The sequence below is a fragment of the Petaurus breviceps genome, unplaced genomic scaffold (assembly GCF_028583685.1).
Source record: "Petaurus breviceps papuanus isolate PSGF00001 unplaced genomic scaffold, PetGlider_PUasm1.0 90897, whole genome shotgun sequence".
NCBI lineage: Eukaryota > Metazoa > Chordata > Mammalia > Diprotodontia > Petauridae > Petaurus > Petaurus breviceps.
Window position 1 is genome coordinate 4,761,705 of NW_027187374.1, and position 72,089 is coordinate 4,833,793.

At 36.1% G+C, this 72,089-nt stretch overlaps 1 protein-coding gene across 8 annotated transcripts; it reads right to left on the reverse strand.

The window, feature by feature from the left end:
* Positions 1-2,473: 2,473 nt before the first annotated feature.
* Positions 2,474-48,487, reverse strand: ZBTB21 (zinc finger and BTB domain containing 21). Of its 8 annotated transcripts, none has more exons than XM_069074880.1 (4): positions 47,880-48,484; positions 31,583-31,633; positions 27,383-27,442; positions 2,474-9,536 (listed from the first exon to the last, which is right to left on the reverse strand). In XM_069074880.1, exon 4 carries the CDS (start codon positions 9,521-9,523, stop codon positions 6,359-6,361), a length of 3,165 nt encoding a protein of 1,054 aa, XP_068930981.1. In that variant the 5' UTR covers positions 9,524-9,536; positions 27,383-27,442; positions 31,583-31,633; positions 47,880-48,484; the 3' UTR covers positions 2,474-6,358. The 8 variants fall into 8 exon arrangements, 6 of the variants coding, with proteins under 6 accessions (XP_068930981.1, XP_068930980.1, XP_068930985.1 ...); XM_069074879.1 differs by having other exon boundaries at positions 47,876-48,484; XR_011165813.1 differs by lacking the exon at positions 2,474-9,536 and adding an exon at positions 13,612-16,570 and having other exon boundaries at positions 47,876-48,476.
* Between the last annotated feature and the right edge of the window lie 23,602 nt (positions 48,488-72,089).

Here is a 72,089-nt window from a genome sequence, read left to right on the forward strand (position 1 = left end):
TATCGGATAAACTAATTAATAAATTGATTATTAATTACCATAAACTGTCAGCATAATATGCAGTGGTCACACCCCAGTAAACTGTCTTGGGAGATGGGCTAAACCAAGCAGCAGGCCTCAAATGTGTAGGTGGAGCATTTACCCCAAAGCATGTGACAATTTCCCCTAGTGGAATGGGTGGATGAGAACAATTTGTTCCAAAGGCCATGAAACTGGATTACTTAAGAGTTTGGACAAACACTGAAAATGTTGAGGTCATGACACTGCATCCCAGGCCACAGTCAGTCATTTTGACTTTTGTTTTACCACCGGATGACTTTGGAAGAAACAGTGAAGCTGACAACTTTATGAAACTCTTGCTCTCTTTTTTGCTTTTTAGAGGGAAATGGGGTTTTAAGTAACTTGCCCAAGGTCACAGGCTAGGTTTTTTGTTAGTGTGTGTTAAGTGTCTAAGGCTGGATCCGAACTCAGGTCCTCCAGACTCCAGGGCCAGCACTCTACCCACTTTGCCACCTAGCCACCCCAACTCTGTCTTTCTAAAGTCCAGTTCACTTATGAGTCAAGCCATCATCCTGTGATGTGATTGGTCCTACAATTTTTACACCCTGAACCATCTATTCTCTCTCAAAGCATCCTTTGGAGAGATTATCAATCATGTCTTCCAAGTTCTATGCCCTAATGTTTCTGCTTTTTCTCTCTGCATGAAAAGCTTATGACTTGTGACCTAAATGCATTTCATGTTTAGGAATTTTATTTTTTACCCTCTCTTAATGTTGACAATAAATACGGTCACCAACATGGTAAATCAAAATTGACAGAGTGTATTGCAAGAAGTTAGTCAGCTTGACAAAGTGACACAGTACAAGAAGGAGGATTCCCTTTATGTTCAGGGGGAAAGGCCCTATAACTGGAAGCAGAGTGGCTATGGTGGTCAAACAAATACGATTTTTTTTAAGGCCAAGACCACAAAGATTATGTTGTAGCTGAATGTGTCAACTCCAAATGCAGATGTAAGAGAATGTTGGCCATTACAAGAGGAAGCATTTTTAAATGAGGAGACAAAAGTTTGAGCGGTCCAGTTCTAAGCTTCATCCTTTTGTTTTCATAACAGACATTTAAAATGTTGGACTTAGACTATTTACATTCCTTGGCTTTGTATTAAATGTTTTCGGAAGAAAAAGGTTTAAGTAAACCAAGCCATACTGTGTGAAATTTTCCCCATGTAGAAAAAGTTAATTAGTGCTTGGAGATGTGGCTGAGTACACAACTTTGAACATTAGATTTTAATTTGGCTCATACAAATGACTATTAATAAATCTTAATTCAAAATCTTTTGTCATTAAGAAGACAAACTAAGGAATTCTGTCCAGCCCTGGCTCCCAGCAGTTTTGTTAAAACTCAGCGCCTATATGCCCAGTCAATGCAAGGATGATGGCAAAACAGGGATGATACAAGATAGTCAAGATACATAGTTTATAGATTAGTTCTATTGGAGTCTAGCATATCTGTAGTGAATTCATCAATTTCAGGGTTGCCCAATTTCATGGTATTATAGTAATGAAGTGGCTACTTCTTACAGGTACTTAGGTCAAGAGAGAACTAGTTAATAGTTACCTAAATACTTTGTAGCAGATCACTAAAAGGATGGTCTGCTAATTAAGAATTGCTGATGGTATTAATTATGTGATAAGGTAGAAGTGACAACTCTTTAAAAAGATGACTTGTAATAGAGAAGTCTTGTAAAGAAGTTGCTGATCTTAAAACCAAACTGCATTTGAAACAGTAGTTACTTTATTGTCATTAATACTAGACTATGAGCTATAGGAAGGCACAATGTTGTCTTTCTTAAACTTGGTATCTTTCCCCAGTGACTGTTACATTGCTCTTTAGATAGGGGGTACTTAATAAGTGTTTGAATTAGCTAAAATTTTTGGTCATTTAGGATTTGCATATGGAATTCTCTTTTTGAACAGTTTTAAATTTTTTTTTTCAAAATATATTTGTTCATAGTCTTCTGGCTTTTCTTTTAGGTTTCCTCTCACTTTTATGAGCCTCTTTACCTGCTTATGAGCTAGGTTATTATGACTGCAAAGGTCTCCAAAACTGAGTTATCTTCAGTCTACTTGTTTGCAAGATGGGTTGTTTGGGACCTTAATCAGGGTCCATGCCTAGAGAAAAATACAGGGAAAGAAACTAACCCCAGCTGTATTAGGACCAATATCTCTCAGGATTCCTCTTCCCTCACAAAATGGGTTAGACTAATTTGTTTTTTTTCCTGACAGGCAACAAAGCTGTCCCCAGGCTTGACCGGCCTGTGGGGTCAAGGCTCAAGCTGAACCTCCCTTCAATTTCCTGGTGGTCTCTAGCCATACTGACAAGTTGTCTGGTCACCTGACACAAAATGGATCACCTACAGGGAGCTGTTTAGATTTGGTTGATGAAGCAATGGATTATCATTAGATTAAAAGACAAATTTTTTGTTAGAAATGAAAAAAATTTATTCATAAATAAAATTCAACAATGATTTACTGTATGAAGATATAGCTATAAAATATGCAGGACTATAAAAGAGCTTTTTTTCTTCCCTTCACAGTCATTTTAATCAGAATTTAGAAGCAACTTCAAGTGGTTAATGTCAAAAGGAAAAAAAAATACACCACTTAAAACTAGGGCATTAGTATCAGAATAGCTTGCAGGAAATTCTGGTATATATATCAATGAATAGGACTAAATGTTACTGAACTCTGTTATTTGCAAGGTATATCATCAATTCAATCTGTGTTTTTAAAAGTTTTACAAAATCTGATATATTTTTCTTATTTCAAAATCCATTATTTGTCTCTCTCCCTCCTTGTGGTAGAATACCACAATAACACAGGACACAAACATAAAGATAAGCATTAAACTGCTATATTAAATTTAGGCAAAAACAAATGCTCCAAATAACAAATCTAAAAAGAGTACCAGAAAAATCTATTTTTAAAAACTTTTAGGTTTAACAATATTTAGTGCTTGTATAGATAAGGCCATTATCTCAGACTGATTCAATTCCATGGCATCCTTCGCTTTTACAAATATGTTTCGGCAAGATGTCAAATGCTAATAATCAATTAAGAACATGAAAAATATAGGAACTTGTTTTTGCATTATTTCTAAGTCCCTTTGGTAGGAAAAATCCAAGTAATCTAAATAATTATACTTACACAAACACCAGTGCAGATGATACACACAGACTGCATTGAAAAAATAAAATGGCTGAATTTAGTGGAAAACAAAATGGCCGATTATTCTGAGAACAATTTAATTCTTTACTATATTCCTCTTACCTCCCAAGTCAATTCTCCACTAATGGTTACATTTAACTTTTGTTCCACATAAATTACTCTTATAAGTACCAGTTAACATTACATTGCAGAATTATAGTATTTATAATGTCATGGTACATTTGGGAACAAAGTCTATATGTTTCTGGAATATGAAAGAGTGCTATGCATTGCTTTCCCTACATGTAATGTCTAAAGATAAAATTATCTTTTTTTAGACAAAAATACAGCTAAAACTACTGCTGGTCCTTTGTATTCAACTAAAAATATATAAAAACTCATTTTAAAGAAAAAAATTTAATTAACATTAAACTTTGTTTCCAGCTTTGAAAAATATAATATGTAACTTTTCCATTGCTTATTTTGATAAGAAACAGTCTTTATGCTAATCTTTTAATGTAAGAAAATGGCTACTCAATACCTAAATTCTCACATTAGCGAAATATACATTAAAACATTGTGATCTTCCCATAAATCCATTTCTGAGAAAGGTAGACAACTTGAATAGTTATAAAGAGCTGCAAAAATAAAGATAATTTATTTTTAATTATCAATTTGTCTCGATGTGGAAAGGCTTACATTAACAAAAATTTCTTAAAAGCTCATTAAAAAATAACAAAAGCAACTAACTTTATGTAAGAAAATTTACTAAGGTCACATGAATGGAAGCATATTTCACTTCTTACTCAACAAAACAAACATTTTCATGTCCAAATGGCATTTAGGATTCTATATTTAAAAAAAAAAAGAACAGAAAAAACATTAACTGCCATGTAAATATTTTAGATTCAGAAGTTTATTTGGAGATCTTGTGTTCCTTGAATGGATAAGAACATTAATTTAAAAACACAAGACAAAACACCCTCAAAATTAGAAATTTTACTTTAATGTTAACACATACTCAAGACTGTATTTAGATTTTTAAAAAACTGTAACTGATTTTCAAAAATGCTTAAAAATGTTCAAAAACCGAGCATAATAATTAAACCTGTGATATATAATCCTACAATCCAAAAAGATACTTCATTAATGCATTATTCCAGATGAAGTTAATCTGATTAATAATTATGCAAGCAATAATAACTTCTGGAAGGTATCTTCTTTTTGACAATAAAAGTATGTAATCTTTCCCAAGTATTAAAGATTTGAGTTACAACACAGTATAGAAGAAACACTAATAAACACCAAAGCCTCTAGAATTGTCTTTAAAAAAAGGTACTGTATTTCCCAATTTTATCTTTCTTATGCATAGCTTTCCTCTCAAGTAAAAGTAAAGGTGGCAATAGTTAGCTTTCCTAAGTTTAAAACAATCAGTAAGGATAAAAGAGGATACAATTATGAATATCATTTCAGATTTTTAAAATGACTTGGAATAGCTCTTCATATGGGAATAAAAGACAAAAATTCATATAAGATTAAGAAGTGTACAAATTCACTTACATTTTTCACAAAAAGGTGTTTCCATGTATTATATAATAAAAAAAATTGCAATACTAATATTTTCTCTCCATTGGTCTAGAACATGAGTAAATATAGTTAAGAAAGATGTAGTATGATCTTGCTCTACTAGAGCAACAGCAGATCCTTTTCCTAGTCAAAGGAGTTTCTTCCCCCTACCTGCCAAAAAGAATATACTTTCTAAAACTCCGAAATTTAATTCATATTATCTTTACAAGGATTAATTCAATACTTTCATATTATTCCACTCTACCCTGACAAAAATTAATTTTGGAACTTTGCCCTCATTTTTAACAACTTTTTTTTTTTACATCTTTCCACTATTATTACTACCATGTGAAAAGGATAACCCCCTAACGCATAGAATTTTAACACAAGCCACAAAAAATAAGTGGACAGAAAATACATATGTATATATATTATATATGCCATTCTGGAAAAAATGTAGAGTTTGGCGCTTTTCCCCCAACTTTGAATTATAACATATATGTTATTTTAAAATATAGTCTACCTACTTCATGGTATTTGATATCTATGTGCATATTCCAACTTTTTGTTCAAAAGTACAATTAGTATTATAATGAAAAGTTAGTGCCATCTGTATGATGTTCCTTTTTACCCTAAACTATCTGTTTCAGTATTCAAGTTCTAATACATTCCATCTTAAAAAACATAAATAGTGTAAACTATGAGAAACACAAAACTTAGAAAATCCATTCAAATGTTATTTGTATTTAAGTGCTACAGTTTACATTACAACATAGTGGAGTACTGTTTTATTACAATTACTGAAGCTATTGCAAACTGTTAAATCCTCCCGTTAAGCAGTACATTTTAATTTCTGAAGCCTTCTTTAGCATTTAACCACTGTAAATAACGGTACTAAATGACTAGTAGTTTCTCAGCTTCATATCAACTCAAGTATCACTATTACTATGTTGAACTTTGCTTCATTAAAATTTTGCACAAGAATAATATACTAATAAAAAACCAATTCCACATGACCATAAGATATAAAAACCTTTCTGTTAAATGTTGGAATAACTCATGAAAATCGAGATTTATACTTATTATTGCTAAAGGATACTAAAACCTAAATCAATGCAACAAAATACTAAATCCACTTCTTCCCTATAAACTTAACTTCAAGAACATGACAAATATTTAAGAATGTGACAAGTATTTAATAGAGCTTCAACAGAATATATGAGTGTTCAATATAATCAAAACAAGAAGTCGGTTATAGTATTCTGCTAATTTCAACTCACTGTTAGCAGCCAAGATTTGAAAATTATAGTGACATCATGGAATGAAGAACTATAGATGCAATAAAGATAAAATTCCAAAGTTAATAAATTTAAATTATTCTATTAGATCCCAGACCACAATACTTTATTTTTCAGAAGTCTATTTAGAATTCTATCTTCTAACATCAGTTAGTTTAAATCATCTTTAAATCCAAAAAGTTCCAACCTTTATTTTTTGCCGTTTTAGCCTCTTAATACTTGTTTGAATCTTTAGGTTGAACTTCTTAAATATTCTGGAAATAATTTCCAATTTCTTAACAGATGAGTCACTTAATTGTTGTGTGTTTGTTCATGACTCCAAAGACTAAATGCAGTTTTAAATGTCCTGTGACAAAGCTTACACATATATTGCCTTTTAAATGTGATTGCTGAAAGGGGTGGGGCATGATAAAAGAGTGTGTCTGATTCTCGGGGAATAAACAGTTTCTCAGTAGTAGATGGACTCTCAGACAAACCAGTAGGGCTATCAGGCTCTAAAGGCTGAATTTTGGGCAATGGTGGAGGCAGAGGTGGTGGTGATGGGGAGTGAGCTGGTGGGCATGACTCAGGCTCTTTCCGTACAGATTCTTCTGCAGTTTGGGACATATGGGACTGGAAATGGCTCCAGAGACGAAAGTTAGTACGAAAAGCTTTGTTGCATACATGACAAATAAATGGTTTCACAGAGCACAAAAGCTCCTGATGACGTTCTAACTGTTTATGCACAGTAAACATTTTCCCACACTTCTCACAGGGCCATACACCAGAGTCTTTATTACATACTGCCTCTTTTGAAGCTAAATTAGTTCCAGATGCATCATCTTGAGTATCTTCTATGGGCTCTTCCTTGATCTGAATTTTAAGTTGTTTAGAAACACTTAGGTCTTCAGGAAGACATGAAGAGTCTTCTGAGTCAAAATTAATTTGTTCTGAAGAATCACTGAATACTCCATCTTCTTTTGTGGTAACAAAATGGTTTACTTTATTAACCTCAGACTGGGACTGCAGTTTTGAAGTACTAGTTACTTCACCATTGTGGTCAACAACAGGAAGAGAAAAGTTTTCTGGTGGAGCCATGGTATTCTGATTATGAACTTCAACTTGATGGCGCCAAATACTAAAAGAAGATTTAAAAGTACGCATACATTCAAGACAAGTCAACTTTTTATACTCACATTTACTTTCATGCTCATGCTTCAGTTCTGGGGAAAAGAATCTAAGGCTGCAATAAGGGCAAACTGTAGCATTTCTGCATAATCGTTCATGGTTTCCTTGTTCTAAAAGAGAAGAGAGCTTAGCATTGCAGAGGTGGCACTGGTAAACCTCCTTTTCTATTGAGCTTTCATGAGGAACATGTTCTTTTTGTTTGGTAATTTTATTTACTCCTAGCGGTTTTTCTCCTGGGTGCATTTTTATGTGTTGTTTAAACTGAGAAAGAAAACGGTATGCTTTCCCACAATAAGTACAAATGTATGCTCCTTTGGCTCTAGATCTTAAGTTCCTTTTGATGACTTGTTGTGCTTGTGAACTGGTTTGTCCCTGAAAACCTGATTTGCCACGCCTTAATTTAATAATCAGAGCTTTTTTAATTTCTCTCTCTCTGACTATGTCAATCAACTTTCTTTGGAATTTTTCATCCAAGACAGCATGTGAACTAGAAGCTGGTGATGGGTTCTTCACAATTCCATGTTGTGTCTGACAATGTGTCCAGACTTTGAAGTTCGTATGAAATCGTTTGTGACAAATATCACAAGCATAAGGTTTTTCTGGGTTATGGTACATATTAACATGACGATGAAGACCTGCTGTGGATCTAAAAATTTTAAGGCAATGCTTGCATTTAAATTTTCTATTTGGTCTAGTTTCTTCCAACTCACTAAATTCATCTTTACTTAAATCTGAATCTGGGAACTCAGCATCTAGGTGAGCAGGGCTTGAGTTTTCTTCAAAATTATCCTCTGATGCAAGAGAACCACGCTCATTTACCTTCAGTTTTTTAAAGGGTACCCTTCGGTCAGCTTGAAATTTCCTTTTTGTTACAACTCTACTTTGATGACTTTGATCTTCTTCTATCTTAAAAGAAAAATTTTTATTGACTGATGCTGCTGCATCTCCTATGGTGACCCTGATTATTTCAGAAGGATCTGAAAGTGGACTGCTAGGTTCAGTTTTTATTCGTACCTCTGTAACAGGTGAGGCTATCTCCCTTTCTGATGACTGCGAGGCACTGAAGGACCTAAGGCGAGGTGGGTGTATGACCTGTGTCTGGTCAACTAGTACTGTTTTTTCAGAAGACTCTTTCAAAGATGACTTTTGAGATACAGCACTAAATATATTCTCTGGTGCATCATTTGTTATTGAGGATGATCCTTGTGAGGTTTTCACACTAACCGAAGAATACATAGGAACCTGACTATCCACTGATAGTGATCGTCGGAGAAGACTCTTAACAAGTGGACCACTTCTGTCGATACTTTGGTTTCTAGGACTTGGTCCACCAGATGGGATCACTAATCCTAGTTTTGAGTAGTACAGTAAATTTCTATCTTCCCCTTGACTGCTTCCTTTGCCAGTTTCTTGTAACAGATATGGAGCCTCTGATGAGCCACAAAGAGATAAAACAGGTGGCTGTGGCTTTTTCAAAGATATTTCTATAGCTTTCTCTCTTAAGGGCTGACCACATATTCCTTGTTTATCATCTGAAGTTTCTCTGTCCTGTGGGGGTTTTGAAGGCAACAGTGTATTTCGTTTTACCAAACCACTTCTACACTGATCATTCAAAGATCCAGAAGGCTCAATAAGCTTGGGATAATTCAATGAACTTTCTTTTGGCCACCTCCCTTCATTTAATGACAAACTGTGAAGTGGTTCAATTGGTTTTGTGACATGTGGTCTATTAGTATTATTCTTGACTGTTATGCTAGGTGAAGGCTTTGACATATGGCTTAGGTCATGCTGAATTTGACTGGTATTCTTTCCCTGTGCTTCAATTCTGCTTTGACAAACAATAACACTTCTTTTTTGAGAGCTACTTTCATCTCCTTCTTGAAATATTTTTTTCTTATTGGGACATGCTGGAAAAGAGATCTGTGGCGTCTTGGAAACAATGTTAGTAAGGAAAGAAATACCAAGACTGTAGCCAAGTTCTTGCACAGCAGCAAGGCTGCTTTTCTCTACAAATAAAGATGAAGAGTAAATATAATTTAATACATTATCAAAAGCATCTGGTTCACAGAAGTCAAGTTGAAATACTGTTTTGGACTCATTTTCTTTATTTGTGAATAAAGTCTGAAAATATTCACTGCTGGCAGCCAAGACGTTTTTATGAGCTCGAAATTTTTGGTCTCCCACTATTAGAAGAACATCACAGAGCTGTCCTTTGAGACGCTCTTCATTTAGAGCGCTTAGGAGAGAAATGGCATGTGCTGGATTTATATAATGCAGAAGTCCCTCCATTGTTTTGGTTTATCTGAAAAAAAAAAATTGTATGAACAATCTTAAATAACATTGAAAACACATGTTCAAAATATCATGTTTCTTGATGTGAATAAATTACATTCCATAGAAATCACTAATACTGAAGAATTATTTAAAATAAAGTTTTAACAGGTATTTGCTGACAGAGAGACTCCTTGAACTAAAAGGGGCATACTTATAGGGCTTTTCTTAAATAAAATTCCTTTTAAAGTATGCCAAAAATATTCTTCATGAATTTATCATAATTAGAGGAGAAAAATTATCTAAATTGGAAAAAAAAAGTATGAACTATACCATTTAAGAAATGTAGTTTTAATTGCCTTCTACAGAAGTCCTATTCCTAACCCTTATCCTGGTACTGAGTTGACTCTAGGTTCTAAAAGGATATGGTAGTACCATGCAAACCGAACTATGTGTTTTTTTTAGATAAGTACACAGAAGTTGGTCACTAGGTGACAAATTCTTTGGATCATGAAACAAACAAAGGTAAAACTGGCTCCAATCTTATACAAGCCCTTTTCCTTCCCTAATGATAATGGCAAAGCTGAGGAAGATAGAGGAAAAGGAGACAAAGAATCAAAGGTTTTACATAAAGGTCTATAAATTTAACCTGTTTATATTCTAAATGCCAAATCTTTATTCAGTGACATAATAGTAGTGGAACTGCATCATAGCAACATCGACTTTTTCTCTATAAATGAAACTGGAAGATAAGGGATTTGCAGCTAAATGAAGAATGGTTCATAAGCTCTCTCACAAGAGGCAGATAAAAGGGATATGCAGAGTTGGCTTTATCATGTGTCTAAAGACTAGAAAATATAGTTTTATGGGAAATTTGATAATCTTGTTTTGCAGTACTCAATGAAAATAAGCAAAAGGTTTACTATGAAGATAACTGTAGGTTTTGAGACATCTGTTCTGCTGAAGAAAAGGAAATAGTGAAATCCTAAAACTCAAATAAGACTCTCCAGGGACTTCAATATAAAGAAAACACAGGAGAGGAGGCAAAAAAATTTTTTAAATAATGTGAAACATGACTCAGAAGAGTTGAAAGAGATTGGACCTGGCAAGCACTCAGAAAAATCACAAAAATGGAAAGTGACAATATCTTTAGAGATAGGAAATTATTGCTTAAACACATTTGGGTCATTCTGGCAGGATTTGAACTCAGGTCCTCCTGACTCCAGGGCCAGTGCTCTAATTACTCTGAGTTTATTTTATATTTGGCCACTTTACTGAAATTATTTATTGTTTCAACTAACATTTTAAAGCTGAATCTCTAGGATTTTCCAAGCATATCATATTGTCTGCAAAAAGAATTTCATTACCTCACTGTCCATTCTGATTGCTTCAACTACTTTTTCTTTTCTTACTGTTCTTGCTAGCATTTCTAATACAATACTTAATAATACTAGTGTTGATGGGCATCCCTGTTCTTATTGGGATGACTTCTAGCTTATCCCCATTACAAATAATGCTTGCTAATGGTTCTAGGTAGAGGCTTATCATTTTAAGGAAAAATCCATTTCTATCTATGCTGTCAAGTGGTTTTTTTTTATATAAGCATACAAAAGTAATATATTTTGTTTATTTCATAATTTATTTTTCTGTCCATTTTAGAGAGGCAATATTACATAGTAAATAGAATGCTGCAATTATAATAAGGAAGATTTGGATTGAAATATTATCTTTTTAAAAAAATTTTTGGTCTTTATGTTTACTTTTAGTTTTACGAGATTCCTTGAGTTTCAAATTTTCTCTCCTTCCCTCCTCCCCCCCCCCCCCATGACAGCATACAATCAAGTATAGGATCTGCAAATACCTTTACATTAGACATCAATCAGGTTATAAAGGATTTATCAGATGGAATGAACAATGGGAAAGAGGAAGCAAAACCAAACAAGAAAAAGATCAGGTAGTTTGTTTCAATCTGGATTCAAACTTAGTTCTTTCTAGTTCTTTCTCTGGATGTAGACATCTTTCTCCATCATGAGTCTTTTGGGGTTGGCTGTCTGTTTTTAAAAGGGAATGAGTATTGTATTTTGTCAAAAACTTTTTCTGTATCTATTGATAGAATATGATTTCTGTTACTTTTTTATTGATATACTCAATTACATTAATAGTTTCCTTTATGTTGATACCATCTCTGCATTCCTGGCATAAATTCCACTTGGCCACCATGTATAATCTTTGTGATAAATTATTGTAGACATCTGGCTAACATTTTATTTAGAATTTCTGCATCCACATTCATTAATGAAATTGGCCTATAATTTTCTTTCTGTTTTTAACTCTTCCTGGCTTAGGTAAGCACCATATTTGTTTTATAAAAAGGAGTATGGTAGAACCCTTTCCTTACCTATTATCAAAATAATTTGATAATGGAATTAGTTGATCTTTAAATGTTTGGTGGAATTCACCTATAAATTCACCTGCTCCTGATGCTTTTTTCCTTAGGAAGCTCATTTAAGTCCTGTTCAATTTCTTTTTCTAAAATAGGTCATTTAAAAATTCTATTCCCTCTTCTGTTAATCTAGGCCATTTATATTTCTGTAAACAGTCTTCCATTTCACTTTTAATTTGCTCTTTTTCTGGTTTTTTTAAAATTGCATATCCAATTCACTGATCTGCTTTTTCTCTATTTTAATGTAAGCATTTAAAGATAAATTTTCATCTGATTACTGTTTTTGCTGCATCCCATAGGTTTTGATGTTGTGTCATTATCATTCTTTTTAATAAAGTTGTTTTTATGACTTGTTCTTTAACCCACTCGTTCTTTAAGATTAGGTCATTTAGCTTCCAATTAATTTTCAATGTGTTTCCATGGTCCCTTATTAAATAACATTTTTATTACAATATGATCTGAATTGGATGCACTGAATATTTGTTTTTCTGCATTTAATTACCTAGTTTTTATGCCCTAATATGTGGTCAATTTTGTAAAGATACCATGTACCACTGAGAAAAAAGTATATTTCTTTCTTTACCATTCAAATCTTCCTGGATATCTATCATTTATAGCTTATCTAAAATTCTATTCATCTCCTTGCCTTTTTCTTATTTTTTTAAAAATTAGATTTATCTACTTCTGAGAAAGGAAAATTAAAGTCCCCCATCATTCTAGTTTTGCTATTTCCACCTGTAATTCATTTATCTATTCCTTTAAAACTTTGAATACTGCAGAATTTGGTGCATAAAGGTTTAGAACTGATATTACTTCATTATCTATGATACCTTTTATCATAATGTAGTTTCCCTGTTTACCCCTTTAATTCTACTTTACCTTTCACTTTGAGATGATTGCTACCCCTGCTTTTTTTTTTTTGCATGAGCAAAATAAATTCTATTCGAGTCCTTAATTTTTACTCTGTGTATATCTCACTTTAAAATTTGTTTCTTCTAAAAAGCAAAACAGGGGCTTCCTTCCTTTGAAGGAATGTGAAGGACACCCAGGGAAAAAGAAAAATTAAACCTCCCTGTTTACTGCAAGCCTGCTTCTGATTTGATTTCTTTGGATGAAGATACTGAGGCTCTGAGAGGTGATGAAGAGGATAAAGCACTAGATTTGGAGTCAACTCAAATCTTGCTTCAGTTTATTAAATTGTTATCAGGAGCAACTTGAGAGTTAGACTATAATGGAAAGCTGAGTGCCGCAAAATCGACACTTTGAAAGTGTAGTGCTGAACAAGACTTTTGAGAGTCCCTTGGACAGCAAGGAGAGCAAATCAGTCAGCACTTAAAGAAATAATTCATATTATTCTTTTGAAGATCAAATATTGATGCTGAAGCTTAAATACTTTTGACAGCATAATTTGAAGACAGGACTCCTTGAAAAAGACCCTGATAATGATAAAGATTGAAAAGAAAAGAAAAAGGGAATAGCAGAGGATAAGGCAAATAAATACTATCAACGAAAAAATGAACATGAACTTGGATAGACTTTGAGAGATCATGAAGGATACCAGGTACTGTGTGCTATGGTCCATGGGATCACAAAGAGTCAAACGATGACTGAACGATTAACAACAACAATGTGGAATTTCTTTTGCTCTACTGTCTAATAAGGGTTTTCTTTATTTTCTGTTGGTGGAGGGTAGGGTGGGAGGGAACAAAAATGGAAGGTAGTGAATTGAAAAAATAATTTAGAAAATTAATAACATGAAAACTTGTCCAGATATCAAATATAATTATGGGCTTATTATTATGAGTGTTATAATATGGCAATTAATTGATCAATACAATAAATATTTATTAAATAAAAAAATAAAAAGCAAAACAAAACATCATCAGTTTCTGGTTTTTAATTCTGTCATCCATTTCCATTTTATGGGTATGTTCATCTCATTTACATTCAAAGTTATAATTACTAGTGTCTTCTCCCCCTCTTTTTACCCTATCCATCCTCAACATTAAATTGAGTTCTTAACCACTGCCTCCCTAATCCACACTCCTTCCTTATCCTCTCCCCTTCCCCTTTTTTATATACCCATCCTTCTAAGTGTCCCTCTCTCATCCTCTCCCCCTCCTTTTAAAACTTCCCCTCCCTTATCTTCTCCCCTTACACTCTAACTCCTTAATTTATACTTCTATTTCTTGATCTGCATACCCTTCTAAAAGTTTCTCCTTTATCCAATCTCCTATCCCTTGTAAGTTGACTTTTTTATACCCTTCTAAATGTATATTATTCTCTCTTTAACGTAGTTCTGATGAGAGTAAGTTTAGCATAACCAGCTATACACCCCCTCCTGCCTCTACTATTAACAGTTCATTCATTCACACCTCATTTGTATGAAATACTTCCTTCATTTCACATCTGCCTGCCCAATTTTTAGGATCATTCCATCATAATCAATTTAACCCCAAGTCTTCTATCTATGTATGCTCTTTCAAAATACTCATGTAATGATAGTATCCTTATGTGTTAAAGATAACTTAAGAAGTAAAGATTTTGCATCATTAAGTCCTTTATAAGTGGTCATTAATGTTTACCTTCTTATGTTTTTCCTGAGTCTAATAGGTCAAATTTCCATTCAGCGCTGGTCTTTTCTTCACAAATATCTGAAAATCCGTTAGTTCAGGAAATATTATGGGTCCCCCCCCCTTTCAGGATAATACACAGCTTTGCTGGATTATTTTTTTCCTGCTTTTTGGAGGGCAATTGGGGTTGTGTCTTGCCCAAGGTCACACGGCTAGTTTGTGTGTGTGTGTGTGTGTGTGTGTGTGTGTGTGTGTGTGTGTGTGTGTGTGTGTGTAAAGTGTCTGACGCCAGATCTGAACTCAGGTCCTCCTGACTCCAGGGCCAGTGCTCTATTCACTGAGCCACCTAGCCACCCTGCTGGATTATTCTTGATGCAAGCCCAGCTCCTTTGCTCTTCAGAATATATTGTTCCACATTTTTTTTTCTTTTTGGAGGGGAAAGCAAGGAAACTGAGGTTAGCTGACTTACCCAAGGTCACACAGCTAGTGTCAAAAGAGTTTGAGGCAGGATTTGAACGCAGGTCCTCTTGATTACAGGGCCGGTACTCTATTCATTGCACCAGCTAGCTGCCCCACCTTTTGGTCTTTTACTGTAGAACCTGCTAAATCCTGTGTTATACTGTCTATAGGTCAACAATATTTAAATTGTTCTTGTTTTAGTTGCTTATAGTATTTTCTCCTAGCCCTGGGACCTTAGAAACTTGTTTAAGATAGTGCTGTGATAGGGGTGGCCAGGTAGCACAGTGAGTAAGAGCACCAGCCCCAGAGTCAGGATGACCTGGGATCGAATCCGGGCTCAGACACTTAGCACACACCCAGAAATAACTGGCTGTGTAACCTTGAGCAAGTTACTTAATCCCGATTGCTTTAAAAAAAAAAAAAAGTGCTGTGAATTCTTATGGGTATAAGGATGGGTATTAAGATTAGGTTATAAAGCTTCCAATTCATTTTTAATGTGTTTGCATGGTCCCTTAATAAATACAATTTTTATTATAGTATGCAGATGGTGATCAGTATTTTTTTCTATTTTACCTCATTCTAAAACTTCAGAGCACTTTTTCTTGAGCTCTTGAAGTATATTGTGTACTTTTTTTTAAATCACAAGTTTCAGGTCTTTCCTTGGTCTGTCCTCTAGGTAAGTTGTTTTTCTAATGCAATGTTTCACGTTGTCTTCTATCTTTTCATTCTTTTGATTTTATTTCTTGTTGTCTTATGAAGTTGGCTTCCCCTTCCCAATTCTAATTTTTGAGTTATTTTCTTCCCTAAGCTTTTGAATCTCTTTTCCCAATTGACTTTCTTGATTTTTTTGGGGGGTGGTGGTGAGGCAATTAGGCTTAAGTGACTTACCCAGAGTCACACAGCTAGTAAATGTTAAGTGTCTAAAGCTGGATTTGAACTCGGGTCCTCCTAACTCCAGGACCAGTGCTCTATCCACTGTGCCACCTACCTGCCCCAATTTTCTTGCATTATTTTTTTTCCTAATTTTTTTCTCAACCTCTCATTTGATTTTTTGAAATCCTTTTTAAACTCTTCCAAATACTCTTTTTGGGCCTATGAGCATTTTGCTTTTACCTCTGAGACAGAAGTAGCTATTTTTATTTTAAATAATATTTTACCTCTCCCCCTCAATTACATGTAAAAATAATTTTTAACTTTTTTTTAAGTTTTGAGTTCCAAATTCTATCCCTCCCTCCTTTCACTTCCCCCTTCTGAGATGGTAATTTTATATGTTATACATGTGCAATCATGCAAAACATTTCCATATATTAATCAATTTGTACAGGACACACACTCATACAAAGTGAAAACAGAATGCTTAAGTCTGTATTCAGACAGCATTGGTTCTTTGAAGGTAGATAGCATTTGACATCACAAGTCCTCTGTGAGTATCTTGGATCACTGTATTGCGGAAAATAGAAAAGTCATTCACAATCCCTCATCATACAATTGTTGTTGCTGTGTACAATGTTCTCCTGGTTCTGCTCACTTCACTTTACATCAGTTCATAAGTCTTCTCAGGTTCTTCTGAAATCCTCCTGCTTGTCATTTCTTATAACACAATAATATCCCATTATAATCATATACAACTTGTTCAGTCATTCCTCAACTGATAGGCACCCCCTCAATTTCCAATTTTAGCTACCACAAAAAGAGCTGCTATAAATATTTTTGTACAAATGGGTCCTTCCCCCCCCCCCCCACACACACACCTTTTTTTTGGGAGGATGGGAATCTCTGGGATATAGATCTAGCAGTGGTACTTGGGCATAGTAGAACTATCTGTCTTATCTTCACTCTCTTCTTCTGAGTTTGAACTTAGTTCTTCTCTATCACCATAGTAACTATTTATGGCTGGGTTCTTTCTCTTTTGCTTACTCATTTTAATTTTATTATCTTTTTAGATAATTTTTTCTGTTAATTTTGTATTATAGTCAGACTCTAGTCCCGAGATGTGAGGGATAATATCTTAGGCTTCAAGTTTTGTGTGCTGTTGTTTTCTGAGTTCCATCTAGGGGCCTGACTTCAGGTATTTCTCTCCAACCCTGAGCCACAACCACAACCCTCAGTAATGCCATCACCACAAACATTCTTGTTCCTTGCAGTTCCTCCTGAAACTGCAAGCTTCTTCCCTGGAACCAAAACCAAAGACTCTACTCTCCTGCAAGTGCCCATAGCCAGCAGGGTCCCTGCCCTCTGCAACTGCATTCACTTGACATGTACTCTCTCCTCCTTGCCCTCAGTCACAGCCTGGGACTGTATCTGGACACCTGGGCTTGCTATCCAGAGGTGGTGGGGAGCCCTGCAATCTTCCCTTGATCAGCTGTCCTCCTTCCCCACTACCCTCCAGCAAGGCTAAATTAGTTCTCAAAGCTGAGGCTGCCCACAGGACTGATTCTTTGTTGATTCAGCACAAACACCCAGAGGTATATGCACTTTTAATCAGCTAAGAACCACCCCAGGAGGTTGAGTCTTTCCTAATATTCTCCAAGTTGTCTTAGGGAGAACAACTGCTTTATCCCTTCTTTTAATTATTTGTGCCACTCAAAGCTCACTTTGAGGTAATATTTTATATTGTTTGGGGGGGGGGGGATTTAGGAGAGCTAGGTAATTTCCTGCTTTATTTTACCATTTTCCCAGACTCTTCCATCCTGCAGAGGTATTTCTAACACAAGAGATATGGGAAAAAGAAAGGCCTAAATGTCCAAATTGTAAATGTGTTTGTTAAAGTTGACAAGCATTTCCTAATAAAGTTTGATTTAACCCAGAAGAATGAAACAAAATACAGATATTAATTTATTATAAATCTGAACCCAAAGAACTCAAAACATGCATCACAATCTTTATTAATGGAACTGTAACACCTCAGTAACGCTTAAGTTTATTTCAAACACTACATTTAGAATAAGGACCTTTTAGGCAAAATACATAATAGGAAAATTACCTTTCTTCCAAAAGGGTGTCTAAATACTTTATTAGGACATACTTTCTCAGACTACATGTATTACAATCTTTTGACGTCTGCAATAAGAACCTCACAGATTCAGGAATTCAAATAATCACAGCAGTCAAGGCCTTTATTCAATGTCTCCTCATATACTTGGCATTCAGCCATAATGAATAGGCTTACTTCTGTATAGTATTGAAATTAATTCTTCTTCAAATGTTTGGTAGAATTCAATTGTGAATCCATATGGTTCTAGATATTTTTTCTTAGGGAGCTCATATATGACTTATTTAATTTCTTTTTATAAGATAGGATTATTTAAGTAATCTTTTTCTTCTGTTAACCTGGGCAATTTATATTTTTTATCAATATTCATCCATTTCATTCAGACTGTTAGACTTATTGGCGTATAATTTGGCAAAATAACTCCTAATAATTGCTTTAATTTCCTCCTCATTGGTGGTGAATTCCCCCTTTTCATTTTTGATACTGGACATTTGGTTTTCTTTTTTAAATGAAATTAACTAGTGGTTTACCTACTTTATTAGCTTTTCCATAAAATTAGCTCCTAGTTTTATTCATTAGCTCAATAACTTTCTTTCAATTTTATTAATCTCTTGATTTTTAAGATTTCCAAATTTGGTGTCTAATTATCTCACCTCTGTACAGACTACTGTGATATTTCCTCAAAGTTTTTCAGGTCAACTTCATGAATTATTTAGAGTGAAACTACAGTTTATATATTTCCATCCTTACTGTTACACTGGGCATAGTAAGTAATTGGGCAGAATCTCCTAGGTCTCATCAAAACCTTATTGCTCCAAGGCAACTGGTAACAAGGTAACTGCCAAAATTATTACACACTCAAATTATTCCAACCCACCCAATTCTCTTAAAAGTTGAACCAGGGGTGGCTAGGTGGCGCAGTGAGTAAAGCACCAGCCCCGGAGTCAGGAGGACCCGAGTTAGGTTCTATTCTCAGACACTTAACACCCCCACACACACAAAAACTAGCCGTGTAACCTTGGGCAAGTTACTTAACCCCAAATGCCCTTCAAAAAGGCCAAAAAAAAAAAAAAAAACCCCAAACCAAAGTTGAACCAAAACAAGGTCTGCTAAATTCCAAACACCTTAAAGAGTTGTGCTCTTTTACCAGCTAAGGCTTCAAATTCATTAAAGAAAAAAAAATAAAGAATGAAATAAATCACTAATTGTTTTTCTTAAGTTCTATGGTCACTCTTTTATTCTGACCAGCAGCTTAAATAATTACCCATTAATTTAATTTTCTTTAGAGCAAAGAAATTAAATCTATTCTCATTAGCCAAAACCTTAGTTCTCACTGTTTAAGTATCCTGAGGACCTGCAAAAAAGGACTTCTTTTGTTTCTTTCATTCTTCCTTGTACCTCCTGGAGTGAATTCTCATATTGAAATGCTGTAACCATCTAGTTTGCCTCACTAAGGGTTCAGCTGCTTGATTTATACCATGAAAGCTCGCTTACTCTAAGAATATTCTAGAACTGAGGTATCAAAATGCAGGCCCCCCCCTGCCCCAGTGCAGTTAGAATAAGATTAAAATGTAATTGGGGTGAGTGGAGAAAGGATAAGCATCTATATAGTGCCTACTATGTGCCAGGCTAAGCACTGTATAAATATTATTTCCTTTGATCTTCACAGCAATCTTGATATTACAGCTGAGGAAAACTGCGACAAACAGAAGTTACATAACTTGTGTAGTCACATATGTAAGTGTCTGAGGCCACATTTGAATTCAGGTCTTCCTGACTCCAAGACCAGCATTCATCCAATGATCCATCTAGCTACCTAATTGGAAAATATTTAACAAACAGATTTAAAAACAGTAAAACACAGATAAAATTTTTAAATGAATCAGTGGCTCATTTATTTTTGAATCTGATACCACTGCTTTAGAATACATTCTTCCAGAACTTAGGATACATGTCAGATCCTCCTTTATTTTCCTTTCTGTCTTTTTCATAAATTGTAAAATTAAATTCTAAGGTTTCCAATGTTGTGTCTAGAAACAACAGGAGTCTGAACATGGGGTAAAAAATTAGAGGCTGAAGTGACAAATGTGTTTTCATTCAAATATAAAAGACCAACAGTTTAAATAATTACCCAAGCTACTAAACCCCTTCTCTCTTCCTTGTCCAAACTACCTCTCTTTTACCTGCTCTTCTCCAGATAACAGTATTCTTGCTATTGCTCCAAATTACCTTCTTCACTTCAAATAACACATAATTCTCATTTTAAATCTTTGGAGAGAAATGGCAAGTAATGCAGCAAAACTATTTAGAACAGGGATTTAACAGTAATATACATAGGCTCTGAAAGCCAGATGGTACTAGGTATGCTAAGGAAATGGCCACCAGCATATTCTGTGTAATCTGTACTTGAGTCAGAAGGTCAAAACTAAACTTGCAACTTTAACACTAGCAATATGATTGTGAAGTCAACAGGGATAATATTTGTAATACTCCACAGAGTATGACTAATGAAAATGTTCTACAAAATTTTGGTAAATATATATATGTGAATAGTTTATTATTAGCCAGAATTGTCCAGGCAGATAAAAACTGGGTATCTTTTACTTTCTATCTTCTATCCCCCCCAATATTCACCTTCCAAGCTATCCAATATACATTTATAGGACTGTTTCAGTCATTACATTCTTGATATGCCACTTGCTCTTCCCTTAAACTTAAGTTTAACCTAGAAAAACCAGTTCTTTCACAGTGGTCCACTTCTAATCTACATTGTAACTACTCAGAAGGTGCCAGCTTTTTTACTGTAATTACTGTGCCTTCTGAATTCAAATTAACCCAAGTGAAAAAATAATCATAGTAATATACTTTATTTAGCTAGAAAGGAGAACAAAAACTTTTGATTATAGACTATTAACAGCTGACCAATGAGTTCAAAATCTCAAATTCTGGTGCTTCTTCAATTCCTCAATCCTCATTTACTGCAAAGTGCAATTGTTCTTGAATTACTCTCTTCAATGAATTCTTCTGTTTCAGACATAATAAAACCAATGGTAGGTATTCGAAACTTCAGCTTTATTTAATTGGGAATACAGAAAGTTCATAATTTACAAATGGCCCATATATGCAAACAACTACCCTTACTCTACCCTAGACAATTCGAGACAATTCCCTTACTTTTTATCATCTAACTATTGGAAACAGGTTGGAAAAATATGTTTCATTGGAAACATACTTGGGGCTTTTAGAAACTTCAGAAATAAAATGAGGAGGAAAGCTATAAAAAGAAAAATGCTTTAGAAGAACAAATGCCCACAGGCACATCCTTATACAGTATGTAGTAGCACTCTTCAATCAATCAATCTGAAATTTTTCACTTTTTTGTTTCACTATCTGAAAAATGCAAACACTTCTGAAAGGACTGAAGGACAATTAGTCATTTACCACTTAGTATCAAGTAAATAATTACTTTCTTAACACCAAACTAAGATCAATTGCATTTTGGAAAGAGAAATTTTTATTTGGGAAGGAAGTTAAGGAGAAACAATTTTAGAGTACAGAAACACTTTGCAAATGGTCAAGTCTGGGTAGGGTGCAGCAGTGGTGGGGAAGAGAAATAGGGATGCAACAGTGATACTGAAAACCAGAGAAAAAGGTCTCTTGGGAGCAGATGGGGTGTACAGAAAAAAGTACATATACTCTATTTCAAGTTTATCTTGGGCTAACTCTACAACCAAGTATGGGGAAGAAGGCACTCTTTCCTTCCCCTGTCATCTGCTCCCAGCATCCCAAACTCAAATTAGTATTACTGGAACTGCAATTCAGTTCCATTATGTGTTAAATAAACTTTTTTGCCTTAGATTAGGAGCCTACCATTTATAGCATTGTTTTTAAAGCAAAAAGAATTCCAAGGTCTAAGAAACAAATTTAAGGGCAAACTTCTGGAATATAACCCATTCAGAAGTTGGGAACTATCTATATAGCTAACACTTTATTATCTATGACATATAGGAAAAGAATGGTTTCTCTTATGACACAGCAGTATATTATCAATAGACTCTAAGATAATTATCTCAATTACTGATGACCCCAGATGAGACAGACTAGGTTCAATCAAGATCAACTTTTCCACCGCAATAACCCTTAAGCACCTACTACAAAGTAGATTTTGCTTCAGGAGATTTAAGTTCAGGAAAAAGAGAGAGACTGGTAAAGTTGCAGTACTATCTAGAAAAATTCCACAGGTAGTGTTTTGTGTACTTATCTGAATGTTTGTCTGTCATTGGTAATTACTATATTGCCTTTGCTACCCTGTCTAAATTCCTGAATAGTCCTGGTCTGGTCTGATAAAAATCTCGAGAGGTCACCACAATCCCTATCACTAGTGATATAAATCTGATGGTGTTGACTTGAATAGTCACTAATCTTTATGGGATCCCTCAAGTTCTAGTAACTCTGGTCTGGTTCTGATAATTCTGGTTTGTAAAAACTGGCAGTCGGTTTGGAAGTTAAATTATTCCTAATCAAATCAACTCCTGATACAAGAATTCTAGTCTGATTACACTCTGCTCAAAAAAAAAGCAGTATAGGCTGTTGAACTTACTCCTAATATGAAAACTCCAGTCTGGTTAAACTCTGTTTTAAAAAATATATATATATATATTTTTAACAGTTTAAACACACACACACACAGAGACAGAGCACAAATACCAGGGAGTCATCTTTTGATTTTGAAATATTGCATACATACTTAAATTAATTGAGGTTTCATACCCAAATTGTCTCTCCCCAATGTCTACAATTATTGCAATTCTAATGCTAAATTTGTCACCCCAATAAACAGGTACTTCCTTTAACTGGGAAAAATAACTATTCACAGTAGTTAATTCATGACCTAAATGGTAATACTTTTGGCCACCTTTATAACTGAATCTATTGGATCAAAATTAATCTGTACTGGTCTCTGAAGTATAGAATGCTTAAACTGAAAGACAATGAAATTATTTTTTAATACTAATTCAGAAATACATTCAACTAGATTAATGTTACTTGATAGGCAATAATTGCTGTGTCTATGTCTAAAAATACTGTTTCATGTTGGCATTGTGCTAATAATTTCTCACATTAAGATTTTTGAGAAACCATGGTATAAGAAATGTTAATTGGGTAATTTGACTGTATCATTAGAAAAACTCCTCTTTCAATTTGAATGCTATAAAATTATGAATTTGAACTCACTTATTAGAGACTTTTCTTGTTATGGTTAAAAAAATCGGTATACTTTGCCTTAAAATAAATAATGACAACAATTAATTAGACTTGGAGAAAGTTTTTTAGTGACTTGCCATGTCCTCTAGATCTTCAGCCTTGGTAAGGTCAAAAAATCTATTCACTTCGTGAAAGGAGGTGCTACAAGAATGTACTAAGGAGAACTTGTCTAAAATATTATGACAGGATGCCAAGGTGTAGTGGTAATGGGAATTTGAATATCTTCCCTGCCCTTTAATAGACCTAAGGGAATTTGGACATCTTCCCTGCCCCCTAAAAGGTTGAATGTAATCACATGGAGCCTGTGGTGGGAGGAGTTTGCCGAAGGGTGGAGCAGAGCTCACAGGAAGCTGGGAGTCAAAGCAGCTAGATGGTGGGAGACAGAGAACGCACCCAGGGAGACAGCTAGGCTTATGAGTGTTAGTTTGTGGGAAGGCTAAAGCATGGTGTGGCTCTCTGCTGCGTTGTGGGTTATTAACTTCTATGGTGCTATGATGGACTTGGTTTCCTGGTGCTGGGATTTGGTTTCCTGGTGTCTGCATAAATGTTTTGCTTCTGCTGTCTATATGGAGAGTATGTCATATTTTGTTTTTGAGAACTATGCTGGCATATTTACAGTTGCTGTGAATACTGCATTGGCACTACACAAGAATATAGGATTCTATTGCTTTTATTTTAGTCTTCTGAATTTGTGACCATTACTTGTCTCAACTTCCTTATGCAAATAACTAAGGAAATTAGTTCTTAGACTTGCCACCTCCTTACTCACTGGCCTAACAGTCATATATTCATGTATAACATATATCCTCAAAGAGGGAATAGGATAAAGATGTGATATGATTTTTTTTTTAAAAAGGGTTTAATTTTTAATGGATTAGTAAGTTTCACTTGAGGGCAGCTGGGTGGTACAGAAGATAGAGTGAGCACTGGGTTTGGAATCAGAAAGACTCATTTTCATGAGTTCAAATCCAGCCTCAAATACTTACTAGCTATGTGACCCTGGGCAAGTTATTTAACCTGTTTACCTCAATTTCCTCACCTGTAAAATGAGTTGGAGGAGGAAATAGCAAACCACATGCCAAGAAAACACCAAATGGCACCACAGAGTCTGATACGACTGAATGACAATGACAAGAAACTTCATTTTGGGGAAAGGCAAAAAGAAACTATTTCTAGCTCGGAACTAGGATGCATGTGTTTCACGTGTTTTCCATACGATATAAGAATATACTAAAGAGTTCACAATAACTGTAATTCTATTAGTAGTCTTAGAATTTCAACTGTTGTGCCAGTGAAAAACAACGGAAAAGGCCAAGTATTAATTGCTCATGGGCAGGCCAGGCCAATATAATAAAAATGACAATAGTTCCTAAATTAATTTGCTTATTCAGCAGCACACCAATCAAACTACCAAAGAATTACTTTGCGGAGTCAGAAAGAACAATAACCAAATTCACCTGGAAGAACTAAAGGTCAAGAATAACAACAGAATAAATGGAAAAAAAACCAATAAAATAAATGAAAAATAAAAAAAGATGATGGAAAATGGGAGCCTAGCAGTACTAGATCTCATACTACAGTCATTCCATGACATTTGCAGGTTTCACATTTGTGGTTTTATTAGCAGGTTGGCCATCACTAATTAAATGGTAATTTTTGGAGATTTACAGCATACTATGGAAAATCATGGACAAAGCACATATGGAAGGAAAATTTTTAAAAAATTATCAAGTCATGAATGCATAAATATTGTATATTATTAATTTATCATTTACTACCATAAGTATACAAAAATTTATTTTAAACAGTTAAATTTTATTAAAAGTTTTAGTGTGCTAAAAAACTATGAGTTGTGCACTTTTGGGGAACACTACCTCTTTGTCTCTCTACCATCCAGAATTAATCATGTTATTTTCTCCTACAGTTGATCTATCTCGTATGAAATCTGTGAAGCAGCTGCTGAAGCTACACTGGGAGCTGCAAAGATTCTTACATAGTGTATGAGATACCAATCTCTTTCATGCAGAAACTGTAACTTTTTATGGGTAAAGTACATTGTTTTACTTCTTTTTGTGTTAAATAAATATGATCAGAATTAAAAATAAAGATTTGGGGCGGGGCCTAGGTATTCAGGAGTTTTCACATTTTTGGGGTTCTATACCCCTAACCTCTATGAATGTCAAGGAATGACTACGTATTACAAAGCTGTAAAAATCAAAACAATTTGGTACTAAGTAAGAAATAGGGAGATTTATCAGTGGAACAGAATAGGTACATACAGGGAAAAAAAATGAGCACAGTAATTAACCTAGTGCTCAATAAATCCAAAGTTCCTAACTACTGGGGGAAAAAAAATCACTATTTGACAAAATGAATGCCTACTATAGCAAAGAAAAACCTGGAAATTAGGAAGGTGCCTACCTATTGGGAATCAAGTAAACAAATATTGAAATGAATATAATAAAATGAGCCATTAAGAACTGACAAAATGGACAGTTTCAGAAGAAACTGTAAAGACCTCTATAAACAGAAGCAGAACTAAATGAACAGAACTGGGAGAACAATTTATGTAACATAATAAAGAAAAACAATTCTGAAAGACTTTAGAATGATAATTAATACAGTGATAAACTATGATTCTAGACAAATTAAAATGAAACATGTTACCCACTTCCTGCCAGAGGTAAAGGACTTAAAATGCAAACTGAGGCATATTTTTTAACTTAGCCAATGTGGAAATTTGTTTTGAGGAACTATACATATTTGTTATGAGCATTTTCATTATTTAAAAAAATTATTCAGCAGAAGTAGGGGGATGGAGTTGAAGAGATATAATAAATACTTGCAAAAATGAATGAATAAAATTATTTATAAAATGAATATATATTATTCATATATATTATTTTAAAAATGAATATATATTATTCCCCACATTATTATTCCCCAATATACAGGTCATTCCCCAGATCAAAAATAGATATCCACTACCTACAAATTAAAGTACAGTAAAGCAATTAAAGGCTTGACATTAAAGTCACTCTACTATCTGCTCTAACCTATTTTTTTCTTCCTTTCTCACTTAAAACTTATACTCTAAGTGTTCCCCAAACCTATCTTCTGTTCATGTCATTCTCCCATTTTGGAAGTCCATTCTCCCATTCAAATACTGCCTATTCTTAAATGTTCAGTTTTAATTAGATGGAATCAATTTCTCTAATCCTATTTAACTCTCAAGCCTCTCTAAAACTGAAAAATCTATGCTGGAGATAAAACAATTTTAACGGTATCCACAATCTAGGATACCAAGAACCACAAAAAGATAAAACCTTTATGAACAAATGCCTAACTTGAACTCACTCATCACTGGACCCCTCTCCCCCACCTCCTACCACACTTCTACCAGTAAGGCTGCAAAAGTTGACCAAACTCACAGGTTTGCAATAGAATGCCACTCAGGCCTCCTATCTCCTCCCAGTGCTTCAGAGATGCCAACTCTAAATGGCAGAAACTTGCTCAGGCCATGATAGTCAACACCATGGCAACATTTTATATCTGGCCAGAGTGGAAGGAGGAAGTGCAGGTCTAGAATCTGCACTGAAAATAGAGTTCAACTCTACACCTAACCCCACCCAATAACCATTGCTGGGGAGATACAAAATCCAAATGACAGAAATTTGTTTAGGCTGCAATGGGAACAGTGTAATAGTACTACATGCCACCAGGCCAGAGAACTAAGGAACAGAGGACACGAGGACAGGACATATGTGTGAAACTATGTGGCAATTCACTAAACTGGAAGAAAAGAGCCCAGCATCCAGCTGGGGTCAGTTTTATCCTCTCTGAAGTCACTTGGGGCAGAGACCAAGACTACTGATTTATGAATTGCCCAATGTGAGAAGAGGGTGAGATGCTTCAGGATCTAGCCTCTAGGGAAGCATCAGAAGGGAGGGACTCAAGAAGAGAACAATAGGAAAAAATAAGGAAAAAAGACTAAAATTACTAAAAAATCTCAAGAGGAAGATAATGACCTTGAACATAAAGAGATAAATCGACAGAGAAAACATTCACAGAAGAAGGTAATAATGGTCCCAGAGTTCTGGTATCTATAAATAAATAGTGTAGAATAAAAGAAAATTATTGAATACCTGATTAGGCAGAGGACCCAGCAGATTTTGAAGAGAGCACGCAACCACAGAATGCTGTTCCTGAGTAGTTTAAAAGAGAAATTAGAATTATTAGAGCAGAAATTACGGGCTGCACGATGGAAATAATTGGCAAAATGAAAAAACTTTAAGCTGTAAATGCCACATCTCACAAAATAAACATAAGCAAACTCATTAGGAATGCAAATATATAGAAGTGAAGAAAAATCAGGGAGAAGAAAAAAGAAGTAACATTAAAAGAAAGCATGCTTTTCATATAAGCAAAACATCTTGATCTCAAAGAGAGGAAGTATAAAGACAACTTAAGAACTATAGGGTTCAGAGAAGATGTGGGAAAATTGGAACACTAATTCATTGTTGGTGGAGTTATGAATAGATCCAACCACTCTGGAGAGCAATTTGGAGCTACGTCCAAAGGGTTATAAAAGTGTATATATCCTTTGACCCAGCAATACCACTTCTAGGGCTGTATCCCAAAGAGACAATAAAAATGGGAAAAGGACCCACATGTACAAAAATATTTCTCGTAGCTTTTTGTAGTGGCCAAGAACTGGAAATTGAGGGGATGCTCATCAACTGGGGTATGGCTTAACAAGCTGTAGTATATGAATGTAATGGAATACTATTGTGCTATAAGAAATGACAAGCAGGAGGACTTCAGAAAAACCTGGAAAGACTTATATGAACTGATGCTGAGTGAAGTGAGCAGAAACAAGAGAATATTGTAAACAGTAACAGCCACATTGTGGGATGACTGACTTTTCATAGACTTAGCTCTTCTCAGCAATGCAAGGACCTAAAACAACTCTAAAAGACTCATGATGGGAAATGTCATCCATATCCAGAGAAAGAAATATGGAGTCTGCAGGCAGATCAAAGCATACTATTTGCTCTTTTTTGGTTTGGTTTTTTCCTTTCTCATGCATCTTCCCATTGGTTCTAATTCTCCTATATAATATGACTAATGTGAAAGCATGTTTAATAAGAATGTGTATGTAGAGCCTATATTGGACTGCATACCTTTTGGAGAGAGGGGAAGGAAAGGAAGTAGAGAAAATTGAAAGTTTATGTAAGTGAATGTTGAAAAGTAAAAATAAATTTATTAAAAAAAAAAAGAATCATAGGTCTCCTAAAAGAACAGGACAAGTCAAAAAACCTGAACAGCATAATTCAAGTGATACTGTCCAGAACTTCAGTACACGAAAATAAAGTGCAAAGCAAAAAACACAAAGGCTATCTCCAGAAAAAAGAAAGAAATACAAGGCAAATGCCAATGCATGGCTAAATTTTAAAATTATTTTGAGAAAGGACAGACTCTGTAAGAGATCAGGAGAAAGACTTTCAAATAAAAAAGAAAGGCAATTTAAGTAACAAAAGATTCTTCTACAGCATCTAGAAAACATAGGAGATAATGGAATAATGTATTCTGAAGAGCAATGGAGGTCAACATGCTGCCCAAGGTGATTTACGCTCAAATCTGCACCTAAACATATGTGAAAAAAGATGGACTTCAAAAATAGAGAAATCCAAAACATTAACAGAAAAAAACCAGATGAGAAGAGAATTATTTGTTTCACAAATGTCCTAAGTAACAAAAATACAAGAGTAAAACTAATAGAAGAACCAGGGACAACAGTAACACAATAATAACAAAGGCCATTAAGAGACTTTTTTTTTTTTTTTTTGAAATATACACAGAGACAAGGGTGAAAGCAGAAATCATATATAAGTGAGGGTAGAGAAACAGACCAGAGGCATCATGGACTAGACTGCACAACACCCTATCTACAAGTGCTTCAATGTTTTGGGTTTGGTTTTTTTTTTTTTTTGGTGGGACTAAATTACAAAATGTGAGCATGAATAAAAACAAGAGGGGAAAAAGATAGCAGATAATATGTAATGTGCCTTAATCAAGTCAAAGGCTAATAATAAAGGGCAAATAACTCCTGTTGTCTCTCAGGAAGAAGAGATTAAAGGAGAAGAGGTAAAGGTAAAAAAGGGATTAAAACTGGGAAAAGAAAAGGAGAAAAGTTATTTAAATAGAGGCAGGGGGCTACCACTGATAAATAATCACTATGGGTAAAGAAAGATCTGTAAAAGGAGATGAGGACCTTATAAAGGTTATTATCTGCAGGGATTTAGTACCTATAGAGACCACTCATCCTACCCCAAGAAAAGGAGAATCACAGCCCCTGAGAGCAACTGACATGCAGAAGAGTGAAAGGGCGTGGACCCAGAGAAGACTGAGGCAAATGGAAGGGGAAAAAATGGCTAAGAGGAGGGCAAAGGTCAATAATGAATTGCATAATCAGGGAAAAAGAAGAATCCTATTAGAAGGCAATATCCTCTCTATTACTTGCAGGAATTGGTATTTTCCTGTGAGTGAGGCACAAGAGAAAAAGGGGCCAGCTCAAGAAGGCAAAAATCAACCTTCAAAAATTAACTGCATTTCTATGTAACAGATAAACTTCAAGAGGTAATAAAAAGAAATCCCACTCCAAATAACTACAAAATGCATAAAGTATGTTGGGGTCAATCTACAAAAACACACAAAAGACATACAGATTTACTTACAAAGTACTACTTAAACCACTTATAAATACATAGATTAAAAATTTTAATTCCTGGGGGCAGCTAGGTGGTACAGTGAATAGAGCACCAGCCCCGGAGTCAGGAGGACCTGAGTTCAAAAGACACTTGACACACTTACCAGTCATATGACTCTGGGCAAGTCCCTTAACCCAATTGCCCTCCAAAAAGCAAAATAATAACAATAATAATAATTCCATGAGGAATACAAAGAATAAAAAACTAAATAAGTATAAGGAACATAATCAAAGTATATAATTCTAGAGGAGACATAAAGGGAAAATAAATGAGGAGAGTAAGGGAATAGAAAAAGGCTCAGAAAATGAAATTTTGAAAATTAACCAACAAAAACAAATAAAAGGGGAGCAGAGAAAGGGGAATTCTACATAATTCTATATTACTCTTATATAATTGAGAGGAAAGAAAGAAGAGATTTAAATAAACAGATAGAAGAAACATGAAACAAATAAAACTTCAAAGGGTAACAAATGGGAAGGAGATAGAGCTCAAGAGTGAGGGCAACAGTATCAATAGGTCACATTAAAAAAAATAAGCTAAAATAACTGAAGAGGCACAGTACTGTTTTTATAACATGAGAAAAAAAATCATGACTTGAAAAAATAATAGAGACAAATGCATGAAAATATAAAACTAATTCCCACAACTTAAAAACAACCCAATTTTTAAAAATGACTGTTTGGATAAGAAAACAAAACCCTGGGGCGGCCAGGTAGCACAGCGAGTAAGAGCACTGGCTCCAGTGTCGGGATAACCTAGGGATCGAATCCGGGGCTCACACACTTATTACCCACCCAGAAACACCTGGCCATGTAACCTTGAGCAAATTACTTAACCCTGATTGCTTTTAAAAAAAAACAAAACAAAACCCTACAATTTTTAAAACAAAGCTATACAGAGAATAAAAATAAGGGACTGAAAAAAAAAATTGCTATGCATGAACTGAATCTAAAAAGCCAGGAGTTGCAACCATGCAATCAAAGCAAAAATAAATATTCAGAAAAAGGGGGACTAGGGATGGGAGATAAATGAGGAAACTACATTATACAGAAAGGAACCAAAGATAATAAACCTCTATCAGTATTAAACTTATATGCTCCAAATGTCTTTACATCTAAATTTATAAAGGAAACAGTAATGGAGCTATAAGAATACAAAGACACAATAATGCCAAGAAATTTCAGTGCCCCTCTCTCATTTTTTGGACAAGTTTAACAGAAAGATACACTGAAGAGAAATACAGAATTAAACAAATTGCTGGAAAATCTAGAAATGATAGCTTATGCATCTTTTAAATGGGGTTGCAGAAGACTATATATATTTCTCAGCACCACATAGAACTTTTACAAAAATTGATCATGTATATAGCAAACATATCCTTTAGAGTCCATAACACAAATATAGTAATTAATTCAGAGGTACTGTGAACAGTACTTTGCCTCTTCAGTTAAAAAAAAAGACAAAGAACCAAAGAGACTCAGACACAACAATAAAATCCCAAATAACTGGGTTAAAGAACAAACCATAGAAACAATTAATAATTATGTGAAAGAAAATTATAATGATGAAACATACCAAAATTTCTGTGATGCAGCAAAAGAAGTCCTCAGGGAAAAAAGCATATCCCTACAAATATATATTAAGAAGATAGAAAAAGAGAGGATTAATTAACTGAATTTGCATTTTTAAAAATTCTAAAGCTAACAAATGAACCTAAAATAAATACAAAGGAAGGCATATTGAAAACTAGAGAAACACATAACTAGAAACAAAACTGCTTCTTTAAAAAAGACTGATAAAATGATTTATGTTAAGCCATTCTGACTAAAAATTAGAGGGCAGAAAATATAATCAATAAAAGAGCAAATAAGATGCAATCAGAAGAAATAAATCATAACTGAAGCTAACAAAATTGAAAAAACAAAAGAAATAGAGGAATACATTCAAATACTAAAAATTCCTAAAATAACAGAAGATTTTAACAAAGATCTTAAGTAGCCCTATCTCAAAAAAGGAAATTGAAACATATGCAAAGGCACTACTAAAAACAAAAATTCTGCTGGTCCTGATGAATTCACAGGAAAAGCTTATCGAAACTTTTAAAGGACAAACAGAATCCATACTACACATTTTTTTAAACTGAAAAAGTATCCCATAAAGAATTCTTTTTTGTGACAAATACAATCCTAATACCTAAAAACTGGGGAAGGATAAAACACAGAAGGAAAAACTACAGACCAATATCATTACTGAATACTGATTAAAAATTTTTAAACAATTCTGTCAAACAAACCACAGCAGTTTATCCAAGAAATAATTCATTACAACTAACTTGGAGTTACATTAGCAATGAAAGAATGCTTCAACATTAGGAAAAAATCAACATAATAAATCACATTAAAAACAAAAACGTCCAAAGCCACATGATTAACCTATGCAGACATCTTATTTCTCATTATAGCTATGCTCATTTTAGAGTTCTGACTCCTTCACCAAGCTCCCAGTAAACTCATCACTGGGAAATCTAATGATCTTGAAAGATCAAATCAGCCTTGTTACCTCATCAATACTTTCTGTCCCTTTGATTGTAGGGGAAACATAAACTCTTCCATATAAGGAGAGGGAAAATAACAAGACATCTCCTCATTCCCTCCCCCACCCCCCACCCCCACTCATTTTGCACTGCTTTAACCTCTCCAGTCGCATTTGTTTTGGACTTCTTTGACTTTTCCACCATGATCCCAACAGGTATCTCCTCTTAACCTCCTTCTCTACTTTCTTTTTGCTCCTTCAGGTCAGGGACCATCTTTCTTTTTCATATTTTTATCCCCAGCAATTAACACGGTGCCTGGCACGTGGTGGGCACTTAATGTTTATCAATGACTAATGATATATTCATTTCAACAAATACAGAAAAAGTCTTTGACAAAGTAAAAAAATACTTTGTTTAAAAAAAAAAAAAACCAAAAACAAAACCCTATAAAATATAGGAATAGAGGGACTTCAAAAATGAAAAGCAATTATCACTGGATAAACTAGAAACTTTTCCAATAAATACAAGAGTAAAGCAAGGATGCCCACTCTCCCTACTATTATTTAATATGATTCTGGAAATATTAGCAATAGCAGTAAGCCAAGAGAAAGAAATTAAATTCATAAAGAGAGTTAAAGAAGAGATAAAACCATCCTTGTTGGGTGATAATATGATAGTATACTTGAAAAATTCTAGGGAATCAGGAAAGATACTAATTGAAACAACTGATAGCTTCAGCTAAATTTCAGGCTACAAAAATCAACCTTCAAAAATTAACTGCATTGGGGCAGCTAGGTAGTGCAGTGAATAGAGCACAGGTCCTGGAGTCAGGAGGACCTGAGTTCAAATCCAGCCTCAGACACTTAACACAAAACAAGCCATGTGACCTTGTGCAAGTCACTTAACCCCAATTGCCCTACCATCCCCCCTCCAAAAAAAAAGCAAAAAAACCCCACTGCATTTCTATGTAACAGATAAAATTCAAGAGGCAATAAAATAAAGAGAAATCCCATTCTAAATAACTACAAAATGCATAAAGTGTCTTGACCAAAACACACAAAAGACATACAGATTTACTTACAAGTACTACTTAAAGAAATAAAGAACTAAAATAGCTAGAGGAATACTCAATTCTTGTGGCTAGGACAGTGCCAGTTTAAGAAAATACTGAAATAGTACCAAAGTTTATACTTTTAAAGATATACAAATCAAATTATCAGAAGGATACTTTATAGAACTTAATGAAATAATAATAATTTATATTTAGAAAAACAAAAGATCTAGAATATCAAGGGAAATGACGAAAAGAGATAAACATAAAGGCTGATTAGCACTTCTAGACTTCAATCCATCTTATAAAGCAGCATGTAATCCAAATTATCTGGTAATGGTTAAAAAATAGAGAGGGAGATCAAAAGAACAGACTAGACAATGGAAAATAAAAAACAATGGAAGTTAATAATCCAGTATCTGGTAAAGCAGAAAACATAAATTATTTAGAAAAATTCTCCTTATTTGATTTTGGAAAAAAAAAAAAAGTCTGGCCAAACAATAAAGTAGTCTGGAAGGAGTTAGGCTCAGACCAACAAATATCTTACATAATATTTCACAAAATGGATATGTGAACTTAATATTAAAGTTAATGCTATTTTAAAAACTGGAATAGTAGTGAATCATATAGCAGTTACAGCAACTGGTAGAAGAGAATACCTCTTAACCTAACAAGAAATAGAAGCATTAGATAACTTTGATTAGGTGAAACTGAAAAGCTTATGCATAGTTTCATTTGATCCTCACAATAACCCTGGGAGGTATACACTATTATTATCTTAATGTTATAGGTGAGGGAACTGAGACTAATATAAGTTATATAACTTGCCCAGAGCCACACGACCTGTAAGTGTCTGGGGCCAGATTTGAACCCAGGTGTTCCTGAATCCAGGTCCGGCACTACATCTACTGAGCCACCAGCTCCTTCTAAGATAAGAAGGGAATCTAAGATACAAAGAGAAATAGACAAATGGGAAAAAAAAGTCTTTGTCTGAAATTTCTCTGATAAGGGCTTGGTATTCAAAGTATATAAAAAATTAACAAGTATATTTAAGACCAAAAGTCATTCTACAACAGATAAATGGTCAAAGGATAAGAATGAACATTTCTTCTTCTTCTTTTTTTTTTTTTGCTTTTTAGAGGGCAACTGGGGTTAAGCGACTTGCCCAAGGTCACATGGCTAGTTGTGTGTGTGTGTGTGTGTGTGTGTGTGTGGTTAAGTGTCTGAGGCCACATCCACTTGACTCCAGGGCCTGTGCTCTACTCACTGTGCCACCTAGCCTCCCCTGAATGAATATTTCTTAAAAGAAGAATTGAGAGGTATTCTCAATCACATAAAAGAATGTTCCAAATCACTAATGTAAATACAAATCAAAATAATACTGAAATTACACTTCACACCCTGAAAATTGGTAAAGAGGACAAAAATGTTGAAGGGGTAATGGGAAGATAAGCAAAACAAAATTTTTGTCCAAAAGCATTGCTGGTAGAGCTGTAATGATACAACTATTCTGGGAAGCAATTTGGAATTATGCAAATGAAGTGGCAAAGATATCCCTTTGACCCAGAGATTTTATTACTAGTTTTATACCCCAAGGAAAACATCGATAATAAAATCCCCATCTATACTGAAATATTTATAATAGCATTTTTTGGCATTAACAAATTATTAGAAACAAAGCAGATGCTCATAAAGAACGCCTAGAAAAATTATATTATGAATTTAATGGGATATTTCAGTGCTATAAGAAATGGTGAATATGATGAATACAGAGAAATGTACAAAAATTTCCATGAATTCATGAAGAACTGAGTAAGAAGAATCAAGAAAACAGTGAGTAAAACAAGCAATATGACACAATAACTATAATGTAAGTGGAAAGATCCACATATGCCACAAAATAAAACGTGAATGTTATAAAATTATAAAGAATAAGCATAGCTTGAAAGAAGAGATAAGAGACAACAATCCCAAATTACTCCTCTGAGGAAGTGGGAAGGCCATAAGTATTGTACATTGCATGTGGCTTTGGACTTTTTTTAATATACTGATGAGTTTTGCTGATTATTTTTTCTTCTTTTTCTTTAGGTTTAAAAAATATTATTTGTTATAAAGAGAAAGCTTCCTGGGAAAAGGCCAGACTGCGGGAGAAAAACTCTATTGATATAAAAAACAAAAGATATCAATGAAAACATTTTAAAATGCTCATATAAATTGGCAAAGAACAAGAAAAAACTGGGATGTCAATGTTAGATGGGGCTATAAAAATTCAAGAACACTATTGTACTGATGATGGACCTGTGAATTGTCTAACCTTTCAGGAAAGCAATCTGAAATTATGCTAAGAATATGACCAGAATGTCCATATCCTTTTGACTGTAGAGATCCTACTGCTAGAAATATACCCTAAAGAGTTAAAGGATAGAAAGAAAGGCCCCATAGACACCAAAATACTTACAGAAGCTCTTTTTATTTACAAAATATAGTATATAGTATTATAAAACATAATACTATATAAAATATAGTACCAAAGATCTGGAAACAAAGATGTCTACAGGGTAGAGAACCCTATATTATGAGAATCAATATCAAAGTGAAGGCAATATGGCAAAGCAGCACTCTCCTTCCATACAACTCAAATTCCTTCCATCAGCCTAAAAAAAAAATGCACTAGATTGAATCCTGAAGGGGAAATCCAGATAAGTCACAGTGAGTCATAATTCTAGCCCAGACTGGCAGAGACAGACTGAAAGGTACTTAGACACTAGATAATATCAGATCAGGAAAGCTTCATGCACAGATCACTCCAGCACCCAATGAAAGGTTGTGCACTAAGGCAAGAAAAGGTCCCAGAATCACACCAAGGAGCCACAGACAGGTAGGTGCCAACTGGCTGCTACCCATTCAAGATCACTAATTCAGAGTGAACTGAGCAGTGTGGTCCTGGGCAGTGTACAGAGAAAGAATGGAGTTTAGAAGCAAGTAATGGCAGCGTGCCTAACCCAGTCTGAAGTTTACAAAGGAATAACCAGGGTAGGAATCTCAAACCAAAGGCAAACCTACAGTTCTTTCACTCTGGACCAGCAGTTTTCCAGTTGGCTGACAGGGGCTGAATCTAGCAGCTGTCTAATTACTGCTCAGACTAAAAGCGAGACCAGAAACTTGCAGAACTCAGACCAGGGGGAAAGAAATCAGTTCACACTGGCAAACACTGAAAGTTTACAGGTCCCCTGCAGAAGTGTTCTAAGCCCAACCCTAATATCAAATCCAAAGCCAAGAAGCTAGCTGGAAGAACAAGCAATCATGGTGGCAAGGGTCCCTAGAACAAAAATGAAGAAGAAAAGAATTACTCCAATACATCTACAAGCAAACCTCTGAGAAAAACAACTTGTACACAAATTCAACTAGATTTCCAGGAAGAGATGAACCAAAAGTTGCTTTTTTTTTTAGAGTTCAGTTCTTTTTTAGAGGTAAAAAAAAATGTTTTTTATAAATGAAATAAGAATGCTTGAGGAAAAATCTGAAGGATTGAGAAGTACAGAACTGGAAAGGGAATCAACAGCTTGGCACAAGAGTTACAACTCCTTGCAAAAGTAACAAAGTCCCTGAAAATGAGAATGGAACAAATAAAAGTAAATGATTCCAGGAGACAACAAGAAATATTAAAGCAAAAACTAAAGACTGAAAAAGTAGAAGAAAATGTAAGGTATCTCATGGCAAAAATAAATGTACTGGAAAACAGATGAAGGGAAAAAATTTATAACTACTGATCTACTAAAACACCACTAACCAGAAAAAAACAAGAGAGAGAAGAGACATCATATTTCAAGAAATCTTTAAAGAAAACTACCCAGATCTCTTATATCCTGAGGACAAGCTGAAATAATTGGACACCCCCTGAAATGAAAACTCCCAAGTACATTAGAGTCAAAACCCAGAGCTTCCAGGTTAAATAAACAGACAAAATTATATAAATCAATGAATGAATAAATGAATGAAAAAAATGAATGGATGAATTAATAAATATTGCAAGCATCCAGAAAGTATCAAGAAGTCAGTCAGAATCACACAAGATTTAGCAGCCACCACATAAAAGAGATGACAACTTGGAACATAGCACCCTGGAAGGCAAAGGACATAATCATACAGGCAAAAATAACTTACTTGGCAAAACTGAGTATAATGATAGAGAGGAAAATGAACATCTAATGAAATAGAGGATTTCCAAGCATTCCTGATGAAAAGACTAGAGCTGCACTAAAACTTTGAAGTTCAAATATAGAAGTTAACAGAAACATAAAATAGTAAACATGAATGAATATAATAAAGGACAAAACAAGGATAAACTGCTTACACTCAAACATGGCAAGATGAAACATGCATCCTCTGAATTCTATTATCATCAGAAATCACAGAAAGAGTATAATTAGAAGGCCTGGGAATAGTTTCGCTGTGTCTTGCTGACTTTAAGAACAGAAAAGATAGAGAAGGGAAGAATACATTGCAGGTGGGGGGGGGGGAAGAACATAAAAAGGGAATGGGATAATTTAGAGAAATTTATCTCACATAATGCAAGTGGACATCTAAACAAACAAAGAAGAGGCAATGGGGGGAAGCAGCTGACACTTCAACCTCATTCTCATTTGAACTGGTAATGGAGGGAAGAATATACACACATACACACACACACACACACACACATATACAGAGTAGGTTGTAGAAGTAAATTTCATTCAACAGTAAAAATAGGAAGGAAATTACTTGACTCTTGAGCTCTTTGCTATGGTAGAACTCTGCTTCCAGAGTGGAGAGTGCTGCATCCCAAATTCCTGGGGTTTTGCACAGCTGTTATGAGAGCTTCTTCTGGGCATCTGCCTCAGAACTGTGAGGAGGACTTTCTCTCCACATTCTCAACAAGCTCTGCCATGCCAGTGCTCCTTACCCAAGGACTATGACCCAGATCCAAGCAGGGCAAAGCAGGAGAATCCTGCCTCAGCATCAACAAAGAGATTCCTGCAACTGCCCTCTGGACAGTCACTTGGTCCCCCTCTGAAGGAAATGGGAGAAGGGGGAATGGGGAAATATATGGAGAGTAGATTAAGGGTAGATAAGTGCTAAGTAAAACAAAAGCCAAAGATATATAAAAATATTTATAGTTCTTTTGGAGGTGGCAAAGAACAAGAATCTAAGGGCATATCTATATGTTGGGGAATGGCTAAATCAGTTTTGGCATAAAAATGTGAAACAATTCTATTATTGTAATAAATTATCAGAGCAGCCAGGTGGCGCAGTGAGTAAGAGCACCAGCCCCAGAGTCAGGATGACCTGGGATCGAATCCTGGCTCAGATACTTACTACCACACCCAGAAATAACTGGCCGTGTAGCCTTGAGCAAGTTACTTAACCCAAGCTGCTAAAAAAAAAAAAAGGAAATTATAAAAGAGATGGTTTCAGAGAAAACTGGGAAGACTTACATGAAATTATGCAGAATGAAGTGAATAAAACCAGCAGAACAATTTATATAAAGACAACAATACAGTAAAGAAAATCAATTTTAAGACTTAGGCACTCCAATCATCAAAAATGGTCAACCAAGATTCCAGAGGACTAAAGTTAAAACACGCCACTCACCCTCTAATGGAGGGAAGTCAGCATACAGAATACAACACGACATTTAATTTTTTTGGACGTGGGCAATGCAGAAACTTGTTTTGCTTGCTTATGTATATTTTAAATGAGGGTTTTGTTTTTCTTTTGTTCTCAGTGGGGGGGGGTGGTATTTAAGGTAGGAAGGTGAGAAGGCTGATTTTGGGTTATTTTTTATAAAAACATATTTATACATACATATATAATTTTTAAAAAGAAATAGTGAATATAAAGAATAAAGAAGCATAGGCAGACTAGTACAAAATGATGCAAAGTAAAATCAGCAAAAAAGAAAACATACTAACAATTACACAAAAGTAAATGGAAGGAACAAAATAACTCAAAACAAAACTGAATACTGTTTTACCAAGCTTAGCACTGAAGAAGTGATGAAAAAATATATCTCCCTCCCTTCTTTGCTGTAGGAAACTATAGGTATGCATAACATGTCAAAATGAGATGAGTTGGTCAGTTTTACTTTAAAATTTTTTTCTTATTCTTTGTTACAGGGGATAGTTTTCTGTATAATTTGGTTTTTAAAAATGTATTAAATTTTAAATATATTTTTATTTTATAGGGCAAGATGGAGTTCTATACCCCATTGCCTGCATATCCTGTTTCCCAGCTGCATGTAAAAACAATTTTTTAACATTTGTTAAAAAAAATTTTAAGCACCAAATTTTCTTCCCTCCTCCCACCCCTCTTCTATGCCTTGAGAAGATAAGCAATGATTTCAATTAGACACATGGAGTCATATAAAACATATTTCCATACTGGACATATTTGTGTGTGTATGTATATGTACACATATATATTTATGTGTAATGTACATAAATATATATACACAAATCTACCTCTACAGATAGGGTGAAATATATAAATATGGATATATAAAATGTTTATCTATAATACATCTCCATCTATATAAATTAAGGTGATAGAGAAACAAAAACTAAATCTTACCCTAGCTCTCCAAAGTAAGCTCTCTCTCTTTTTTTTTTCTAAAATCCCCAAGCAGTTCTGGAGATCCCTTTATTTGGTGCTTCTCACTTATGCCTTGTAATGTTATTTTAAATAAAAAGATGACCTATCTTTCTAGTAAGATTATATATTCTTGGGGGCGGCTAGGTGGCACAGTAAGTAAAGCGCTGGCCCCGGAGTCGGGAGGACCTGAGTTTGGTTCCGGCCTCAGACACTTAACACCCACACAAAAAAAACTAGCCGTGTAACTTTGGGCAAGTTACTTAACCCCAATTGCCCTCCAAAAGGCCAAAAAAAAAAAAAAGATTATATATTCTTAAAACACAGTAGGTAGGGTCTGTCTCCAAAACTTGTCATTCCCATAGCAGCTATTTACCTTATTTACCTTAGCACATTACCCATGTTCAATTACCATCTGGTTACATCTCCCTAAGCTATAAGGTCTTCAAGCAAAGATCATATGTCCTATAACATTTCTCCCACATCACTCAGCCCTGTACACAGTAAATATTTGGTAGTCTGTCATTACTCCTAATTTTTCAAAAAAAAAATATTAAAAGAAAAAACAACAAAAAAAAATTCTTCCATTAATCAAAACTCAAAAGTTTCTATTAAATGGGTCATGATCTGAATCTATGGAGGTAGCACACCCACCATGCTAAGTACAGACTATTCCCACATTTTGTCAGCTTTGCCAATTTGCAGAATGTGAAGTGAGACCTCAACATTACTTTGATTTGCATTTCTCTTATTATTTGTGATTGGGAGCATTTCATATCATTGCTAACAGTTTGATATTCTTTTAGAACTGTTCATATCCCTTCTTTTCCACTTATCTATTGGCAAATGGCTTTTGGTCATATGTGTGTATATATGTATGTACATACATACAGAAATACACACAAAAAATTGTTTATATTATATCAGACACCAAACCTTTATCAAAAGAAATTTTATGACAAAGCTTCTTTTCCCTTTCAACTCCTTCCCCTTCTTTTCCTAAAGGCATTAATTCTGTCTGTGCAGAAGCTTTTAAGTTTCATTAAATCAACATTATCTATTTTATCTTTTGTAATTCCCTCCATCTTTTGGTTAAGAATAAAGCACCTATAAATGACCATAGTAATCTAGTGTTTTAGAAACCTAAAGACCCCAGCTTTTGTGTCAAGAACTCACTATTTAACAAAAACTGCTGGGAAAACTGGAAAACAGTATGGCAGAAACTAGGTATAGACCAACATTTTACACTGTATACCCAGATAAGATCAAAATGAGTACATGATTCAAACATAAAAGGTAATACCATAAGCATATTAAGAAAGCAAGGAATAATTTACCTGTCAGATCTATGGAGAAGGTAAGAATTTATGACCAAACAAAAGAGAGCATTACATGATCTACATGGACAATTTTGAATATATTAAATGAAAAAGTTTTTGCACAAACAAAACCAATGCAACCAAGAAGAAAAGCAAAAAGTTGGGAAACAATTTTTACAGTATTTATAATAAAAACTTCATTTCTCAAATACATAGAGAACTGAGTCAAATTTATAAGATACAAATAATTCCCCAACTGATAAATGGTCAAAGGGTATGAACAGACAGTTTTCAGATAAAGAAATCAAAGCTATCTATAGTCACACAAGAAAATGCTCCAAATCACTACTGATTAGAGAAATGCAAATTAAAACAACTCTGAAGTACCACCTATCCGATTGGCTAACATGACAGAAAAGAAAAATAATAAATGTCCGAAGGTAAAACAGAGACACTAATGCACTGTTGGTGAAACTGTGAACTGATCCAACTGTTCTGGAGTTGGATCTGGAACTATTTGGAACTATGACAAAAGAGCTATTAAACTGTTCATACCTTTTGACTCAGCAATATAACTACTAGGTCTGTAACCCAAAGAAATTTTTAAAAAGGGGTTAGGGGGAGGGACCTGCTTGTATAAAAAATATTTATAGCAGCTCTTTTTGTAGTGTCAAGGAATTGGAAATTAAGGGGATGCCCATCAATTAGAGAATGGCTAAACAAGCTGTAGTATATGACTGTAATGGAATACTGCTGTACAATAAAAAATGAGTTGGATGGTTTCAGAAAAACCTCAACAGACTTATGTGAACTGATGCAGAGTGAAGTCAGCAGAATGAGAACACCATACACAATAACAGCAAAAATGTACCATGATCAATAGTGAATGACTTAGCTATTCTTAGCTACTACACTATGATCAACTATAAATGACATAGTTCTTTTAAGCAATACAATGATTCAAAGCAATTCCAAAGGAGTCATGATGAAAAATGCTATCCACCCCCACAGAAAGAACTGATGAAGTTTGAATGCAGATCAAAGCATACTATTTTTCTTTTTTTTTTTTTTTGCTTTTTGGAGGGCGATTGGGGTTAAATGACTTGCCCAAGGCCACATGGCTAGTTTCTGTGTTGTGTCTTAGGCCAGATCCGAACCTAGGTCCTCCTGACTCCAGGGCCAGTGCTTTATTCACTGTGCCACCCAGCTGCCCTAATTTTTCATTTTCTGTATTTTTTTCATGGTTCTTTTTCATTGGATCTGTGTCTTCTTTCACAACATGACTAATATGGTAATATGTCTTGTATGACTGAACATGTATAACCTGTATCAAATTGCTTACTTTCTCAGGGAGGGGGGAAATGAGGGAAGGAGAGAAAAAATTTGGAACTCAAAATCTGTTAAAAATACATGTTAAACAGGAACACTGTGAGATGATCAACTATGACAGACTTAGTTCTCAGCAATCCAAGATAATTCCAAAAAACTCATGATGGAAAATGCTACCGTGTTTCCCCGATAATAAGACACTGTCTTATTAATTTTTTTGGACAGAAAAACACCAGAGCGCTTATTTTCAGGGGAGGGCTTATTTTAATGAACATTGACAGCAATTTTAATAAACAGGTAAATGTGAACAAAAAAATGTACCTTTATTCAATAATGAATTCAATAAAGAACAGGATGACGCGCTCACTGCTGCAGCTCTGATTGGATGCAGCTCGGAGCGCGGCGTGCATTTCATGGGGGGGGAACGGTGCATACAGAGGGTACCGTAAGGTAGTGTGTAGCGCAGGGGATCACCTTCACTACAGTAGCAATCTCAATAGGGCTTATTTTAGAGGAATCTTACACAGTAAGGGGAGGGCTTATTTTCGGGATAGGTCTTATTATCGGGGAAACACGGTATCTATAGATATGGAGAAATAACTATGGAATCTGAATGCAGATCAAAGCATATAATTTTCACTTTTTTTATCTTCTTTCTCATGATTTTTCCCTTTTGTTCTGATGACTTAATATGGAAATATGTTTAACATGATTGTATATTTATAACTTATATGAGATTACTTGCTCTCTTAGGGAGTGGGGAGAGGAGGGAGAGATGGAGAAAAATTTGGACCTCAAAATCTTATAAAAAATGAAATGTTGAAAACTATCTTTACATGTAATTTTTTAAAAATTTTATTATGTGAAAAACATGTTAAAATTGTCTTTACATGTAACTGTGGAAAATATTACTAAAAAAAAAGAATAAAGCTCCTACCCATAGCTGTGAGAAGTAAGAAGTAAGTAAAGACCTGCTTCTCTTCTATTTTTTTTTTTTTGCCTTTTGGCGGGCAATTGGGGTTAAGTAACTTGCCCAAGGTTACACGGCTAGTTTTTTGTGTGTTATGTGTCTGAGGCCCAAACTGAACTCAGGTCCTCCCGACTCCGGGGCCAGCGCTTTACTTACTGCGCCACCTAGCTGCCCGTCTTCTAATTTTTTAATAGTAATGATCTTTAATATTAAGGTTCTTTCTAGTTCAACAATCATATTTGTCAGTTCTTTCAGTACATAAGGATGTAGTTCATCAAGGTCATTTGATTTTAACTCATTAAGAAGGACTGTCTTACTAGTCTCCTTGCTTTTATAGGGTTTTAACTCTTTATTGGCCTGGATATATTTGTCTTTCTAAATCAAAGAATATTCTCTTTGGCAGAGAAAATAGATGTGAATTGCTCTGCCTTCTCCCTCATCAGTTATCATCATCTTATCCAAGGTGAGCAGCAGTCCTATCTTTTCTTGGATATTATTTTCCCCAGTATTAATAAAATGTTTTTTGTCTTGTTCTTAGCTTTCCTTACCAGCTACAATTCAAGCTTTAATACTTTTTTTTTTTTTGCCTTTTGGAGGGCAATTGGGGTTAAGTAACTTGCCCAAGGTTATGTGACTAGTTTTTTTGTGTGGGTGGCTAACTTAGGGGGGAGGGGCTGCGTTTGAACTCATTGCGCCACCTAGCCTCCCCAAAGCTTTAGCACTATTTTCATAGGATTTTATTAAGCATTTATTTATTCATCTTCTGTTACCTGACTTTATTTTCCATGCTTTTTATTTTTTTTAAATACTAAGTTGGTTGGTCAAAACCAACCTGCTTGCTGGTCATCATACATAACATTCCACCTGCTGTCTCTCTTCTCATATCTTAAATGTATAACCACCCTACTTCATACAATCTCTAGCTTCCTTCAAATACAACTCAGTATCTCCTCACATGGGAGGCATATATCCCTATCGCCACAGTTGCTAGTGACCTCCCAGTGAATGTTACTTTATGTGTATTTTACATTTACTGATTGTACATGCTTTCTCCCCAACAGAGGGCAAACTCCTGGAAGGCAGGGTTTGTTTTGTGTTTGTCTTTTTATCATGGTAACCTAGAACAATGCCTGGTACATTGAAAACACTTAATAAATGTTTGAACTGGTGACTGAATTTATAGGGAGGATAACAGATCTAGGAATGGAAGAGACATCTAGTCTAACCTTTCTGTTTTACTGACAGGAAACTGAGACTCAGGAAAGTTAAATAAACTGCCCAAGGCCACAGGTGGGAGATGACCCACACTGCCCTTTCTACTATGCCACTTTAAACTCCTTTTGCCGAGTTCCCTCTACATCCAAATTGGTTCCTTTGGACCACAGGTTCTTAATCTGGGGTTGATAAACTTTGATGGGTGGTAATAATTACATTTTTATTTTTACTAACCTCTAACTGAAACTTAAAATGTCCTTCAATTATGAATGTAGGTGACAAAACACAGTAAAATTAGGATTCACCAGACAAAGGTATTGATAATACAAGAAAAGAATTCCTGCTTTAGAAAATCCCCCTTTTTCCTGCTGATAGGAATTGTATTTCTTTAGGCTTTCAGAATTTCCTACTTGAAATATTCTTTATCCATCCTCAGCTACCCTGTCCTTTGGAATTTTGAACCAAGAGGTGTTCCTAGGATTCCTCTGAATCTTTTAACATTTGCTCTCCCCAGTTCTGGGGTGTATATCAGACTTTTCCCAACTTTCCTGGTCTCTATCACAAAATCTAGGCAGGAACATTAAGTTTCCTACCCCCCAGGAACCATTAGTGGAGTGAATTTTTAAAATATGACCCATATAAATGAGGTCTTCATTTTAGCCAATAGTGCTAATCATTGCATTTCCTAATCTTGCCTAATATCATTAGTGAAAAAACCTAAAATGTTCATTTCCTGAAAAGTACAGGAAAGTACTTAAAATTAAGATATTGATTTTTTTCTGTATACTTAAATTGGTTGTGATCACATAATATAAATAAGCTTATAACTACCAGAATTATTTCTGGAAAGTACATTAATATGCTTAAACTGAATGCTGCTATATTCAGAACTATTTAAGCATTAATAGAAGTAAAATCAAGTGTTAGTGAAAAACTGACTCCGAGTAATAAAATAACCCCCCACAAAAAAAACACCCCCAAAGAACTGAACTAATTTAAATATCACTAACTTCTTCTGTGGATCTGGGTTTGATTTGGTAGTGGAAGCCAAGACATAACATTAAAAATCAGTAACAGTGAATTCATCATGAATGTCTAGGGGAATCTGAAGCCCTTGATATTTAGAAGAGGCAAATTCCTTAGTCAAATCCTCACTTCCATCTTTCCTGTTCTGAAAAAGTAGTAGATTGTGGATATGTTATGAATTATGAACTTAATAAAAAGACGTAGAGAATTTCCTTCCATAATCCTTACATAATATAGATGATTTATTTTATTGCTTTTATGGACTTTAGACCTTAAAAAAAATTTTCCCCTTAAAAATAGATTCCTACATTATCTCCATCTTAAACAATATATGTCTAGGTAGGCTCTTAACAATTCCAGATATAATACCTACTTGTTTCAAAGATCTTTGACCATAACCCATCCATAGCTGCAGTAGCTATAAATTTCACTTCTCTGCGACCAACTTCTTCAAGAGCCCTTCCAAACTGTTCCAGGCTGATCTTCATGCCCCAAAGAGATAATCTACCAACAGCTGCACTGTGCAGGGATATTTTTCACCTAGGTGAGACTTGCCTGAGCTGTAACTCCTTGAGAAGCAAGGTAGACCACTTCCTTCTGAGACTTCAGAGTAAGATTTTGGTGTGATGTTTACATCAACACAATCAAACACACCCCCATCATTTAGGAATAAGTGCTCTGGATACATCTTGTATCTGGGGTTTAAAGTTTTACTCCGGCCCTTCAGGCTCGGTATGAAATCCTCCAGTGTCCCAGGTCTCCCCGAGAGCATGCACACACGTTTCCCAAGGGAGCGTTCCTGCAGAGCCTGCTATGCGGCTCCCGGCTATTCGCTTCACCAAAATTCCCATTTGATTCTCCAGGGAATAAAATTCTAGGCTCTGGGAATTTAAACAAGAGATATGAATCCCTTTTAGCAATCTGCTGGCGTCTTTTTCCGGTATTTTGAACTGCTTAGACTGAGGGGGGGTGCTCGGCTAGGGCTGGCCACAGCTCTGGGCGAAGGGGATACAATGGGATTTCTACGGTTGGAGGTCTTTATAATGAAGCGGGTTCTCGCTCTAATCGGGGCAGGGGCGCACTCGGACGCCCCCCGAGAACCAGGGAGCCGTACCCCACAGCCTCAGGACTAGGGCAGACTAAGCAGCAGCTGAGGAAGACGAAATGGAGAGCGTGGGGAAGGAGCCCCAGCTCGGAGAGGGGGAAGGTAACTGGTTAACAACCTTGGGGATCACCTTAGGTATTGGCCGCATGCTTGTTATTTCCGGGGTCCGCTCCCACGCCCCCATAGCCCGGCCCCGCAGAGAACCGCGGTATCGGTGGGAGGCAGTAACATAATTACACATTAACTCTTCCCTAGAACGCGAACACGCGCTCTTTACAGGGCGGCATTTCAAATACTCTACGCAAAGAACGTGCGCTGACATCTGAACAGTGTCGCATTCATTTAAACAGTGTGGAGGGGGTGAGGGAATGCTAGTTAAGGGCCTTCATTAAAAAAAAAAGTATAAACTCAGTCAGGGAACAGAGCGTGCGCAGTAAGGAGAACGAGGTTAACAGTACAGAGCGTGCGCAGCAAAGAGACACAATCGCTTGAGAGGGGACAACGGGCATGCGCAGCGTGACCCAGCACAGGGCGCACGCGTACTGAGGGACCGCAACCCTCTGGTGGGGGGGGGAGAAGAGAAGAGAGATCACCTCAGAGTTACGTCAGGAAAGGCCGTGTTTTACTGGGAGGCTAATAGCGACTACAGACCCCCGAAGTTTTCAGAGAGCAAGAGATCTGGCGGTTACTCACCGACCCTTAGCTCGGAGTCGGACCACGGGCCTAGGTCCGCTGACGCTTAGCTCGCGGGCGCCGCCGCCGCTGTGATTCCATCCATCTTGAATTTGACGTCATCCCACACCAGGGATGAGGTCATCGCAGGCAGAGCTCGTCACGTGCGCAGCGTTCCCATTGGCCGCCGTGCGCCCGGGGGAGGGGAGAGAACTGTGGCTTAGGCCGGCTTGGTTCGCCGCCTTAGGGTTTGAGGCACTAAGGATAGAGGAAGAGGGGGAGGAGGGGAAGGAGGATAAGGGTAATGGGCACTGAAAATGGGTACGTGCTCGAGTTTCCTAAACTTGGGGAAAGAGGCGAGAGGAGGCAGCGTGTGCTGAAGTCAGTAGCTGAAATCTGCTGCGAGTCACTAGTAGCCCTGGACCTCTCGCTGCTGGATGCACGGTTGTGGCCTGTGTATCCTCCGCTCTCTCCCCTTCCCTCGCAGCTTCCGCCCCTGAACCCGTTTTTCGAAGCAGAAAAAAGCCGCGCTCTCCTTTCGGAGAATAGGAGTTAACTTTTGCTCTTTTTTCGATGAGCAGCTGGGCTGCTGTATTGTATGATTTGTTGGCTATCATATCAAACGCAATCACGAAGACCGGGGTTCAAATCCTGCTACCGCCCCTTTAAACAAGGTGGAAGAGCCACGTGATCGATCACACCACCTTAGTTTCCTCATCTGTTAAAAAAAAAAGGGGGGGGGGATGTAGAATTGTATTAGGTGACCTTCGAGGTCTCTTCCAGCTCTAAATCTATGATCCTACTGTAGTGGAAAAACCCCTTGCCCCAGACAAAAAACAGATGAAGCCTGTCAGGATGTTTAAAAAGGAAAACTGAGAAACTGGAAGCTTTGAAAATAGTTTTGAGCAGCCTAAATCTGTGTAACATGCAGACGCATTCCCTGAATTCCACAGACTAAGGTCCTGCAACCTCGTCCCACTGCCCCACCCCCACCCATGAAGGGTGACTTGGGGTGGGAGAAGGAAAGATTTCCAGTTCTTGTTAGATTGCACAGGTTGACAACTTTGTAGGTTAACTCCTACACAAAAAATATTCAAGCCTTTATAGGAATATTTTCGATTTTGTTCAAGCACTAGAATGAGACTAACTAGAATGGATAGTTAACCAAAAAGTACTTATTAAGCACTTGGCAAGCAAATTGTAGCTGAGATTTCATCAGTAAGGGAAATTCCTTCTAACCAAGGCAAGTAAAGCATATTTTCAATTAATAGTCTTGGAGAATTAGCTTTAGAGCACTGAGATGTTAAGCCATTTGTCCAAGTTTACAACACACTGCCAGTGTTTGCAAACATAACAATTGAAGTGATCCCTACGCCTAAGGAGTGACTGACTACTACGTGTCCTAGTTGAACACGTAGTAATTATGACAACTCAAATTTACATAATGCATTAAGGTTTGTGAAACGATTTACAAATAACTCATTTTGTTCCCACTACAACCCTGTGAAGTAGGTACTATTATTATCCCTATTTTCCAGATGAGGAAACTGAGGTAGATGTTAAATGATTTGCCCAGAGTCACACAGCTAGTAAGTGTCTGAGGCCAGATTTCAATTCAGGAAGAAGTTTTCCTGACTCCAGGAAGCCTGGCCCTCTGTTCACTGTGTCACCTAACTATTAAGTGTCTTAGGTTAGATTTGAATTTGAACTAAAATCTATCCTAAATCCAAATCCAGTGCTCTGCAGTGTGCCAATACAAAGTAGTTAAATGCAAAGTAGTTGGAGAAGGGAGGGCACTAGAAGTTGGGGAATCAAATAAGGCCTCACCTGAAAGGTGGTACTTGAGCTGAGTCTTTAAAAAATGAGGAATTCAGTAAGGCAGAGGGGAGGAAGGTGCTTTGGAGGCAATGGGGTAGGTACAGCCATTGAGAGATGAAATGTGTGAAAAACAGAAGGCTGATTTGACAGGACTGGGGGTGGAGGAGGTACAATAGGTTGGGACAGGCTAACTAGCCATTTTTTCTAGAGGAACTAGAACCCACTGGGCCTTATAGTAATATAGTCAGATCTGTGCTTAAGGAAAATCACTTTGGTAGCAATGTTGAAGATAGACTGAATTGAGGGGACTTCAGGTAAGGAGTCCAATAAAGAGTCATAGCAATAATCTGGTTTAGAGGTGATGTGGGTCTGAATTAAGATGATACCTGTGTGAAGAGAAAGAAAGGATTAGGATGCAAGAGATGTGGATGTTAAAGATGGGCAGAAGACAAGGAAGTTTAACATCTGTGGGCTGTTTGCTTATAGATTTGCAAGTGAGTGTATTAGGAGAAAGATTTAATTACTTTGAATACAATACACTGGAACTAAGGAAAGTAGATTCCACTTAAACCATTTCCCTTTAAAAAATAACTTTTCCTTTCTATAACTATTATTCAGCATGAAGATATTAGAATTTTAATGATCTGTATGCTCTTTTTGAAAATTAGTAAATGAAAGCAAAGCATTTTGTTAATATATCATGGAAATATTATGTCATAGCTCTAACCTACTTGTTGAATATAAAAATTACTAAAAAATTAAGGATATACTACAAAGTCATTTTGCTAGCATTCTAGACTGGCTCATTTCCGCCTAGCCAATGCAAATAATCACTACTTTTTTTAAAGCTGAATTTTCAAAATTTATTTTTTCAATTAAGAAAGATCTATTTTCTTTCCCACTCACCTTTCTTCCCTGCCCCAACCCCTTTGGAAAAAAAGAACAACAAAGCTCTGATTGGGACAGCTGTTGAGACCTCAACACTGATAATCTGTATTATATACCTGACTCTCTCAGGTTTTATATGTCAGTTTTTGCCTCATCTTGATGTGACCTATGCTTCCACATTATTTGCCCACTCCAGCCAAGCATCCTTCACTCAGACCATAAGCTAATCCAGGAGTGCTTTTGATATAATATGTCAGTTTTTGCCATACTGATATCCTATGCTATTTCCTGAGCCCCTCCAGTCATGCTGCTTCTATTTAGACCATTGGATCTCTACTAAATCCCTTAGCTCTGATAGATCAGCTTTTATTTTATCTTGCTGGATCTCAGACCTACACTCTATTTCCTGTCTTTCTCTAGCCATTCCATCTCAGATTAGACTATCATCTTCTTATCTTGTTGGGACCCAAGTCTCCACTTCTTTTACCATATCCAACCATGTTGCCTCTACTTGGACATTTTTCCCCCTGCAGTTAACATGAACACTGCCCCTCAGTTCCTTGCTTCCTAATCAGATTTTATTTTACTTTGCTAGAATCAAGTCCTTTAAGTCACTCATGGCCTTATCTGATCAGCCCTCCTCTATTCAGCTTATCACCTCCCCACTGGTAAATTGGATTCTTCTCCTGGGTCACTTAGCTTTTGCTTTATCTTTTTTTTTTTTTTTTTGCCTTTTGGAGGGCAATTGGGGTTAAGTAACTTGCCCCAGGTTACAGGGCTAGTATTTTTGTGTGGGTGTTAAGTGTCTCAGGTCCTCCCGACTCCAGGGCTGGGGCTTTACTCACTGCACCACCTAGCCGCCCCAGCTTTTGCTTTATCTTGCTGGAGCTCAGGGCTGTAGTACACTTCTAGACTCTCTCCAGCATTTCCATCTCTATTTGGACCCACTGGAAACTTGGAATTTGACTTTTCACCCTCATTTCTGATAGATCAGTTTCTGTTGCATCTTTCAAGGTCTCTTTTTATCTTTCCATGCCTCTACCTTTTCTGGATCACTTAGCCACGTTATCTTTATAGGTACCAATCCCTCCCTTTTGGTAACCTAGACTTCACCTCTGTGGCCCTCAACTTTGACTGATTCAGTTTTTCTCTGACTTGATGGGGTTTGGTCCATCAAATCACTTCCAGCAGAATCAAACCATGACACCTCTACTCAGATCATTACCTTCCCAGTTTTTGCCTGTTCTGACTGGTAACAAGCCATTCACAACACTTTGCAGCACATAGCACCAGTGCCACCTCTACTTTGACTGAAACTTTGCAACTAATAACCTGGAAATCACCCTTGCATGGTTTAGTGGATAAAGCAATAGACCTGAAGTTAGGGATACTTGAGTTCAAATCCCATATGCATACTAGCTATGTGACCCTGGCAATTCACTTAATCTCTGTGTACTTCAGTTTCCTAAATAGTAAAATAGGGATAATGACAGCACCCACATTCCAGGATTGTTGTAAGAATAAAATATTTGCAAGAAAGTACTTAGTGCAGTACCTGACAAGTAGTTGGCAGCTTAATAACTAAAGTCAGGTAAATAGCTCAGTGAGTAGAGTGTTGGGCCTGGAGTCTGGAAGACCTGAGTTCAAATCCAGCTCAGACATGTATTAGCTATGTGAACCTGGGCAAGTCACTTAACCTCTGCCTTAATTCACTGGAGAAGGAAATATCAAACCACTCTAGTTTCTTTGTCAAGGGTCACAAAGTCAGACACAACTGAAAAACAATTACAACAAAAGTAGCTTAATAAATGCTTTTTTTTTTCCTACTTCTCACAGGTCTTTCATCTCTGATTGGTCAGTTTTTGCCTTATGTTTCAGTGCTTAGGCTTCCTCTGCATTTCCTACTTGTTCCTGGTAAGACACCCATACTCAGATCACAAGGTCCCTTGTCTATGATTTTTCACTTTTTTCTTTCCAGCACCCAGGCCTCCTCTCCTTTTCAGGTTTATTCTATTCAATTCAATAAACATTTATAAGTGCCTGCTATTTGCCAGGAACTATGTTAAGCACTAGGGACACAAATTTTAAAAGACTGTCCCTGCCCTCAAGGAGCTTACAATCTAGTAAGGAAGACAACACACAAAAGGAAACTTGAAAGCCCAGGTGAGGAAAGATGGAGGAACAAGAGGAAGGTACTAGGGGGCATCTTGTTCCTCAGAGTTCAGACTTTTTCAGATGGAAAGAAGAGTGAGCTTCAAGTCCAGGTCCAACCGTCCATAAATATGGAAGGTTTGGGATGGAGTTTACTTTTTTACCCTCCAGCCCTCCAGTCAGGAGAAAGGAGGGAAGTTTAAACTGCCTAATGGGGAGATTTCTGGTGATCAGTTCTTCCTGGGAGGGGAATCTTGTTCCATGGAGTTCAGACAAGAGTTGCAAATAGAAAAAGGATTGAGCTACCTGAAGCTACTCTAACCATGCTACTTGGACTTGGACTCCTCATTGGTTACCTGGAAATCATCCCCCAGACTTTTATCTCTGGTAGGTTTGTTTTTAGCTCCATATGCCCAGGCCTTCATGCCATATATGTTTTACAATAATCATGGTGCCAAATATATTTGTACTGTCAAGTCTCAGTCACCTGGACTCTGCCATTAGGTTCAAAAGGCAATTTTGAAGTGGCAAAAGACCATTAGGGCAAAAGTCATGCTACTTCAATTTGAACTATTACCAGTCAGCTGGTAACTTGAACTCAACCAATATGTCTCTTAACTCTTATAGGTTAGCTTTTGCCTTATCTTGCCAATACCTAGGTCTCCATTCTACTTCTTTCTTTTTTTTTTTTTTGCTTTTTGGAGGGCAATTGAGATTAAGTGACTTGCCCAAAGTCACACAGCTAGTAAGTGTGTCAAGTGTCTGAGGCCAGATTTGAACTTGGGTCCTCCTGACTCCAGGGCTGGTGCTCTGTTCACTGCGCCACCTAGACACCCCTCCATTCTACTTCTTGTCTGCTTCAACCATGCTACCTCTGGGAGGATGATATAACCTCCTGTTTGGTAATCTGGAATCTAATCCTACTCCTTCACCTCTGATAGGTCAGTTTTTGCTTTATCTTGCCAGGGCAGTCACTTCAAGTTTCATCCTCATTTTCCTCCTCTACTTGTATCCTCATACATTCACTTAGAAACTGAACTCCATTTGCTGGGCTTTTCAGCTCTGATAGGTTAGTTTTTGCCTGGCATATATGCACTTAATATATATGTACTTCATGGCATAGCATCAGCATATTTATAGACAATATTAATTGGATTGCAGGGAGAAATAGCATAATAGTTGGGAACATCGTTGTACCCCTTTTGGACAAAGACAAAGATAAATAAGAATTCTTTAAGGAAAATTCATGGACCCCTTGGAATTTGAGGAGAACGTGGAACCACAACACACTGTTGCTGAGTGATTAGAAGAGAATTTATGGCCTGTACAACAACGATAACTGGAGAATAGAAAAATTTGAATCCATGATAGCATATCAGATCAAAGAAACAAAAAGAGTGTATAATTGATTGGGAATGTAAATACACAGACGTGAAGGACAATCTGGAAGGAGAGAAACAAAAATCACTAGCATTAAAAGAAAGCATGATATCCATATGAGCAAAACACTGGTGTCAAAGACAGAATACAGATACAATTTAAGACATGGTTCCCCCAAAAGATCATAAAAATAAAAAAAAAAAACTAAACATTATAACATTAGGAAGAATACAAGAAAACTGCCCAGAAGTTTTGAACACAGAAAATACAGTAAAATTGAAAGAATCCATAGGTCACCTTCAGAAAAAAACAAACATTATGCCGCAAACTTCAAGACACAAACACACAAGACACAAATTTAACAGTTCCACTAAAAAAACAAATGCTCTAAGTGACCAGGAGGAATGTCTTCAAATATAAAGAAATGTAATAGTGTATTCTGAAGAGCAAAGTTCAAAATGCAGCCCAAGGTGACCTACCCTGAAAGTCTGAACCTAACCATAAATAAAAGGTGGAGATTAAATTTAAAATAAAAAAAGGTGTGCAAAACATTCCTAAAAAGAAAACAAGATATGAAGAAATTTTTTTTTACAGATGCTCCAGACAATAAAAATATGAGGTAACAGAGATTTCTTTTGAAATGTACACAATGTGACAAGAATGAAAGCAGAAGTCAGATAAAAGTGATGGTGGAAAAACAGGCCTGAAAACTCATGGCACCACACCTACATGCAAATCTGGGGGATGGGGGAAGAGGGATTATTTTGTTTTTGTGGGACTAAACAGAGCAGCTAGGTGGCATGGTGGATAGAGCATGGGGCTTGGAATTAGGAAAATTCAAACCTAGCTTTAGACACTTAGTAGCTGTATTAACCTGGGCAAGTAATTTAATGCTCTTTGCCTCAGTTCCTCATCTGTAAAATGAGCTGGAGAAGGAAATAGCAAACCACTTTAGTATCTTTGCCAAGAAAATCCCAAATGGGGTCAACAGAGAGTTGGACATGACTAAAAAATGATTGACAACAACAGAATTACAGAATAGGAGAGCATACAAAAGTCAGAGGAAAGAAAGAGGAGAATATCTAATGTATTCTAATCAAGTTAATGGCTAATGGTGAAGGGAAAATTATTCCTGTGGTCTCTCAGGAAGAAGAGTGTACAGGAGAATGAATGAAGAGACAAGGGAGGGAATGAAACAGAAAGTGATGTCTTATTTCAGTGGTGGGAGGAAGGACCACTGATGAATCCTTCTTTGGGGAAGAGATAGTATATAAAGGTAGATGAGAGTCTTACAATGATTATTATCTGCTGGTCCTAGAGAAACCACTCATTCAACCTCAGGAGAAAAAGAATCAGAGTTAAGACCAACTGACACCAGAAGAGTGATAGGACATGAACCCAGGGAGAAGATTTTAAGACAAATGGGGTAAAACGACTGAAGGGAGGGTAATAACATAATCAGGGACACAGAAGAATCCTACCATGGGATAGGATCCTTTCTATCATCTACACGAATTGGTAAGTGAGGATCAATAGAGAAAAAGGGGATTAGAAGACAAGATCTATAGGACAATAACAAAAACTCTTTAGGAAAGGTAACTCAATATAGATACAGTCAAAACTTTAATTCTATGACAAAGAGAATAAAAGATGCATTTGTTTTTCCAGTTTTGTCTGACTCTCTGTGACCTCATTTAGAATAAACTTGGCAAAGTACTGGAGCGATTTTGCCATTTCTTTCTCCAACTTGTTTTACAGATGAGGAAAGTGAGGCAAACAGGGTTAAGTGACTTACTCAGGGTCACAAAGCTAGTAAGTGTCTGAGAACAGATTTGACCTCGGGAGGATGTCTTCCTAACCTCAGGCCTCAGCACTCTATCCATTGGGCCACCTAGTTGCCCATAAAAGATGGACTAAGTATAAAGGCCATGAATGAAAGAATAAAAGTACAGGACAGACAGAGAAGATAATTAAAAGAATGAAATAGATCCTTTTTAGAAAAAGGTGCAGAAAATGAAATTATAATAGACAAAATAAGTTCGAGGAAAGGGGTTCTGTTTACTTAACTGAGGGGGAAAAAAGCAGGGAAGATTTAACTGCCATTTAAACTGTCATTCTTGCCATAAAAAGTGAGCAAGAAAAAGGAACTAACAAGCAAAATTCCAAAAGTACGGGAAGGGGCAACAAAAGGGAGTGGTAGTAGTGGTGGTGTATTTTGTGTTGAGGGTAAACAATGCCAATAGGAATTTAGTTACCTTAAAATAAAGGGAGGAGAAGGAATTCTGTTTTTTTTGGGGGGGGGGACTTCGAAAAATGGGGGAAAATATAAACTTGATTCATGACTTTAAAAGTCAATTAATTAAATAAGGAAAAGAGCGAAAGATTTGATAAGAAAATAAAACCCCCAGGTCTGTTGCCTATAAGAGACTATTTAAAAAATATATATGCAGAATAAAAATGTGGTACTAAGGAAAAAATTTTACTCTGTATCAAGAAATCTAAAAAGTTGTAGTTAAAAAGATATTAATCAAGACAATAGCTTCAACAGAGTTTCAGACTATAGAATAGAAGCTCAATAGTCATTTGTGTCATAGTAACAAAATCCAAGAAGTTATGATAGGGAAAAGCCATTACAAAAATTTCAAAATGCATAAAAGTTCTGTGGATCAATCTATGAAAGCACAAAAGAGAAACAAATCTAATCATGAAACATTCCTTAAATAAAGAACAACTTAAATAATTGGAGGAATATTTAGTGCTCATAGCTGGGTCAGGCCAATATAATGAAAATGACAGTGCTATCAAAGTTAATTTACACTTTTCATATCAATCAGGTTACTGAAAGTGATACTTTATGGAAAATGATAAAACAATAGCAAAATTCTTTTAGGAAAACAAAAGATCTATAATAACAATCAAAATTATGTAAAAGCATGATTCTCTAAATCACTATTGATTAGAGAAATGCAAATCAAAACAACTCTGAGGCACCACATCTCACCAGTCAGATTGGCTAAGATGACAAAACAGGAAAATGACAAATGCTGGAGAGGATGTGGGCAAATTGGTACACTTGTAATGCATTGCTGGTGGAGTTGTGAACTGATCCAGCCTTTCTGGAGAGCAATCTGGAATTATACCCAAAGGGCTATAAATACTTTCATATTCTTTGACCCAGCAATACCACTCCTAGGGTTATATCCCAAAGAGATCATAGAAGTGGGAGGAAGACCCATATGTACAAAAATGTTTATAGCAGCTCTTTTTGTGGTGGCAAAGAATTAGAAATTAAGGGGGTGCCCATCAATTGGGGAATGACTGAACAAGTTGTAGTATATGATCATGATGGCTGAACAAGTTGTGGTATATGCATGTTATGGAATACTATTGTGCTATAAGAAACAAGGAGCAGATGGTCTTCATATTTACCTGGAGAGGTTTATACAAACTGATGCTGAGTGAGAAGAATAGAACCAGGAGAAATTTGTACACAATTACAGACACAAAGTATGTGTGATAACCAACTTTGATAGACTGGACTCTTCTCAGCAATGAAGTGATATAAGTCAATCCCAAAAGACTCATGATGGAGAGATATATGTGCATCCAGAGAAAGAACAGGTGGAAGCAAAATACCTGATCTTTTTCCTTCTCTTGTTTGGTTTTATGTCCTCCTTACCATTTTTCATTCCATCTGATACAATCCGTCTTCATAACCTGACTAATGTATAATGTGAAAGTATTTACAGATCCTATACTTGACTATATGCCGCCATGGGGGAAAGGGGAGGGAGAGGAACAAAATGTGAAACTCAAGGAATTGTGGAATTGAATCCTGTAAACCAAAAGGAAACAAACAAATTAACTAAAAAATAAATTTAAAAAAATTATATAAAAGTAGAGTTAAAGAATGGAACCTCTAGTCCTTAATATTATAGAGCAGCATTTATCAAAACCATCTTTTATTGGTTAAAAAATAAAGAAGGGGTGGCTAGGTGGCGCAATGAGTAAAGCACCGGCCCCAGAGTCAGGAGGACCTCAGTTTGGTTCCAGCCTCAGACACAACATCCATACAAAAAAACTAGCCGTGTAACCTTGGGCAAGTTACTTAACCCCAATTGCCCTCCAAAATGCAAAAAAATTAAAAAAATTAAAAATAAAAATAAAGTAGATCAGTGGAGGAGACTAGACAAGGGAGAATCAGAAACAATGCAACTCAATAACTTCAGTAAGCCATCAAACAAATTACTTAGGAAAGAACTTTCTATTTGATTAAAAAAAATCACTGGGGGTGGCTAGGTGGCACAGTAGATAGAGCACCAACCCTGGAGGCAGGAGGACCTGAGTTCAAATCCGGCCTCAGTCACTTAACACAAAAACTAGTCATGTGACCTTGGGCAAGTCACTTAACCCCAATTGCCCCCAAAAAAGGAAAAAAAATTTAAATAAATAAATAATTATTTTTTAAAAATCGCTGGATAAAATGGAAAGCAGCATGGCAGAAATTAGGCTTAGACCAACACCATATTCAGCATTCTAAATGGATACATTTCCTTACTACTAAAGACTACACTATTAAAAAGATAAGCAGATTATATACCTACTATAGCAGTGAATAGGAGACACAATCTTATTTAAAAATGTGTTTATTTTTAGTTCTCAATATTCACTTTTATAAGATTTTGAGTTCCAAATTTCTCCACTCCTTTTGCTCCTTTCTCTGTGCAATCTGTCATAGGCTATACATGTATGATCATATTAAATATATTTTCACATTAATCATGTGAAAGAAAAATCAGAACAAAAGGGAAAAACCATGAGAAAGAAAACACAAGAAACAACAACAAAAAGAAAATAGCATGTTTCGATCTGCATTCAGACTCCATAGTTCTTTCTGTGGATGTAGACAGTATGTTCCAACATGAGTTCTTAGAATTGTCTTAGTTCATTGCATTGCTCAGAAGAGCTAAATCTAATAAGGCTGGTCATCCCACAATGTTTCTGTTACTGTGTACAGTGTTCTAGGAGATTCATTCTTAATTAAAGACAGAATAGAGGCAATTACAAAATATAACTGATTACATGAAACTGAAAAGCTTCTGCCAAGACAAAATTAATGTATCTAGGATAAGAAGAGAATAGATAAAAAATATTTTTATCAACTTTATCTGATAAAGTGAGTTCTGATGAATGTGCACTGCTAATAAAGTTCCCTGTAATGACTCTTGGAATTCTCCTTGACAGAACCCAATCAGACTAGCTTTTTTTAATCAAGCTTTTTTTTTAAGCAAGCTTTGATTACAAGTACTATAAATTCATGAGACACTGACCAAAGCAGTGACTAAAGTTCCTGGCAACTATATCTCTGCAGACGGAGTAGAACTGGCAACTCTCCTCCAATCCCCCACCCCATCCACTCTCATCTTCCAGTCTTCTCTGGGGAGAGCAAGAACCAAATCTATGAAGTTTGTGCTTCAGTGGTAGGGACTTCCTTGTCATAACTTCACTCAATTAACTAATCATTGCTTAAACTTGGGATTCCTCAGTCAAGTAGTTGCCCTGATAAACATGGAGCCACGCTTCAGAACATGAACACAAGGGCTTAGGTAAAGAATCTCATATTCCTGGGGGAGAGTTTCCTCTATCCTTTTAGATCTATGAATGTTGACTAAACTAGTGCCCATGGCAGCCACACCTCTGTGGGCAGGATTTTCTGCCCTCACTGAAAAAAGAAAGGGGCAAAGCCTGAGCTACATGCTTTAGCAACAGGGAAATTCCTGTTGTTACCTCTTTGATCCATAAACTGTGGACCAGGTTCAGGATTGGAGAGCAGGTTCATTGCAAGTGGAATAGCAGATCCTCACTGATAGAGAACTTTACCCTGTTTCCTACCCCTTGGATTTATAATCTACTGTCCTGGACCAGAAAAGAATTTAAATTTTATATACCCCAGTGTAGTTAGGTCAAAGCAAAGCCCATGCTCTCTAGAAATACAGATCACATTAATTTCTTTGAAAGACTTTCATCTAGTAGTCACTGGAGACTTCTGCTTCATATTTGATTGCTATTGATTAAAGGAAAGTCACGAAACTGAAGGACCCACTGTCACCAATATTAACCAATATTGTATTAGAAATCATAGCAATAGCAATATGAGAAGGAAAAATGGAAGGAGTCAGAATAGAGAATGAAGTAATAAATTTATCTCTTTTTTTTTTGGAGAGCAATTGGGGTTAAGTGACTTGCCCAAGGTCACATGGCTAGTTTTTTTGTGTTAAGTGTCTGAGGCCAGATCCAAACCCAGGTCCTCCTGACTCCAGGGCCGGTGTTTTATTCACTGCCCCACCTAGCCACCCCTAAAATTATCTCTTTTTTGCAAATGATATGATGATATACTTGGAAAATCCCAAAGACTCCACTAAAAAGTTAGTTGAAACAATTTTAGCAAAGTAGTAGGATGTAAAATAAATAAATATAAAGTAAATCCACATAAATCATCAGCATTCCTATATATCACCAACAAAACCCTGTAAGAAGAGATATCCCATTTAAAATACCTAGACAGTATAAAATACCTGGAAGTACACCTGCCAAAACAAACACAGGAACTATATGAATAAAATTATTTTTAAAAAACTTTTTATACAAATAAAATCAGATTTAAATAATTGGAGAGATATTAATTGTTCATGGGTAGGCAGGGCTAATATAACAAAAATGACAATTTAACCTAAATTAATTTGTATATTCAATGCCATCCTGATTAAATTACCAAAAAAAGTTACTGAATTAGAAAAAAAAACAATAAAAGCCATTTGAAAAAACAAAAAGTCAAGAATATCAAAGGAACTAATGGGGAAAAAGTAAAGAGGTTTAGCTATATCAGATCTTAAACTATATTACAAGGCAGTAATTATCAAAACTATCTGGTACTAGCTAAGAAATGGAAAGGTAGATCAGTGAAACAGAGTAGATGTACAATATGCAGCAGTAAATAATTATAGTAACCTTATGTTTGACAAATGTAAATAAACTTTTGGGACAAGAACTCACTATTTGGTAAAAAATTGTTGGGGAAACTGGGAAGCACTATGGCAGAAGTTAGGCATAGAACAATATCTTATACCATTTACTTGGATAAGGTCAAAATGGATACATGACCTACATATAAAGAGAGATATTACAAGAAAATGTGAAGAACATGGAACATATTATGTGTCAGACATATGGGCAGGAAAATAATGTATAAATAAATAAGGGATAGAAAGCAGTGTGAGGCGTAAAATGGATAATTTTAATTACATTTAATTAAAAAGGTTTTTAAAAAATAAATATAGCCAAGATCAGAAGGAAAGCAGAAAATTGAGGAAAAAATGTATACACAGATTCAAATAAAGTGTTCATATCTCAAATATAGAAAGAACTTTGTCAAATCTATAAGAATACATCATTCCCCAATTGATAAATGAACAAAGCATATGAACAGGCACTTTTCCAGTGAAGAAATTTATAAAACAATTTATAGTCATGAAAAAATGTTCTAAATCATTGTTTAGAGACACACAAATTAATCTTGAGATGTAATTTTACACCTATCAGATTTGCTTAAATGACTGAAAGAAAGTGACAAATGTTGGAGGGGATGTGGAAAAATTGGGCACTAATTCAGTATTGGTGGGATTGTGGACTGATCCAACCATTTAGGAGAGTATTCTGTAATTATGTCCGAAGAGTTATTAAATTGCCTATACCCTTTGACCCTGGCAATAACACTACTAGATCTATTTCCAAGGATGATTAGAGAAAAAGGAAAAGGACCTATAATCTAAATATTTATAGCAGCTCTCTTTGTGGTGGCAAAGAATTGGAAATTAAGGGAATGCCCATCAAATGGGAAATGACTGAACAAGTTGTAGTATATGATCATGATGGTATACTACTATGCTATGAGAAGGGATGAGCTCGATATTTTAGGAAAACATGGATAGACTTGCACACAAAAAATGAAGAGCAAAATGAGCATAACTAGGAACATTGTATGCAGTAATAGCAAAATTGTTTTGAGTACACCTCTGAGTGACTAAGTAATTTTGATAATTGTAAATACTCAAATTAATTACAAAGGACATATGCAGAAAGATGCTATCTGCATCCAGAGAAAGAACTGCTAAATAGATGTATGGAATGGGTTTACACACACACATACACATATGTATACATATATATTTACCTATATATGTGTACATATTTGTGGCTATGTTATGGTTATGGGATTTAAAGATCTTCCATGCCCCTTGAATTTGCTGACGTAGCAGGAAGGTGTGGGGCAAGAAGAAGCAGAAGCCAAACTGGAGTGTGCTGTAACTGGAAGCTTGGTGGTGGGGGCAACAACAACAGCACCAACAACAGCAGCAGTGGCAGCAGCAGCAGCAGCATGGAAGTGGTGGCAGCGTGAACTCCTTCTTTTTTTGAGCCAGCCAGAATTTCTGCTAAGGACTCCTGCTGAGGACTGCCAGGGATGGGAACTGTGGAGGGCGGGAGCTGTGGGGAGAGGGAGCTGTGGGGAGCATGCTTCCTGGACGCTGAGCAGTTGCTGTGAGTGGGGAGAGGAGGATCTTTGCCTGAGGTAGCCTGTTCTGTTTTGAAGGCTTGAGAATGTGAGTGTTTACTACATTAACTATATGTGCCAACTTCATAACTACTGTGATGGCTTTGACTTTCCGGTTTTTAGACTGTTTTCTGGTATTTGAATAAATATTCTAGCTTTATTCCCCATATAGAGAACCTGGTATATTTTGTGATTAATAACCATATCAGCATATTTATAGTTACCATAGGCACTGTGAATACTGCATTGTTGATACAGGCTAATAGTAGCCATCTTGAGGGCCAGGGGAGGGAAGAAAAAAGGGGGAACAAAGTTACATGAAAATTTCATTATATATTTAAAAGGAATATAAAGATGCATATAATAAATTTGCAGTTTCATGCACAGTCATCTTTTTTCTATTCTATGTTATGGAAATGCTTGTTTTATTAAGTTCAGAATAAAAAATAAAAATTTTTTAAAAGCTGAAGGAAAAGAAACATAATAGGTCACATGACCAACAAGAGAGAGGACTAGACATTTTTTTTATGATCCTTATGACCTCTCAGCCCTCCACAAACAGAAACTATGTGCCTAAGATAAAGCAACTTCGCCTGACTTCTTGGTCTAGGACAAAAGAACCCAAAAGAAGGTTAAAAAAAAGAAATGCTCTAAATAACCATTGATTAGAGAGAAATGCAAATTAAAATAATTAAAATAAAATTTAAAAAAACACCTCATACCTATCAGATTGGCTGATATAACAAAAAAGGAAAATGATAAATGTCGGAGAAGATATGGGAAAATTGGAACATTAATTCATTCTTTGTGGAGTTGTGAACTGATCTGGTCATTCTGGAGAGCAATTTGGAACTATGTCCAAAGGGCTATAAAAATGTGCATACCCTTTGACCCAGTAATACCATTTCTGGGGCTGTATCCTAAAGATATCATACAAATGGGAAAAGGATCCATATGTACAAAAATATTTATAGCACCTCTTTTTCTGGTGGCCTAAGATTGAAAACTGAGGGAAGGCCCATCAATTGGGTGATGGCTGAACAAATGGTGGAATATGAGGAATGGAATACTATTGTGCTATAAGAAATGATGAGCAGGTGGATTTCAGAAAAACCTGGGGAGATTTGCCTGAACTGATGCTAAGTGAAGTGATAAGAACCAGGAGAACATTGTATATAGTAATAGCAACATTGTACAATGACCAACTTTAATAGATTTAGCTATTCTCTGCAATACAATAATCTAAGACAATCCTAAAAGACTCATGATGGAAAATGCTATCCACATGCAGAGAAAGAAATATGACGTCTGAACACAGAACACAGCATACTCTTTTATCTCTCCCTTTTTTTGTTTTTTCTTTCTTGTGGTTTTTTCTTTTGTTCTGAGTCTTCTTTCACAACATAACTAATGTGGTAATATATTTAATATGATTGTACATCAATAGCCTATATCAGATTGCATGCTGACTTGGTGAGGGGGACTGAGAAGGAGGGAGAAAAAAATTTGGAACTCAAAATCTTATAAAAGTAAATGTTGAAAACTATCCTTGTAATTTGAAAAAATAAAATACTATTAAGTGGGAAAAAAATAAAAACAAATAAATAAAAGAAGATATAGGGATATAGTAGTCCCATTAAATGGAATAGCATTTAAAAAAAGAAATTGCTGTTTAGCATCCTGCAAAATGTTTGATGTTTTAATGTATAAGTATTAATCATAATAGGAGTTATGGATTACTGTATTGTTTTAAGTCTTCATTAGTGGGAACTTATGAGTCATTTCTCTTTTAAATATTTCTTTGGGTGGAGGAAATGAATAACTATCCTATAAAAAAAAAGAGTTTCATGAGAGGCTGAGTCAAGATGGCAGAGAAAAGACAGGAAAGTGCCTGAGTTCTTCTCACTTTCCCTCAAAACAACTTTAAATAATGCCTCAAAATATATTTGGGAGTAACAAAACAAAAGGACAGAGTGGAATAAGTTTCCAACCAAAGATAATTTAGAAGGACTGCACAAAAAGGTCTGTCTCACTTGGGTAGAAGGGAAGCACAGCTCAGTGCAGGTGATGTGCAGGCAAGCCAGCCAGAGGCCCCTAACCTTAGCACATATTAGCAACTGAGATCCATAAAATCCATGCTCAACCGGCCAGTGGAACAGCAGACCAGCTATGAGGCATACAACACTGATACAACAGGTTAGGAGGTGGGCCTGGAGGCCCAACATAGTCAGCTAGATTAGGCTAGGTGACCCCAGTGCAGTAGGTGAGCTATTAGCCCTGGAGTCCCTGGCTCAGAAATCCAGTAACCAGTCACCTGTCCCCTGGTGAAAGAAGCTTGGGACAACGCCCCCTGTACCCCAGGAGCAGAGCACAAATTTACAAGTCACAAAATAGGCTAGAAACTGAGAAAAACAAAAACAAAAAAGCCCTGACCATAGAAAGTTATTACAGTGAAAGGGAAGATCAAAATACAAACTCAGAAGAGGACAACAATGTCAAAATGCCCACATATGAAACCTCAAAGAAAAATATGAATTGGTCCCAGGCCTAAAACATCCTCCTAGAAGAAATAATTAAGCTTCTAAAAATCAAATAAGAGAAATAGAAGGAAAACTGGGAAAAGAAATGAGTTGTGCAAAAAAAAAATAATGAAAAAAGCATCATTAGCTCAGAAAAGGAACCACAAAAAAATGGAAAAAGAAAACTACTCTATAAAAAGTAGAATTAGTCAAATGGAAACTAAAGTTTAAAAATCCACTGAAGAAAAAAACTTTTTTTTCTTTTTGGAGGGCAATTGGGGTTATGTGACTTGCCCAAGGGCACATGGCTAGTTTTTGTGTTATTAAGTGTCTGAGACTACATTTGAACTCAGGTCTTCCTGACTCCAGAACCGGTGCTCTATTCACTGTGCCACCTGGCTGCCCCCGAAAACAACTCTTTAAAAACCAAAATTGACCAAATGGAAAAGGAGGTGCAAAAGCTCATTGAAGAAAATAGTTCCTTAAAACTTAGAATTGGGCAAGTGAAAACTAATGACTCTCTATAAAACATTAAGAATCAATTGAACCATATCAAAAGAAAGAAAAAAGTAAAGCACTTCACTGGAAAAACAGCTACCTGTAAAATAGATCCAATAGAGATAATTTAAGAATTACTGGACTACTAGGAAGCAGTGATTAAAAAAAGTTATGGACAGCATCTTTTAAAAAATTGTCAAGGGAGGCAGCCAGGTAGCACAGTGAGTAAGAGCACCAGCCCCAGAGTCAGGATGACCTGGGATCGAATCCGGCCTCAGACACTTAGCACCCACCCAGAGACACCTGGCTGTGTAACCTTGAGCAAGTTACTTAACCCCAATTGCTCAGGGCTGGCCAGGTGGCACAGTGAGTAAGAGCACTGGCCCCAGAGTCAGGATTACCTGGGATCAAATCTGGGCTCAGATATTTAGCACCACACCCAGAACTAACTGGATGTGTAACCTTGAGCAAGTTACTTAACCCCAATTGCTTTAAAAAAAATTATCAAGGAAAACTGCCCTGATATCCTAGAACCAGAGAGTAAAATAGTAATTGAAAGAATCCTATGATCATCTCCTGGAAGAGATCATGAAATGAAAATTCCTAGGAATATTATAACCAAAATTCTAGAACTGTCAGGTCAAAGAGAGAATACTGTAAGCAGCCAGAAAGAAACAATTAAAATATCAAGGAGTCACAGTCAGGATTCCACAGGATTTAGGAGCTTCTATATTAAAAATTAGAGGGCTTGAAATATGATATTCCAGAAAGCAAAGGGTCTTGGATTACAACCAAGAATCAACTATCCATTTAAATTGAGTGTAATCTTTTTTGGGGATTAGGGAAGAAAGTTAGAGGAAAGGAAATGAACATTAAGAGAATAGGGGACTTTCAAATATTCCTGATGAAAAGACCAGAGAAAAACAAGAAATCTGATTTTCAAATACAAGACTCAAGAGAAACATTAAAAGGTAAATGGGAAAGAAAAACAAAAGTTACTCAATAAGTTTAAACTGTATACATCCCTAAGTGGGAAGAAGAGATTTATAACTCTCAAGAACTGTATCTCTAGTAAGATAATTAGAAGGAGTATACATAGGCAGAAGTGTGAGTATAAGTTGACCTTGATGGAATGATATAAGAAAATTAAAGTGTGAAAAAGAGGATTGCTTTGGGAGAAGAGGGAAGGGAGAGGCAGAATGGGGTAAATTATATCACATGAAGAGGAGTGAAAGACTTTTTACACTGAAGGGAAAGAAAGAAGGGAGGTGAACATTGCTTGAACTTTATTTTCATCAGATTTGACTCAAAGAGGGGATAACATACACACTTACTTGGAAGCAGAAATCTGTCTTACTCTACAGAGAAGTAGGAAGGGAGGGGGACAATAAAAAGGGGAAGGATTATATAAGGGAGGGCAGATTGAGGGAGGTGGTGGCCACTGGTGAGAAGGGATAGAGTGAAAGAAGAAAGAAAAAAAATGTGAATGTGAAAAATGTCATGGAGGGAATTACACAATTAGTAATCATATCTGTGAATGTAAATGGGCTGAACTCACTCATAAAACAGAAATGGAAAGCAAAGTGGATTAAAAACCAGAATCCTATAATATGTTGTTTACAAGAAACACATTTGAAGCAGAGAGACACAACAAAGTAAAGATAAAAGGCTGGAGCAGAATCTATTATGCTTCAGGTGAAATAAAAAAAAAAAAGCAGGGGTAGCCCTCATGATCTCAGAAAAAAATGAAAGCAAAAATACATCTAAATTAGAGACAATGAAGTAATATCAATACTAAACATGCATGCGGCAAATGATAGAGCATCTTAATTTTTTTTTTTAAGCAATTGGGGTTAAGTAACTTGCTCAAGGTTACACAGCCAGTTATTCCTGGGTGTGGTGCTGAGTGTCTGAGCCCGGGATTCGATCTCCAGGTCGTCCCAACACTGGAACCAGTGCTCTTACTCACTGAGCCACCTAGCCGCCCCAACCAAGCATCTTAATTTCTAAAGCAGTTAAATGAGTTACAGAAGGAAATAGTAAAATTGTACTGGTGGAAGACTTCAACAGTTCCCTCTTGGCCTAGATAAATCTAACAACAAAATAAACAAGAGAGAAATTCAGGAAGTAAATGGAAGCTTAGAATAAGTTAGATGTGATAGACCTCTGGAAAAAATTGAATGGGGATAGAAAAGAATATGCCTTTTTCTCCACTGTATGAGGCACCTTTGCACCTTCACAAAAATTGACCATGTCTTAGAGCATAATAACCTCACATTCAATTGCAGAAAGGCAGAAATATTAAATAAAAATATAAAATATATAAGATCATATTCAGATCATGATGCAATAAAAATTACATTTAATAAAATGTCATGGGAAAAGGTGGCAAGATGGTGGCACAGAAGCAGAAAAACTCCTTGAGGTACCCCCATAACCACCTCAAATACCTATAAAATATGGCTCTAAATAAGCATTAGAGCTACAGAACCCACAAAGTGACAGAGAGAAACAAATCTCCCACTGAAGGTAGCCCGGCAGGCAGACAGGAAAGATCCATCACAGCAGTGCTGGAAGCAGAGCCCAGCCGTGTGTGAGCCCAGAGTTTTAGCTTCAGGGCAGCCCCAACCAGCCACAACTGGAGGGACCTCAGGAGAGTGGATCACCAGCAGTTGTGGTGGTTTCCAGAATTATCAACCCATAAATGCCAAAGGCAAAGTAAAAGGTTAGTGTGGAGGCTGGGAACAGGGGGATCAAGAGTGCAGTCTGGCCTCTGACCTGGGAAGGGGAAGCAGCTGAGGTGCTATGGCCATGCAGCTGCCTCTGTGTGGCTGCTTCAGAGCTCCCAGCCTACAGATTGTAGGGGGACCAAGCAACCATTCTGAGGAGTAATCACTCTTGCTTTAACCTGCTTAGATCAAGATTGCTGTCTAGGGTGGAAGTCCTGGGGTGGGTGACCAGGTGCCAAAGCCTGTGGAGGCTTCAGAGAAGGTACCCAACTAATAGCTCCAGCAGTGGAGAAAACCCCAGCAATTTGGGACAAAGCTCTCCTCTCTAGAAGAAGAGTTCTACTATGGCAAAAAGCTCAAAAGTCAAGTAATTGAATGGTAGATGGTGGAGTAGAAACAGGACCTCTGTGTGGCTCCCACCACCTCCAATTCATGTAAAAGGTGACTCTGAACAAACTTTGGAGCTACAGAACCCACAAAATGACACAGAGAAGCTAACCTCCTCCCGAGGACAGACCAGTAGGCCGGCAGGAATCGGCCAGTGCAGTGCTCGGGGAGCTGACCCCAGCCCCTCACAAGCCAGAGGATTTATCCCCAGGGTGGCCTGACCAGCCGCTGGCTGGAGGGACTTCAGATCAACAGCAGGTGTGGTGGTTTCTAGAATTATCAACACATAGATGCTAAGGACAAAGTGAGAAGTCAGTGCAGTGTGGACATTGGAATCCAATAGTTGGGAGTATGGTTGGCCTTTGCCCCTGGGGTGAGAAACCTCTGAGGTGTCCTGGCTGTGCAGCCTCAGCCACACATGGCTGCTTCAGCTCCTGGCCTGCAGATTGTAGGGGTACCAAGCGACCAGTCTGAGAAGTAATCACTCTTGCTTTGACCTGCTTGGATCTGGATTGCAGTCTAGGGTAGAGGTCCTGGGGTGTGTAAGCAGCTTGCCAGAGTGTGTGGAGCCTCAGAGAGGGCACCCAACTAACATCTTCTGTAGCTGAGAAAACCCCAGCATTTGGGACAAAGCTCCCCTGTCTGGTGGCAGAGTCCTACTGTGGCAAAAAGCCCAAAAGACAAGTAATTGAGTGGCAACATGAGCAGGCAAAGGAAGTAAACAAAGCAAAGCAATACAACTTTTCACTCCTATTTTGGTGACAAAAAGGACCAAAGCATGGAACAGGAGGAAGACAGTGAAGTCAGAACTCCTGTACCAAAAGCTTCCAAGAAAAACACAAGCTGGTTACAGGCCATAGAGGAGCTTAAGAATGATTTTGAAAACAAAATAAGAGAAATGGAGGATAAATTGCGAAAAGAAATGAGAATGATGCAAGAAAATTATGAAATGAGAGTTAACAACCTGACTGAAGAAAATAATACCTTAAAAAATAGACTAACTCAAATGGTGAAAGAGGCTCAAAAAAGCAATGAAGAGAAGAATGCCTTAAAAAGCCAAATTTGCCAGATGGAAAAAGAATCTCAAAAGCTCACTGAAGAGAATCATTCCTTCAGAATTATAATGGAGTAAATGGAAGTTAGTGACTTTATGAGAAATCAAGATATTATTAAACAGATCCAAACAAATGAAAAAATAGAAGGAAATGTGAAAGCAGGTTCAGTGGACTATTTCTCAAATGGATAAATAATTGCATTTTGGAATTGACTCCAGGAATTGGAATATAAGTTTATTCCTGCAGGTTCACTAAAGTTGTCTCTGGGATAATTCCAGTAGAAGAAGACAGAGATGATATGTACCTCATCCAGTTCCCATATGAATTTCTTCTGATAAATCTCTATATTTTGAGAGTTTTTTATAACTTGGCAATTTTTGTAACTTTTGTAACTTGGCAATTATTATTATTATTATTATTTAGTACCATGACATGTATTAAAACTTTCTTTCTTTTTTTCTTCCACCTTTCCTTGTGTCTCCAAGCACTTAGCACCAGGTCTATAATATAGAAGGTGTTTAATGAGTATTTGTTGACTTAAATGTCTTATTCATATTTGACAAATGAGTCAATTGAACATCATAGAGGTTAATCAACCTGTCTTTTCTCCCACATCTAGTAAGTGAAAGTAACCAGAATTCTAACCTAAATCTTCTAAATCCAACTTCAATTCTCTTTTGACTACATTCAAACATTTGTGGTCTTTTATTCTCCTATTCTCATTCTAGAGACCAGGAGGTAAGGAAGCCTTGCTTTTGTCTGCCTCTCAGAATCTCAGCTCGAGTATGATTCATTCTTAGTTTGAGTGAATAACCACATATCTAGAGTAAAGGATTCATTGATTTACCTGCCATCTGTGGTCACAGGCTAATATTGTATACTAATGACCTCTTTCACTTTCACCTACTGGATTCCTGTACTATTCATAATCTAATAAATGAATTAGTCAACATTTTTAAAAAAAAGTAATTAAGTGGTAACATGAGCAAGAAAAGGAAGCAAAGCAAACACAGCAATACAACTTTGGATTTCTTTTTTGGGGACAAAAAGGATCAAAGAATGGAACAAGGGGAAGACAATGAAGTCAGAACTCCTGCACCAAAAGCTTCAAAGAAAAATATGAACTAATTACAGGCCATAGAGGTTCTTAAGAAGGATTTTGAAAACCAAATAAGAGAAATGGAGGAAAAATTGGGAAGAAAAATGAGAATGATGCAAGAAGATTATGAAATGATAGTCAATAACCTGACTGTAGAAAATAACACCTTAAAAAGCAGACTAACTCAAATGGCAAAAGAGGCTCAAAAAGGCAATGAGGAGAAGAATGCCTTAAAAAGTCGAATTTGCCAGATGGAAAAAGAATCTCAAAAACTCACTGAAGAGAATCATTCCTTCAGAATTAGATTGGAGCAAATGGAAGCTAATGACTTTATGAGAAATCAAGATACTATTAAACAGATCAAACAAATAATAAAGGGCCATGGAAAGAGAGATAAAAAATTAATTAGAAACTACATAATCTAATCCTAAAGAATGAGTGGGTCAAAGAACAAATCATAGAAACAATCAATAATTTTATCAAAGAGAATGACAAAAATGAGACACTACAAAATTTATGGGATCAGCCAAAGCTGTACTTATATCTCTAATTGCTTACATAAATAAAGAAAGAGCAAATCAGTGAACTTGGTGTGCAACTAAAAAAGCTAGAAAAAGAACAGATAAACAATCCCCAATTAAATACCAAATAGGAAATCCTGACAATCAAAGGAGAGACTAATAAAATTTAAAGAAAATTTTTGAACTAATATACAAAAGTAATAACTAGTTTTATGAAAAAAACCTAATGAAATAGGTAAATCATTGACTAATTTGATTAAGAAAGAAGAAGAGAACCACCAAAATATTGGTATCAAAAATAAAAAAGGTGAATTCACCACCAATAAAGAGGAAATTAAAGCAACAAATTGCAGGTATTTTGCACAACTGTGTGCCAATATGACCATCTAAATGAAATGAATTATTTACAAAAAATACCAGTTGTCCAGATTAGCAGAAAGGGAAATAGAATACATAAATAAACCAATTTAGAGAAAAAAATTGACCAAGCCATCAATGAACTTCCTAAGAAAAAATCCCCAGGGCTAGATAGATTCAAAAGTGAATTCTACCAAACATTATTTGTTTTTAAGCAATTGGGGT

Coding starts and splice junctions, on each gene's coding strand:
- ZBTB21 (XM_069074884.1), bottom strand. CDS start 9,523: ATGGAGGGACTTCTGCATTATATAAATCCAGCACATGCCATTTCTCTC.